At 42.7% G+C, this 60,948-nt stretch overlaps 2 protein-coding genes across 7 annotated transcripts in view; both read left to right on the top strand.

Moving 5' to 3' along the window:
- The window catches only part of cfap20dc (CFAP20 domain containing), a 235,012-nt gene extending 221,833 nt beyond the window's left edge, over positions 1–13,179 (top strand). For all 6 annotated transcript variants that reach the window (XM_039772543.1, XM_039772544.1, XM_039772540.1 and 3 more), the window contains exon 17: positions 12,871–13,179. In XM_039772543.1, the coding sequence (XP_039628477.1) occupies positions 12,871–12,992 (122 nt within the window). In that variant the 3' untranslated portion in view covers positions 12,993–13,179. The remainder of the gene's footprint in view (positions 1–12,870) is intronic.
- A 23,808-nt stretch (positions 13,180–36,987) lies between these two features.
- On the top strand, positions 36,988–60,329 carry LOC120540426 (protein FAM3D-like). Its single transcript, XM_039771219.1, has 11 exons — positions 36,988–37,141; positions 43,584–43,676; positions 45,181–45,248; positions 46,129–46,236; positions 47,336–47,362; positions 48,273–48,399; positions 52,908–52,966; positions 53,907–53,957; positions 55,297–55,381; positions 56,193–56,319; positions 60,109–60,329. Exons 3-11 carry the CDS (start codon positions 45,236–45,238, stop codon positions 60,193–60,195), a joined length of 684 nt encoding a protein of 227 aa, XP_039627153.1. The 5' UTR covers positions 36,988–37,141; positions 43,584–43,676; positions 45,181–45,235; the 3' UTR covers positions 60,196–60,329.
- The last annotated feature ends 619 nt before the right edge of the window (positions 60,330–60,948 follow it).

Consider the following 60,948-nt stretch of genomic DNA (forward strand, 5'->3'; position numbering starts at 1 on the left):
CTCTCGAAAGCATACATTCATCCCTCTGTTTTTGGAGGGGTTGCTGACATTGTCTTAATTGCTCAGGGCATCTGCGCAGACCAATTAAGACCTGATGCTCAACCTAATTGGGATGTGGGAGGAAAACCTAGACCGTCACGGGCACGGTGTCTTTCCCAAAGTGAGATGAGCTCCTCCAAGCTATTCTGTGACTGGTCGCTGTCTTGGCTAAATGTGTCCTATGAAGCCAGAAGTCTCACAAGTTCCTCTCCCCTTGATGGGCATTTTTGATACATTTTAAAGCTGAAGTTTAAAAGCCAGGGCCCCATTTTAGGCCTGTGCAGACCAAAGGCTAACTGTGGTGGTTGGGGTGAGGCCATATCTGGGCAGGCTACTGAAGGGGACTTTTAACAAGCCTCACATCCTTCCTTGCTTTGTTTCTTAATCCTGTTCACAATAAAATGAAGGGGACCGTAGAATACAATTTATTTTACTGGTCTGCTTTGGATAACATGCATCAGGTTAAGAGAAAAGTGCTATATAAATGTAAGGAAAGATTATTATTATTATTACTAGGGGGCTTCGCTCGCCGACCCCCGTGTTTGGTTTTCCGGATGCACACTTGTAAGATTTTGTTTTTTTTTCTTTGAATTGTTGCTATTCCGTTAGTTTCACTTTTATTTCAGAACTTCTGTAAAAACAATATTTGGAATCTTTCGAGTCCCAATATGCTGAATCTTTTAAATGACGTTGTATAAGGATAGGTTTCTCTGTTTGGAATTTCAGCACAGATAAAGCGATCGACATCATCAGCAGTTAATCATTTTTTTTTTTGCAAAGTAACCAATAAATGCATGCCAGTTAAACCTCGTTTTTTGAAATTCTCTGACTTAAACTAATTTCCTTTTGTTTGCGTCAATGTGATCTGTGCGTCTTTTTTTTGATACTGTAGCGACTGACGTAATAAAGTGTCACAAAAGTTCTACTTTAACAATCGCCGACTGTGTAACCCCAAACACAACTTTCTAGCACCTTCTTCAACCCCTCCTCCCCCAGGTCTCGCCTCCCCCTTAACGCATCGGTCTGCCGTGCCGCACTCAGCCCGCCCTCCATCGGACCTAACAGTCACTTAAAACACAAAGGGCTTCAGCTTGGCTGGGACGCTACAATACTTTCGGCTGTCACTGCTTTCATATTCTGTACCTTTCTCCACATATGTATTGCGCCTTGGGTCTCTTTTCTCCGCGCGGCTCTTTCTTCTTTGCTGAGAGCACAGGATCTGAGTGTGCCACGTGACTTTACAAGACTGAATGTTTTGCTGGCTGTCCGGCCTCTTATTTGATAAGAAGGGCGTGTCTTGCAAGAATCTTATGTTCCACGTCCCACCGAGACTGCCCTGGGACAATCTCTTGGCACCATGTCTCATGTTTACGGCCCCTGCGAGACGCTGCGTGGCCCGTCTTTTTTGTCTCGCGGGTCTTTAAATTGTCTTTCGAGATCTTCCGAGAAGATCACGTATCGTCTCCTTGCTTTTCCATTCTGGGATTTTTTTTATATATATATATAGAGAGATTATTTGGAATTTCAAACAAAATTGTAACACATTTATTCAATCTTTTGGAGTATGCAAAAAAAACAAAAAGAATATAAATAAAATAACAGTCCGGTCCCCATTTTTGGCCTGTGCAGACCGAAGAGTATTTGTGGTGGTTGGGGTGAGGCCATATCTGGGCAGGCTAGTGAAGGGTCTGGCTTGCTTCAGGGCACTTTTAACATGCCTTACACCCTTTCTGACTATGTTTCTTACTCCTGTTTACAATAAAATGAAGGGGACGATAGAATACAATTTATTTAACGGGTCTGCTATGGACAACATGCATTGAGTGAAGAGAAAAGTGCTATATAAATGTAAGGAAAGATTATTATTATTATGTGTGTAGTACTAGGGTGTTGTACCTTGTTAGCCATTGTGAGTGTAGTGAAAAGTCAAGCAAAATGACACCTTTTATTGGCTAACTAAAAAGATTACAATATGCAAGCTTTTGAGGCAACTCGGGCCCTTTCTTCAGGCGAGATGTAATTTCAAACAAGTTTGTAACACATTCATTCAATAATTGGAAGTATGAAAAAATATATATATAAACTAAAAAAAACACCAAATAAAATAAGTTGTTTCCCCATTGTAGGCCTGTTTAGGCCGAGGGCTATTTGTGGTGGTTGGGGTGAGGCCATATCTGGGCAGGCTAGTGAAGGTTCTATACTGTTTTAGGGGAATCCATTTCTTGCTATGTTTCTTACCCCTGTTCACAAAAAAATGAAGGGGTGGACCATAGAATACAATTTATTTTACTGATGTGCCATTGATGACCTGCATTGATTAGTGAGAAAAGTGCTATATAGGGACAAGCTGACAGAGATGGGAGTAGATTCACATCTGGTGCCATGGATCGTGGACTATCTTACAGACAGACCTCAGTATGTGCGTCTCGGGAACTGCAGGTCTGACATTGTGGTCAGCAACACAGGAGCGCCACAGGGGACTGGACTTTCTCCGGTCCTGTTCAGCCAACATACATCGGACTTCCAATACAACTCAGAGTCCTGCCACTTGCAAAAGTTCACTGACGACACTGCTATCGTGGGCTGCATCAGGAGTGGGCAGGAGGAGGAGTACAGGAACCTAATCAAAGACTTTGTTAAATGGTGCGACTCGAACCACTTACACCTGAACACCAGTAAAACCAAGGAGCTGGTGGTGGACTTTAGGAGGACCCCGTGATTATCATAGGTGACTGTGCAGAGGGTGCTGACCTATAAATACCTGGAAGTGCAGCTGGATGATAAACTGAACTGGACTGCCAATACGGATGCTCTGTGGAAGAGAGGACAGAGCCGACTATACTTCCTTAGAAGGCTGGCGTCCTTCAACATCTGCAATAAGATGCTGCAGGTGTTCTATCAGGCGGTTGTGGTGAGCGCCGTCTTCTACACGGTGGTGTGCTAGGGAGGCCGCATAAAGAAGAGGGACGCCTCACGCCTGGACAAGCTGGTGAGGAAGGCAGGCTCTGTTGTAGGCACGGAGCGGGACAGTTTGACATCCGTGGCAGAGCGACGGGCACTGAGCAGACTCCTGTCAATCATGGAGAATCCACTGCATCCACTGAACAGGATCATCTCCAGACAGAGGAGCAGCTTCAGCGACAGACTGCTGTCACCATCCTGCTCCATTGACAGACTGAGGAGACCCCACACTATGCGACTCGGGGGGGTCAACGTTAACATTATACAAAGTTATTGTCTGTTATACCTGCATTGTTATCACTCTTTAATTTAATATTGTTTATTATCAGTATGCTGCTGCTGGATTATGTGAATTTCCCCTTGGGATTAATAAAGTATCTATCGATCGGAACTTCAAACAAAATTGAAACACATTCAATATTTGGGAGAATGCAAAAATAAAATAACAAATATAACAACAGTCAGGTCCGCATTTTGGGCCTGTGCAGACCAAGGACTATTTGTGGTGGTTGGGGTGAGGCCATATCTGGGCAGGCTATTGAAGATTCTGGCCTGCTTTAGCAGACGTTTCTTTGCACCCCTTTTTTTTCCTAAGTTTGTGGCTCCTCTTCACGATAAATTGAAGGCAGGGACCATAGAATAGACTGTAGTTGGTTTCATTATGTTATTGGGAAATTTGAGTGAAATTCTAATGCATTCATTGCAATGGTGATGGGGCATGAGGGTATACTGAATTGGGAAGTGAATAAATTGAGCCACTTCACCAGCACCACACACAAATTCATTTTCAAGCTAAGTTTATCCAGTAGAGGGCAGCATCTGGAACAAGGTCTACCCGACCTTGGATGGGGCACTAGGCTATGCCAGACACCACACACTGGCACATAACATATAAACACACACACCGCATAAATGAATCTTATCTGCACATCTTTGGAATGTGGAAAAAAAACAGTTGTACCAAAAATCGATTTATCAAATATAGGATAAGAAACATCTGTTGTCTCATTTTTCCTTCTCAGAGATCCAATCACGATGGATGTTTTTTATGATCAAGAGTATTTTCATTTTTTTTTTGTCCAGATAAATGAGGAAGAGTTTTTAAAAAATGAATCCATGCAGGCCGGAAAGGAGCTACATGTTCTGCATGGCAGTGTCAGTGAGACGCAAGGACATTAAAAAGATACATGGAGGAAGACGTGAAGAAGCAGCCGCTTTACAAAAGTGAAGGATAGGAACATTTAGCAAAGCGACAGAAGCTGCAGTTTCATTTTTCCTGTAATCTAAGCGAAAGAGCTGCCTACCTGTAAGATGCCAGCTCGATATATCTGATAGAAACTCATCATTCTGCTGGCTGGTCCTCAGTCGAATACGAAACGAATCTAAAATCCAGCATAAATATTCAGAGGTTTGTTTTTGCTAATGGCTTTTACAGCACCAACATGGCAATCATTTTCCACCTACTTTTAGTAGCCTGAAGATAAATTCTTCATGACAGGACGCTCTTCTGTTTTAATTTATGTCGCCTCCAGCCCTGTGGTACCTGGCACTGCGTCTAATCACTACTTCTGCCATTATGGCGGGCCATTCCCTTTCAGAACAAGGTGTTTTAGAGATGGTGGCAACATTTCGGGGGGCAACAGCAGGCTCAAAGTGCGGCCGTCAAGAAATAAATGTCAGCAGAACCACCCCTTGGCAGAAACACAGAGATGAAAGCAAAAATCGCGAGAGAAAATCTTGAAACATCGAGAGCAGACAAATGAGACAGTAAACTTCAGGATGGATGCCATGTGCAGGGGATGGTGGCCTGGGTCTCCAGCACTGTGACCACAATCTGACTTTGTCAGTTCTAGTGTACTCCCCCAATATAGTAATGAACGCATTCTATACGTGTGTTTTGGGTAATTTTACGTTTATTCTTTTATGTGGAATCTGATTTTGAGGTTGTTTGATCATTTTTATTTGATTTTATTTCCATTTCATTTCTTTGTTTACTTGGTCATATGCGGCACATGAATGCAATCGTTGCAGTGATTTTGTCACGGGATGTGAGGCTCTAAATACAGTGGCTATCACATTACAAGTGACCCCTCGATGGATAACACTCCTTGAACTTCAATTCTAGCTTTGCTGGCTTCCATTTCCAGTAGGTTCTAGCGTCATGTTTCGTTTCTCGATTTTTGATCTCCTTTTTTGACTTTGACTTCTGATTCTCGCTTTACCCTGGTGTTTTGGTTGCCACCTTATTTGTTTTTTTTTCCCCCGGGCATTGATCTGATTTTCCGTTTTCTGTGACACCGCTAATGTGATGCCAAGGTCAGAGAGGGTGGTAAGGAGGATCTGATGGTTGACTGTGTCCACGGCAGAAGAGCGATTTAACAAGATACAAACGGAAAACAACTTGGTAGCTCTAGCCAACCATAATGCGTTGACAATGGTAAGTGGAATGGCCTCACTTGATGTCTGACTGAATCTATAGAAGAAAGGAATAGCCCTGCTATGACATCCTTTTGATTTAATTTCAACTGTGTTTAAAATATTGTTTAACATTTTGAATTGCTTTTACATTTTAAAAGCCAAGTCTCCATTGTAGGCTTGTGCAGGCCAAGGTCTATCTGTGGTGGTTGGGGTGAGGCCATATCTGAGCAGGCTAGTGAAGGGTCTGGCCTGCTTTAGGGTACTTTTAACAAGCCTCATACCCTTTCTTGCTATGTTTCTTACTCCTGTTCACTGTAAAATGAAGAGGGACCATAGAATACAATTTATTTTACTGATGTTCTGTTGATGACCTGCATTGAGTAATGAGAAAAGAGCTATATAAATGTAAGGAATAATTACTGTTATTGTTTATTATTATGTGGAATTTCAAACAAAATTGTAATGCTTTCAGTAGTTAGGAGAATGCAAAAAAAAATCTAAAATAATGTGTCAACAACGGCAAGTGGAATGGCCCCACTTGACGTCTGACTGAATCCATACAAGAAATGAATAGCCCTGCTATGACATTCTTTATATTTTAATTCAACTGTGTTTAGAATATTGTTTAACATTTTGAATTGCTTTTAAATGTTAAAATCCAGGTCCCCATTTTAGGCCTGTGTAGGCCGAAAGCTATTTGTGGTGGTTGGGATGAGGCCTTGTAGTGGTGCTACATGATTAACGTCATCATAAGTGTATTTTGTGCCGAGTCCCATCTTTCGCAGCATTGTCCTGTTTACGTGGTTTATGTGTCTATGTAACATGCTGAATACAAAGGGGGAAGGATAACACTGTTGAACCGTGGTCCCTTATGATAATTTGTCCTGTCAATCCCATCACCTGCATCCACGTCATTCACTATTTAAACAGGAGGACAAAAAAAAAAAAAGTAATCCTGTTCTATACCACCAATTCACTGCAGAGCCAGGAGAAAGCAGCGATCCAGATCATTTACACCTTTTTCTCCTTGCCACTTTCAATGCCTGACAACATCACCTTTGCAACACAAAACCCTGGAGTTCTGGACTACACCGACGTACTGAGGATAAACACGGTGAGACTGTTTCTTGTTGTTTGGGGAGAGGAGCAAGCCATTTTCATCTGTGTATAATTGCTGTAGGACACTTTTTTTTTTTTCCAGCTGAATAAGGTTCACAAGCGTTATTCATTTTTCAGTTTAATCTTCTGGACTATTATGTGTGTTTCGTCTTTTCTTTGTGTCTCATTGATTTCATGTTCAGTGTGGGGTTAAAGGAGGGTTTCTTGCTGTATTTTAACTTTTTGCTGCACCTTTTTATTACGTTTCACCGGTCACTTTTGAGGTTGAGTGTTATGTTGGGGCTGGTAAGGGTGTGATTGAGATATATATATATAAGAGTTTGGAGTTTATTTCTTTTTTTATTAATATATACTCACTTTATTATTTTACATATTGTTTGTTTTTTGGCTTATCTTTGATCGTCAATTGGGGAAGTTTTATTTGGAAGAAGTACGGCTTGTCCGGTCTAACGTTCCACAGCTTGCGAGGCCACGGGTCTTGATGGTGTAGCTGCCAGTTAGGGAGAGTGAGTCTGCCATTACAACCTTATCTGGGCAGACTAGTGAAGAGTCTGGCCTGCTATAGCTGACTTTTAGCAAGCCTTGCACAGCTTTTTGGCTAAGTTTATGGCTCCTATTCACAACAGATTGAAGGGAGGACCATAGAATAGACTGTAATTGATTTTACTGCGTTATTTGGAAGTTCATGTGAAATTCTAACACCTTCATTGCAATGGTGTGATGGGGAGAATTGGGGAGTGAATAAATCGAGCCACTTCACCAGCACAACACATGAGTTCATTATCAATGTAAGTTTATCTAGTAGAGGGTGGCATTGGGAACAAGGTCAACCCAACCTTGGATGGGGCACTAGTCTATGCCAGACACTCACACTTTGACACATTACATATGCATACACACTGCCACACTGGGACCTTCTGTTTATTCTGGTTTGTTGCAAATTCCAGGTTACAACTGCAGCAGGCCTGGCTTCTAGAGACGGAGTCGGGTCTTTCCATACTACAGATTGCCTACCATTTTCCTTGCAAATTCAAGGATGGGAGGTACGGCCTTGTACTAATTAATCAACTAATGCGGTGTTTCATTTAAGGGGGGGACATTGCAGTTGCTGCACTCAACTTACTGTCCTCGTCCGGCACCTCAACTCCCTCAATGTTTCGGTCTTGTCAATGTGAAGACTCTGTGACAGCATCTCTCCTTGCCTTCACACCAAAGCATTTCCAGAAAAGAATCGCTTGAAGGATGAATGTCGATGGCATCAACATCTGCTTCAAAAAAACGTTTCTACACCTTCCGTGTATTTCACCAGTTGTCTAGCGTCTTCATATCCTGAGAGTTTTGTCTTTTCTTTGATGCTGTCATGTCTTACCATCAATCTATAACACCCCCACAAGTTCTTAAACCTGTCTTGTCAGATGTCACTATTAATCATTTTCATATTTCGCATTTCTGGTTAAGTGGCATTGAGCTGTCGGCAGTGAGAAGTCACTCTCCAGCTTTCTGTATTTGTCTGCCTTTTATTGCAGCAAGTTTAGATTTTTGTCTTTTTAATTTTCGAAATAGGAGACCCCACTCCACTCTGTGGGGGCGGGGTTTAGAGGCAGGAGATATGGAAGAGGTGGGTGTCTAAGATGGGAGAGAATACCCTACAGGAACTTGGGGACTTCACACAACTACATTTCTTAACACTAGAATTACCAGAGCCTACAAAAAAACTCGTAGATCCGTCCCACCTTAAAACACTTCGCACCTCTCCATCAGCGTCTTTTGTCCTTTAAATGTGTTGATATGCAGCCTGCTATCACATCCCCCACCCCACACAGTTTTCTCCGCTCAAGTCTGTTTACCTGCGTGTCAGTTGCTTGGAGTTGTATAGAGTGAGAAGTCAAGCAAATTGACACCTTTTATAAATACTATATCGTTATTTGGGACACTTGCATTTCATGTGTGTTCCGTGTCTACAACGATCTATGTAAACGCATCGTTAAAACAGAAACGTTCTTCATATTTTAGTAATAACTGACAAAATGTAGACATGTGTGAAGCCTGAATTCCAACTATCAAAGAAACACTTTCACAAAAGGTACAAATAGAACAAACGCGCTTCCATTCAAAAATATAACTGCAGAAAAACAACCCGCGTTAGGGTGCGACATCAACACACAGTTGCTATGACAGCTTCGGTGGCGCAACGGTATCAACTGTTGACTGGTAATCAAAGCTTCACGGGTTTGATCCCGGAGGAGTCCGTTTTTAGAAGTGAGCTGCTCGTATTCTTACTATTTTAGAATAAAAACATACATTTGATTCCAGTCTGTAACAGGCGGTGTAAATTTATGATACTTGTAAAGGTTAGCTTTGTTTTTTGTATTTTTTTATTTTTTTATTCAGTTTTATTCTCTCAGCCGCGTTCACGATCCCAACTCCGTCCGCATTTGACACTGATGTTTTCACATAGGCTCGCTATAACAGAGGTAATGTCTACTGTCCTCGATTTATGGGATTCATTGTTAAGCTGAAACAATGTTGCTGGATCTACTTTATCGATGCCTTTGAGTATTTTGAAGACCTGGATGAGACCCCCACGCCATCTTCTCTGCTCAGACTGAACAAGTTTAACTTTCTGAGTCTTAAGTCCTCAAGCTCTGAGACGCACTTGCTTGTTCTCCTCTCCACAGCCTCAAGTGCCGCTCTGTCTGTCTTGTAGCTTGGTGACTGCTGTTAGTGCAGGGCCCATAAAAAGTAGTCACCACTTTGGAAAGTTTGTACAGAAGTGAATCACCGGGGATGGAGTTTAGCTTCTTAAAATTGATCAGCAATAAACACAATTAAATTAATTTCAGATATAAAATAACTGATCTTATTCACCTCCTTATTATTAATATTATTATTATTTAAGCTTGTCCAGTTTCCATCCCCGTGTGCTCGTTGCCGTCACCTCCCTCATCCAACCTGTACTGTAAGTTTCCCAGGAATTTCAAAGCAAATCAAGTAGTAGTAAAATTGGAAATGGTTTTAAAGCTAAAGGATGATTAATAACATTTTTCTTGGTAAAACTCAACTCACAAGAGAAAAATGCTTGTTTGCTGAGAATATTCAGTATCTATCAATAATGGCAACTAATGCCTGCTGAACCATCATTTTTCAGGGGGCTCAGCAACCGTTGAGGTGGCCATCCATCTCTTTCCAGGAAAGAGAAACACACCGCTTCTCATTCCTCTTTGGCTCATTTTTCAGCAGTTACCTTCATTACGCTTCTGCTCAGCTCCTCCATCTTTGGCGCTGGCGCTAATGCGCTCATCTTCCTGGTGAATAAGCCACGGAAATTAATTTTGTAAAAAATGATAATTCTTTTCATTTATATAGCGCTTTTCTCACTACTCAAAGTGCTTTTCATAGGCAGTGGGGAGCCACTTGAACCACCACTAATGTGCAGCACCCACCCGGATGATGCGATGGCAGCCATTTTTGTGCCCGAACTTTAACCACACATTAGCTGTTAGGTACTGAAGGGGTGAGGCAGTTGGCCAGTTAGAGACAGGGGATGATTAGGGGGCCCAGATGACCGGGCTGTTGTGGGCAGCTTAGCCAGGACTTCGGGATACTCCCTGCTCTTTACGAAGGATGCCCAGTGATCTTTTATGACCACAGAGAATCAGGTTTTTTTTTTTTTCTTTTTTTAAGTCTCATCCAAAGGACGCCGCCATTTTCACAGCACAACTGTCCCCGTCACTGCACTGGGGCATTGGGATCCACATTCAGACCACAGGGTAAGAGCCCCCTGTTGGCCCCAACAATGTCTCTTCCAGCAGCAACCCCAGCTTTTCGTAGATGGTCTCCTATCCAAGTGCTGGCCGGGCCCGAACAGGCTTAGCTTCAAGGGGTGTTGTGTGAGTGGCTGGGTGGCTCAGTGAGTAGCATCATCACTTTACAGTGCATAAGCCTTACTGTGCTGTCATCGTCTTCTTCTTGGAGGATTTCATGTTCTTGTGTTTCTACCAGCTTCCTCCCACTTGCTGCCAGGTTCATTGATATTCGCTGTGGGTGGCTGTACCCGCTTACCCTTTCTATCACAACAGACATTGTTGGCCACCTTAAGGTCCACACACCTCCTTGATCTTTTTGAGCCATCGCTAAATGTTGGTCACACTGAATTGCTTGCTGAAAGAGACGTTGCAGGGGATTCCAAAAGTCTGCAGTTCAGATTTTTTACACATTTTGTTACGTTTCAACCCAACCCAATTCATGTTTTTCCCTCATCAAGCAACACTAAATACCCCAGAATGACAAAGCAAAAAGAGGAGGTTAGGAATTTTTATTAAAAATTAAAAACTGAAGCCTCACATTCACACAATAATTCAGACCCTATCCTCAGCCAATCTGTGGTGATTGGAGTCTTTCTCAGTCTGATGAGACAAGTGTCATACCCCTGGATGTGGAGATGTTCTGCGTTTCTTCTCTGCAGATCCTCTCAAGCTCTTTCGGGTGGGATGGAGACCATCGGTGGACGGCTTGTTTCTGGTCTCGTCAGACAAGTTTCATGGGGTTCAAAGTCAAGGACATTCTCAGAGTCGTCCATAAGCCACTGCTCTGTTGTCGTTGCTTCTTTCTGTTGGAAGGTGAACCTTCGGCCCAGTCTGAGGTCCAGAACGGTCAGCAGCCGGTTTTCGTTGAGGATGTCTCTGTAGTTTGCCTGTAGAGTCCCTGATGCTGCCCACTTGGAATGTTATTGTGCAGGTGATGAGCGGGGCCGTGGTCTCCTCCAGACATGAGGCCTATCTTGGTTTCATCAGACCAGAGAATCTTGTTTCTCACCATCTGAGAGTCCTTTAGATGCCCAAACAGGGGTTCCAGGTGTCTTTTACTAAGGAGGGGCTTCTGTCTGACCACTCTGTCATAATGCCCAAATTGGTAGAGAATTGCCATGATGGTTGCCCTTCTAGAAGTTTCTCCCATCTCCACACAGGTTCTCTAAAGCTCAGCCATAGTGTCTCCATTGGGTTCTCGGTCATCTCTTGGTTACCAAGACTTTTCTCCCTTATTACACGGATCAGCTCCGAGTCCTTTCTTGGGATTACATCAGGGATTGGCTCTGAGCCCTTTCATATTTACAGTGGTGATGGACAGGTTGACAGATGAGATTAGACAGGGGTCCCCGTGGACTATGAGGTTTGCTGATGACATTGTGATCTGTAGTGATAGTAGGGAGCAAGTTGAGGAGACCCTGGAGAGGTGGAGATATGAGAAGAGAGGAACGAAGGTCAGTAGGACCACCAAGACAGAATACATGTGTGTGAATGAGAGGGAGGTCAGTGGAATGGTGAGGATGACAGGAGTAGATTTGGCGAAAGTGAATGAGTTTAAATACTTGGGATTGACAGTACAGAGTAATGGGGATTGTGGGACAGAAGTGAAAAAGAGAGTGGAGGCAGGGTGGAGTGACTGGAGAAGAGTGTCAGGAGTGATTTGTGACAGACGGGTATCAGCAAGAGTGAAAGGGAAAGTCTACAGGACGGTAGTGAGACGGTGGGCTGGAGACGGTGGCACAGGAGACAGCTGGAGGTAGCAGAGTTAAAGATGTTAAGATCTGCATTGGGTGTGATGAGGATAGACAGGATTAGAAATAAGGACATAATAAGGACATTTGAGGGTCAGCTCAGATTGGGAGACAAAGTCAGAGAGGCGAGATGGCTTTGGTTTGTGCAAAGGAGAGATGAGGGGTATAATGAGAGAAGGGTGCTAAGGATAGAGCTGCCAAGTAAGAGGAAGGCCTAAGAGAAGGTTTTATGGATGTGGTGAGAGAAGACATGCAGGTGATGGGTGTGAGAGAACAAGATGACGAGGACAGAAAGATATGAAAGAAGATGATCCGCTCTGACAACCCCTAATGGGAGAAGCCGAAAGAAGAAGATTGCTCAGCTCGAGGGAGGGTTGTGTTTGTTGTAGATATATTCCTTCTAGAATTATGGAGACCACTCTGCTGTATGCTTCTCCAGATCTGTTTCTCCAATCGATCCTGTCTGAGATCGGCAGGAAATTCCTTTGACCTAACCCTAACCCTAATCCTAACCCTCACCCTTCTCTAGACAGCTGTGTGCCTTTTCCTAATCAGACCAATGAAGTGAATTGACCATAGGCAGACTCCAAAGATGGTGTAGAAGCATCTCAACGATGAGCAGTAGAATGGGATGACCCCCAATGCTAAGGGGTCTAAATGCCTGTGTCAGTGGGATGTTTCTAAAATTTCTAAAATCCCCCCAAGAAGGGGGCTGTGAATGGCAGGAATGATCCATAAGCCAACCACCTATTTAGAATGTGTCTTACTTTTTACAGGCAATCAGAAGCATGATGTCGAAGAAGACGATGAAGACGATGAAGTCCTCACTCTGCTCTATGACCCTTGTCTTAACTGCTACTTTGATCCTGAAACGGGGAAGTATTATGAACTGGCATAACGGAAAAGACTGAATGAAGGAACACGGTAAAGTAGGAATAGGAAGGCGTGAAGTGGACTCATGTCACATGCTTGTATGTGATTCTATTTTCGAATGACTGAATTTATACAACTGGAGTCTATGTTGTACTGTACGTTACATTTTGATGAGCTTTGTTTTGTGTCTTTTTTTTTTCTTTTTTCCTTAAACGCACTGTTAATGGTTTGTTTGCCTTTTCCATTGGAAAACAATTAAAATTGAAATACTTTATAATCTTCGTGGTGTTTAGCAGATTTCATAATGTGATTATACTCTTTAAAAAAACAGAACAAGTCCATTGGGTGACGTTTCCCTTTTTAAAAAAAAAAAAAAATCCTATTTCTGTTATACGCTGTTTATCTATTACACGCCACAAATGAATAGACATAAGTCTGTAGGGACCCCCTGTGTACCCCACACGTGTGAAAAAAATTTTTTTAAAAGAACTTACCGGAACATAAATAGGGATGAGCAAAAGGAGAACACACAACTGAAAATGCCACAGTACTGCTGGGCGTGCCTGTCATTAGGCCTTTTCCATACCACTTTGCTTCTAAGACCCAATGAGTTCCTGTACGATGTGGACCCTCAGCCACTTGTGGTCCCTGTTCACTTTCTTGTGTTGCGCTCCCTGAAAGGCAATATGGTGCAAAGTGAGGCACGATTGGGAGTTTATGTGGGACCCGGACCCCCCCACCCCACACCTTATTGCTTCAAAGCGATCACGACTTTAAGGAGGAGCTTATTGCATTGCTGCGGTGCAGGGCGAGGTGAACCAGGAAGATGGCCAAGTAGAGCACTGTGGTGCAAAGTGCGACCAACGTGATCGGGAGTTCATGAGAGACTCGTGTAACCTGAAACCCTCGACCTTATTGCTTCAGTGTAACTGCAACTTTAAGGAGCAGCTTAATGCTTTGATGCAGTGCGAGGCGAGGCGCACCAGGAAGGCAGCTAAGTAGAGTGCTGTGGTGCATGGTGCGCCGTGAGTGGGAATTCACAAGGAATGCAACTTCTAGCTTCGAAACAATTGCTGCTTTTTTGACTCTGTCTGATCGTTTCACATGTGACCCATCCAGCATTAAGTAGTCGGTTCTACACAATACCCAAAATGCCACCATACCTCACATTAGAAGTACACATTAGAACAATCCGGACAAGAACAGGCCATTCAGCCCAACGAAGCTCGTTGGTCCAATCCACTTCATTCTCCCAACATAACATCAAGTTGAGTTCTGAAGGATCCTAAAGATCTACAGTCTACCATGTAACCTGGTCGCTTATTCTATGTGTCGATGGTTCTCTTCCTCACTTCCTAATGTTTGTGTGAAATATACCATTCACAAGTTTCCAAGGGTGTCCCTGTGTTCTTGATGAACTCATTTTAATGTCACTGTCTCGATCCACTGCACTAGTTCTCTTCATCATTTTAAACAGTCAGGTGGTCTCTTCATCTTCTATTAATTTTTCCTCATAATTCATTCCCTGTAGCCCTGAATCAGCCTAGTTGCTCTTCTCTGGACTTTCTCCATTGCTGTTATGTCCTTTAAGTAGCCTGGAGACCAAAACTACACACAGGGCTCCATATGAGGCCTCACCAGTGTGTTATAAAGCTTGAGGAGAACCTCCTGGGACTTGTACTCCACACGTCAAGGCGCTATATAACCTGACAGTCTGTTAATGGCTTCTGAACACTATAGGAGAGGAGTCGCAGTGGACTGCTATGCTATGAACTAAGTCCTTCTCATAAGGTGGTCTTTTGATTTTCAGACCTCCCTTTGTGTATTCCAACTTCCCATTTCTACTTCCCACTTTTAATTCTTTACATTTACTGACATTAAATTCCATTGTCCACAAATCTGCCCAAGCCTGTCTGCTGTCCAAGTCATTTATAGATATTAAAAGTAGCAGCAGCCCCAGCACTGACCCCTGCTGGTCACCACTCTTAACTTCACCCAATTCTGATGAGGCTCCCCCCATCATCACCCTCTGCTTCCTGTGTCTGAACCAATTCTGCACCCACCAGCACACCATACCCTCAACTGCCACTTCTCTTAGTTTGATGCCCAGCCTCTCATGTGGCACCTCATCAAATACTTTATGAAAGTCCACATCAATAATTTCAGACGCACCACTCTGGTCACATCTTTTGTTGCTTCCTCATAGAATTCCAGCACGTTGGTAAACCACGACCTCCCTCGTCTGAACCCACATTGACTGTTTAGTGAAACTCCTGTTCTTGCCCATGAGATTGTGGGCACCACAAGTTGTGAATGTTCATAAAATTAAAATAGTGAGATTTGTAACGTTTCCACCTGATGTTTCTGACCCTTGTTATCCTCGGATGAGCTGTTTTTCCGTAAGCGATGTGAGAACTCCTTCAGTGGCAGTGCTACCAGCTGGGTACAGGAATATTTCATATATCCCACTTTATGTTCCTCAAAGTCTCGTCTTGCATTCACAGACTTTGTAGATGTATATGCTTACTAGCCATCCGCTGCGGCTTCGCCCACATATTAGTGAAACAGGACAGTGAGGAGGGTCCTGCCCGACTCCCCACTCCTGACGTCACTCTTCCCCCTCCCCTCGGCCCGCAGCCTCTGTGTCGAATTAGCACCAATATAGTGCTCCTGCAAGCGAACTATGATTCTTAGCGCAATGAGAAAAGTCGCAAAATCAACTGGAATATTCAAGCAAATTCTAGAAAAAAACCCAATCTAAATCCGTTAAGTCATTCTCTCGTTCGCTAACTAAGCAGAGTTAAGGTTACGCCCCGAGGCAGACGCGTGGAGTGACGAGGGCCCCGCAGCCCGATGAGTCTCTCTCAGATTCGCGCTAATAAATCGCTACCACAAGCGAACTTACTTAGTGAGTGATACTTAGTGGGATGAGAGAAGTCGCAAAATCAACCAGAATGTTCAAGCAATTTATAGAAAAAAACCCAATCTAAATCCTTGAAGTAGTTCTCTCATGAAAAGCAGACATACAAACGGGTCTAAAAAACTAAAAGGAATATCGCGCTTGGACCATGAAATTTTTAAAACCGTTTCTTAGCGAGCACCTATGGGCCAAGGGTAAGCTACATTCCAATTTTCAAGTCTCAAGTCCTCCTGGTTCGGGAGATTTTGTGATGAGTGAGTCAGTGGTATTTGGATTTTATTTTATATATATATATATATATATATACACTCACCTAAAGGATTATTAGGACCACCATACTAATCTGGTGTTTGACCCCCTTTGGCCTTCAGAACTGCCTTAATTCTAGGTGGCATTGATTCAACAAGGTGCTGAAAGCATTCTTTAGAAATGTTGGCCCATATTGATAGGATAGCATCTTGCAGTTGATGGAGATTTGTGGGATGCACATCCAGGGCACGAAGCTCCGTTCCACCACATCCCAAAGATGCTCTATTGGGTTGAGATCTGGTGACTGTGGGGGCCATTTTAGTATAGTGAACTCATTGTCATGTTCAAGAAACCAATTTGAAATGATTCGAGCTTTGTGACATGGTGCATTATCCTGCTGGAAGTAGCCATCAGAGGATGGGTACATGGTGGTCATGAAGGGATGGACATGGTCAGAAACAATGCTCAGGTAGCTCGTGGCATTTAAACAATGCCCAATTGGCACTAAGGGGCCTAAAGTGTGCCAAGAAAACATCTCCCACACCATTACGCCACCACCACCAGCCTGCACAGTGGTAACAAGGCATGATGGATCCATGTTCTCATTCTGTTTACGCCAAATTCTGACTCTACCATTTGAATGTCTCAACAGAAATCGAGACTCATCAGACCAGGCAACATTTTTCCAGTCTTCAACTGTCCACTTTTGTTGAGCTCGTGTAAATTGTAGCCTCTTTTTCCTATTTGTAGTGGAGATGAGTGGTACCCGGTGGGGTCTTCTGCTGTTGTAGCCCATCCGCCTCAAGGTTGTGCGTGTTGTGGCTTCACAAATGCTTTGCTGCATACCTCGGTTGTAACGAGTGGTTATTTCAGTCAAAGTTGCTCTTCTATCAGCTTGAATCAGTCGGCCCATTCATTCTCCTCTGACCTCTAGCATCAACAAGGCATTTTCGCCCACAGGACTGCCGCATACTGGATGTTTTTCCCTTTTCACACCATTCTTTGTAAACCCTAGAAATGGTTGTGCGTGAAAATCCCAGTAACTGAGCAGACTGTGAAATACTCAGACCGCCCGTCTGGCACCAACAACCATGCCACGCTCCAAATTGCTTAAATCACCTTTCTGTCCCATTCTGACATTCAGTTTGGAGTTCAGGAGATTGTCTTGACCAGGACCACACCCCTAAATGAAGCAACTGCCATGTGATTGGTTGATTAGATAATTACATTAATGAGAAATTGAACAGGTGTTCCTAATAATCCTTTAGGTGAGTATATATATATATATATATATATAGATATATATATATATATATATATATATATATAGAGATATATATAGATAGATAAGATTTCAATTGTCATGTTTTGTATGCTGTGTGGTGGTCTTACTTTAACTACAAGTCGCCATTTTGAGATGCTTAGCATTGGGTACAACACGGCAGACGTCCATTACAGGGCCACTCGTCCTAATGTTACTCTTACTAGAAGATCCGGCCAGAGCTCTCGAAACACCAGCCCAGCTCTCCTTTGCCCCATCAGCCTTTACTGTGACTTTATCTCTTTTAAAGATAACCTGCGTCAAAGAAAAGCAATCAGACCGAAATATCTGGAAGCAGAATCTCACTGAAGTGTTGAGACGCTCCATCACTCATAGGAATGGCTGTCTCGGCGTGGTGCTGTAATGAGCGAGCTGACCCTTGCTTGCTACCTGAGCGTCGTCTTTTGAAAATCGCTACGTGCACAGCGTGCAGTCCGTGACCTTCACGAAATGGAGGCTGCCGTTCTCTTCGGTGTCTTTTACTACCACAGAGAAACTCTTTTAATTCGTTTGTCTATAATGAGCATCAAGTCGACTGAGTTAAGGTGTGCGTTTGTATGCTGGAGTTGGAGTGAAAACGCACTTGGAAGAGAGGAGTAAGTGCAAGCTGTCTGGAGATAATCAATAGTATGAAAAAAATAATTGATAGTAATTGATTGTCATTTATATTAAAGGAATTCATCGATAGTAAATAAATGGATATTCACGCTCAGTATTAAGCCTGAAAGGGATGCCGTGTCATTTCGCACTCAGCTGCCATTGGTTTGTGTTGGTTTGGACATTTACACTGGAGAGATGCTGGGTATAATGAGAGAAGGGTGCTAAGGATAGAGCTGCCAGGCAAGAGGAGAAGAGGAAGGCCTAAGAGAAGGTTTATGGACATGCAGTTGGGGTAGCGGAGCAAGATGGAGAGGACAGGAAGAGATGGAAGAAGATGATCTGTTGTGGTGACCCCTAACGGGAGCAGTCAAAAGAAGAAGAAGAAGCAGAAGACCTCCATTCCTCTCCTCTTTAGAGTATCTCGCCACCTCTCCAGGGTCTCCTCAACCTGCCCCCCATTCTTGCTACAGATCACAATGTCATCACAGTCCATAGGGACTCGCCACTTACAATGTAGAAATCCACACTTAACAACCTTTTATTTCCTATAGCGCCTTTCCACTAGTGAGTACCATCCCAAGATCCTTTGTATTGCCAGGCTGAATGGGTCACTCGGGACCCCACAGGAGTCAGTGGTACGGACCGAACTGGCCGTCTTGTGTTTTTCCACTTCATTCCTTTGACCACCGGGGTGTGAGGGGTTGTGGTCACCCTGACTTCCTCGACAGGACATGTCTGCGTGGCACACTTAACGGGTACACTGGGGTTGGTATTCTTGTAAAGACTTTTGCAGAACATTTTTGTTTAGACATGAAGGTCTCTAGCGGGTTACTCTGAACAGTTGATTTTATGTATGCAGTTTTTAGCTTACAAAAATAATCCAGGTGTTTCCTTTTGGGATGCTAATGGGAATCATGAAGAATCATGAGCTTTAATCACACAGGATGAGGAATGTTATTGAATTTTTATAAATCTGCCAAAGCACCAGATGTGCCGTATGTTTATTCCATTTTTATTATCCATTTTTGCATTAAGGTTATAAAGTACATCAACACAAGCCAGATAACGTGAGGGTCTTCAGGAGAACGAATGATAATTTAAAAAATATCTGAACATCAAAGAACAGACGACTACAATGGACGGTTCCCTTTTGTTTGTTTACTTTTTGCACATGCTTTCTATTGTTGGCAACAGTTAAACGGCCATTGTGTGTCACGTCAATGCGTGAGGCTGGCAGCTTTTGGATTTGTTCTTCAGTGGCATCAACAGCGCTTCATCAGTACGCTTGACACCTTCAGAGTGACAAACGGTGACCCACAAATACTGAAGAAGTGAAGCCGACCATCGTGATTAACTGAAATATCCCACTGACGCAAATTTGCAGAGCCTTTACTTGGGATCAGGAGCGTCTCATTCAATTGATCATCTTTTGAGATGTTTCTTCACCTTGTTTGGAGTCCCTCTGTGGTCATCTCAATGGATTGGGACTGATGAGGAAAAAGATGCACAGCTTGGCTCTAGGAGGTCCACAGTCGACAAAAAGCCAGCCATGAGGTTGAGGTGCAGATCTGGGAATGGCTACAGAAACAATTCCTGCTGCATTGAAGGTTCCCAAGAGCCCAATTGGCCTCCATAATTAAGTAGAAAAAGTTTGGAACAACCAGGACTCCTTCCTAGAGCTGGTGGCCCAACCAAAATGAGCAATCAGGGGGAAAAAGGGACTCGGTAGGAGAGATGAGCAAGAACTTGGATGGTCAATTCAATTGATTGGGGTGATCAGGAAAGGCACACCGCTGTCCTTTAATGAAAATCTGCTTCTGAGCACTCAGGACCACCTCACCGTCAACTGAAGGTTTGCTGTACAACAGGACAAAGCAATAATGAAACAGGAGTGACTCGGGGACAACTCTGGGAATGTTTAGGAAAGGCACACCACTGTCCATAAGGAGGTCCACAGTTGAGCAAAAACCAAGCCATGAGGTTGAAGGAGTTGTCTGGAGAGCTCAGAGGTGGGATTGTGTCAAGGCACAGATCTGGAGAAGGCTACAGGGAAAATAATAAAATAAAATCGTAGGGCACCGAAGGATCCCAAGTGCACAGTAGGCTCCAGAATTTTGAAGTGGAAGAAGATGAGATCAATCGTGACAGAAGGGCCTTGCGAAGAATGGTGATTGAAAATCAGATGATCAGAGAGAAGCTGTGGGAGGAACTTCCAGAAGGATGACCATCAGTACAGCACTCGGCTAATTAGGGTGTTTATGGCAAACAGAAGTTTCTTCTCTTAGGAAGTCCATTTGGAGTTTGCAATAAAGCACCTAAAGGACATTCAAGACTATGAGAAACAAGATTCCCTGGTGTGATGAAACTGAGATTGAACTGTTGGGTTAGGGTTGAACTCAAATGATAGAATTGAGTTAAATCAATTAATTAATTAATTAGGGTTAATTAATAATTAATTCAAAGCGTCACATCTGGAGGAAACCGGGCAACGCTCAGCACCTCTGTAATGGGGTGAAGCAGGGCTGGTGGCAACATCAAGGACTGGGAGATTCGGCAGAGTTGAGAGAAAGTTAGGCATTGAGCAGATGACAGAGATATCCTTTAATAAAAATCTGATTTTGAGCACTAGGGACCACCATAGCATCTACTGAAGGTTTGCTTTTCAACTGGACAAAGCAAAGACGATGCAGAAGTACCTTAGAGACAACTCTGGGAATGTCCCTTGAGTTACCTAGCTGGAGTATGGACCTGAACCCAATCAAACATCTCCAGAGAGACTGAAAAATCGCCATCCACTGGTGGTCTCCATACCACCTGACAGAGCTTTAGAGAAGATCTGTGGAGAAGAATGGCAGAAAATGCCCGAATCCAGGTGGGTGAAGCTTGTCACGTCAAACACAAGAAGACTGCTGGTTGGAATGGCTGCTCTGGACCTCTGACCGGGCCGACGGTTTATCTTCAAACAGGACAACACAGAAATGGAGTAGGGACAACTCTCTAATGTTCATTGAGTTACCTAGCTTGAGTTCGGACCTGAACCCCAACCAAACATCTCTGAAGTGACTTGAAAATCATTGTCCACTAGTGATCTCCATCCAACCTGACAAAGCCTGAGAGGATCTGCGGAGAAGAATGGCAGAAAATGCCCAAATACAGGTGAGTGAAGCTTCTCATGTCAAACTCATGAAGACTCCAGGCAGGAATCGCTGCTAATGGGACTCCAACGAAGTAACAGGTCAGGTGCTGCTTACGACCTGAACAATATGACTCCATGGTGGAAACATCAGGGACTGAGAGGCTAGGCAGGGTTAAGGGAAAGCTGAATGGGGCAAAACAAACCAGAGACCTCAATAATGAAAACCAACCCCAGAAGGCTCTGGACCTCAGACTGGGCCACAGGGTCATAAAGCAAAGACAACACCGGAGTGGCTTAGGGACAACTCTGCTAATGTCCTTGAGTTACCCAGCCAGAGCCCAAACTCAATTGAACATCGCCAGAGAGTCCTTAAAATGGCCGTTCACTGGTTGTCTCCGTCCATCCTGACAGAGCTTGAGAGGATCTGTGGAGAAGAATGCCAGAAAATCCTCAAATCCTGGTGCGTGAAGCTTGTTGAGTCAAACACAAGAAGACTCCTGGTCGGAATGGCTGCTCTGGACCTCTGACCGGGCCGACGGTTTATCTTCCAACAGGACAACACAGGAATGGAGTAGGGACAACTCTGTTAATGTCCAGGAGTGGCCCGACCAGAGCCCAGACTTGAACCCAGTCAAACATCTCTGGAGAGATCTGAAAATAGCCATCCACCGGTGGTCTCCATCCAACCTGACAGAGCTTGAGAAGATCTACAGAGGAGAATGGCAGAAAATCCTCAAATCCAGGTGTGTAAAGCTTGTTGAGTCAAACACAAGAAGACTCCTGGTCGGAATGGCTGCTCTGGACCTCTGACCGGGCCGACGGTTTATCTTCCAACAGGACAACACAGGAATGGAGTAGGGACAACTCTGTTAATGTCCAGGGGTGGCCCGACCAGAGCCCAGACTTGAACCCAGTCAAACATCTCCGGAGAAACCTGAAAATAGCCGTCTACTGGTGGTCTCCATTCCAACCTATCAGAGCTTGATAGGATGTGCAGAGAAGAGGTTAGGAGCCTGTGCTGACAAAGCGTATTGTTGGACACCCCATGACAAACCACTTCAGGATCCCAGATTAGACCTCAAGCGCAGCCGTGCCAAGGGGGACACCACAACACCATACCATTTCAGATGGATTGGACCAGTGGGAAGTGTTTTATGGTGGCTGGAGTGCCAGTCCTTGTAGGCCTGAATGCAGATTAACGTCACACCCAGTATGGAGCAATTGCAGGTTAAGGGCCTCGGTCAAGGGTCCAACGAAGTAGAGTCGCTTCTGGCATTTACAGGATTGTGAACCTTCCGATTGCCAGCGCAGATCCCCAAGCCTCAGGGCCACCACTCCACCCAGAGAAGAATGGCAGAACATCCATAAAATTCAGTTGAGTGAAGCTCTTCATATCAGCCCTGAGTAGGCTCCAGACAGAAATCGCTGCTAGGAGTCTCCCACTGTTTACTGAGGACAGGGTCTGAAAGGTCGTGCCAACGGGCGATTTCCGTTTTTATTCTTTAATAAATTTGTGATGTTGCCCAAAATGCTGTTTTCGTTTTGTCATTTTCGGGTATTGAGTGTTGCTTGGTGAGAGAAAAAAAAAATGAATTGAGATGATTTTAACACAAGGCTGCAACGCCACAAAACGGGTACCAAGTGAAGGTTCTGAATGAAGGCGCTATATAAACTGCTCAAAACAAATGAAAGGACCACTTTGGAATGAGAGTATAGCATCAAGTCAGTGAAACTTGGGGGCTATTGATCTGCTCAGTTTAGTAGCAGAGGGGCTTGTTCATTAGTTTCAGCTGCTTTGGTGCACTAGAGGGGCAACAATGAGACGACCCCCAAAACAGGAATGAATGGTTTAACAGGTGGCGGGAGGCCACTGACATTTTTTTCCTCCTCTTCTGTTTTCTCATTCGTTTTGCATTTGGCTACGGTCAGTGTCACTTCTGGTAGCATGAGGCCATACCTGGGCCCTACAGAGCTGGCACAGGTGGCCCAACTTCTCCAGGATGGCAGGCACATCAATACATGGCATTGCCAGAAGGTTTGCTGTGTCTCCCAACACAGTCTTGAGGGCAGTATGGAGGAGATTCCAGGAGACAGACTGGCAGTTACTCTAGGAGAGCTGGAAAAGGGCCCCTCATATGAGGGTCCTTAACCAATCAGCAGGACCTTTGGCCAAGGAGGAACAGGATAAGCACTGGCAGAGCCTACAAAATGACCTCCAGTAGGCAGGCCGGCCACTTGTGTGAATGTCTCTGAGCAAGCAATCAGAAACAGACTTCATGAGGGTGGCCTGAGGGCCCGACTATGTCCTCTAGTGGGCACTGTGGAGCTTGATTGGCATTTACCATAGAATACCAGAATTGGCAGGTCCACCACTGGCGCCCTGAACTTTTGACAGATGAGAGCAGGTTCAGCCTGAGCACATGTGACACATGTGAAAGTGTCTGGAGAAGCCGTGGAGAACGTCATGCTGCCTGTAACATCGTTCAGCATAACTGGTTTGGTGGTCTGCGGAGGCATATCCATGGAGCAACACACAGACCTCTACAGGCTTGACAACGGTGGGCACCTTGACTGCCATTAGGTATCAGGATAAAATCCTTGGACTCGTTGTCAGACCCTATGCTGGTTCCTCCTGGCGCACGACAATGCCCAGCCTCATGTGGCGAGAGGATGAAAGAATTGATCCCATTGACTGCCCCCACCCCAAAGCCCCACTCACACGCCTGACCTCAATCCAGTAGAACACCTCTGGGAGGAACATTATGTTTTGGTCCATCCGATGCCTCAGACTGTCCAGGAGCTCAGTGGTCTCTGGTCCAGATCTGGGAGGAGATCCCCCCAGGATACCATCCGTTGTCATGCATAGTGGGGTGTGGGATATACAAACTACTGAGTACGATTTGGAGTTGCTGCAATGACATTTCGGCTAAATGGCCTCCCCTGCCGCATTATGTTTCCCTTTGATTTTCGGGGTGTCTGAGTTCAGCCCTCTCTCTGTCGGTTCATCATTTTCATTTCCATCCTTTTGTTCCTCACACATCCCCATATCAGTCCATAGCAGCAGAGATAGCCAGCAGGATTTGTTTTCCCATTGAGATCTCATGTGTTCCTTTTCATTTTTTTGAACAGTTTAGTAACAGTAGTTGTGTCTCCCGGCTTCTTTCATTTGCGGCGTGGCTGTCACCTTTAACTTCTTTTGCTGGTGTGTGCTGATATGGCCCTTTTATAATAATTATTATAATGTTGACACTTTCAGAAAGTGTCAATTGTCTGGGATACATCCGTTCGGATCACTCCCATCTCATTTCACTTGTTACCCGAAGGCTGACGTACCCTCTGCTGCCCTTACGGTATTCCATTTATGCCCACGGCTAAAAGCACGGGTTATATTCGTTATGCGGCATGCCAACGGCTATAGCATTCCACCGTGACACTGTTAATAAGTCCTCCGGGAATTTAGTGTGGCACACAGCACTTAATGTGACAATATTTTATTGCAGAGTCTTAAAAGATATAAATGTTACACAATAAATTCTAACCAAAGCAACTGTGGCATGTTTTCTTATCCTTGATTTAATGAAACTCCCGTAACGCCTCCGAGACACAAATGCATTTTGTTCGTTTTGCAATTCAGCAGTCTTCGAGAACAAATGGTGCCACGTGGGTTAATTCTATTGAAGACCTCGCCAGTGTGGCGAAGGAGCTCATTGGAGATTATATATAGTAGAAGAATACAGACAAGGGGAGAATCCAAAGAAATGTCAGGGTGCCAGCCAGGTTGCCCCCATTTATGACGACATTCATTCGGACCAAACAAAACAAGCACTTGGTGCAGCAAAACAGAAGAGAATAACCAAGTTCAGTAGAGCGGGTCTTGGGTTTGGAGCTCAGTTCTCAGGTAAGCTCAGATGCCATTTTCCAGGGGCATCCGAGTCTTCTAGGGCTTTGACCGGAAGGAGTGTGCATAGTCAGTTGCCCTCACTGGGCATCATCTTGGCACAATGGATCACCCTCAGATGAGCTCAGGGTGTATGGACAATAATGTATACAAGGGTGGGCAAAAGTAGGTTCACAGTTGTAAGGCCAGCAATCAGAGCACTTACGAGATTGGACCGAAGTGCTCTATGCCATTGTGACATTCTTATGAGTTAGTAAAGCTAATCAAGCTATTGAGTTAATAAACCTATTATAAAAATCATAACCTGCATGTCTTTTTCCATATCTATCTATCTATCTATCTATCTATCTATCTATCTATCTATCTATCTATCTATATATATATATATATATATATATATATATATATATATAGATATATATATATATATATATATATATATATATATATATATATATATATCTATATATATATATATATATATATATATATATATATATATATATATATATATAGATATATATATATATATATATATATATATATATATATATATATATATATATATATATATATATATATATATATATATATATATATATATATATATATATATATATATATATATATATAGATATATATATATATATATATATATATATATATATATATATATATATATATATATATAGATAGATATATCTATATATATCTATATATATATATATATATATATATATATATCTATCTATATATATATATATATCTATATATATCTATCTATATATCTATATATATCTATCTATATATCTATATATATCTATATATATCTATCTATCTATCTATATAGATATATATATCTATCTATCTATATAGATATATATATATATATATATATATAATATAAATATATATGAGAGAGAGAGTCATGCATGTGTGGATCTCCTCACAGGCTCTGTCAGGATATGTAATGACTTGCCAGACCAGGAGGTGGTGCTATCGCTAATAGTGCCTTCCCCTTCTCTCCTCATGGCACCATGAGGGCACCTGACTCCACCCTTTCCGATCCCGTCTGATACTCTTTATTTTGAAAGCCCAAAACCAGGGCTAGTTTTCCTGTCATGACAGGTGTCATTTTCATTTAGTTTGTTTTAAGATTAAACAGGATGAGCCAGTTGGCACCCCAAATCATTATATGTCCTTCTGTCATTACCTCACACATCCACAATAGATAGATAAATATTTTAGCATAGTCGGCAGGATTAGATAGATAGATATGAAAGGCACTATATAAAAGATAGGTATTTTAGTATAGTTGGCAGAATTAGACGGCTAGATTTAGAGTAGTAGGCAGGATAAAACGGATAGATAAAGGCTATGTAGTAGGTGGATGTGAAAGGGAATATATATAATGGATGGATGGATAGGAAATGTGCTATATTACAGATGGATATGAAAGGCACTATATAAGATAAATGGATAGGTATGAAAGGCACTATATAATATACCTATAATATAGGTAGGTATTTTAGCGTAGTTGGCAGGATTAGATAGCTAGATATGAAAGGCACTACATAAAAGTTAGATAGACAGTCAGACGTCATTTTTGTTTAATTTGCTGTAAGTTTAAACGGGCCGACCCAGTTGTCACCCCAATCAAGTTCAAAGTTTATCAACTTCGTATGCCCTTCTGTCATTCCCTCACACATCCACAATATTTAGATCGATAGGTAGGTAGATATTTTAGTGTAGTTGGCAGGATCAGATGAATAGATAGATAAAACAACATATACTATTTAAATAGGAGTTTATTTATTTAGGTGGAAAGACTTGACATAAAAAATTTAAATGCAAAGCATTCTTTTTGAAAATGTTTGATCTACATGGGAGAATGTAATTTCATCAAATGTAAGCTAGTGTCATAATTTTCCTAAGTACATCCAGCAAGTTATTTTTCTCGGTGTATGACAGATTGATTAGTTGACATGACCGACATGATATAAGAGAAATAATAGGTGGATGAGCACTATATAATAGAAGGGTGAGTTGACATAAAAAATTGACACAGAATAAACCGAAGATGAAACAGTCAAGTTAAATAAATGAATAAATCGATCAATTCAAAATGAATATATTAAAGTGTCAGAAAAAAATGCAGCTAATAGATATATGGTTACATCAAGTGACAGCTGGCACTGTATGAAATGCCGCTTGCTTTGGATGTTCTCTGTTATTGCTTGGCGTTTTTGTCTCATCTGCGTGACGCCTCACGCTGGTGTTTGCTGTGAAGTGACTTATAAATAATCAGAGGAGCTGATGACGTTTTCCATAATAAACCCTCAGGGGGTTGGATGGCCATCAGTATGCATTACCGGGTAGAGAATGGCCACCCCTGCCCGCAGACCCCAGCAGTGCCCTGCTTGTTTTGGACAATAAGATGGACATTTTGGAATGCTAAGCCACCAGACATTGCTCCTGGAGGGCAGGATGGTTGCTTCTGCGTATGGTGGAGCTGTCGATGCCCTGGGGTAGGCCATGCCATCCTTAAAACTGATGACCAGCTGGCCTTGTGCCCGATGGATCTGGTACTGGAGTAAGCGGGTTAAAAAAAAAAATAGAAAGAAATAATGTCTGAATGATTCATTTCAACAGTTTAGAGAGCTAATTTATCAGTGGCTGGACTTGAGAGCCCATGATTGATGGTCCGAATGATGGAGGACAGCTTCACAAGAATTACATTTGTACAAGTTGTAACTGGGAGCTCTGTTCCCACCGGCCATAAAGGCCTGAAGACAAATGGCCATTCAGCATCAATCATTTCTTTATTAGCGGCCTGAAGGTTTACAAATAATAAAAGAAAAGTGTATGACGGCGAGCTCCTGTTGAGATCTCCCCTGCCTCCTTAAGCCCCTAAAAGTAACAGCTCTGCCTAGGGGACCCCGATGAGGCTCACGCTGGTATCTGCCAGCTGGTTTCATGAGCCCCCCTGGTCCTTGTCGCCCCGAACCCTTCACTGTCCCGCTTGATTTTTCTGTTTTTCCTAATTAAGCCAATTAAGCTGACCACCTTCACTGTAGCTGGTGCCCACCGCTCACCTTCGAAGTGTGGCTCTCACGAATGAACCGTCGCACTTCGACAAATACAAAAGCTTACGAGAGCAGGGAGCTGAAAACCCAGCAGTGAACATCTGTGTCTGCTCAGTTGACAGCCATTTTACAGGTTTACCCGGGGGACCCACACAATCAAGTGGGTATTGAAGCAGAAATATTTACAACTGGATGCCCACCAATACTAGTAGCTTTTTCTGTTATACATTACAATGGATTCAGAAAGTATTCAGACCCCTGTCACTTTCTGCACTCTTTACAGTGTTGTAGATTTCTTTTTAAATGGATACATTTGCCATTTGCACCCAATCAATATCCCATAATGACAAAGTTAAAACACATTTATTAAAAATCAAAAGCTGAAATCTTTCATTTATAAAACTTTTCAGACCCTTAAATCATTTTTTTTTTTTTTTTTGTAGAAGCCCATTTGGCAGCAATTCCAAAGTTCAATCCTCGTGTGTAAGTCTCTGAAAGCTTGGCACAAGCTTGGCATTTGAGCCCATTCTTCCTGGCAAATCCTCTCAAACTCCATTAGATTAGATGGGACGTTTCAGTGAGCTGCCATCTTCAGGGCTGTCCATACTTGTGTTCTGGGGTCTAATTCTGGGTTTTGTCATTTCTCAAAGGATTGGACTATATTAGTATTTCTTTCTTTCTATTCCATGCATTCAGTAGTAGGGTAAGGTACCATGTCAGCCATTATGGACGTAATTCCATGTATTCTAAAGCTTTCGCTGCCCCCAGGTGGCATAAAGGAAAATTACAGGGATAAAAACAGAACTACAGGCCTACAATAAGCATTTCAGTGGTAGTGGACAGCAATCTAGTCAGAGGGTCTTCTTTACAACTCTGATGACATAAGCTGCTGTGAGGCATCTGTCTGATGAATTCCATCTTCTGGATTGAAAAACCATCTTAAAACTACTGCAGCTACAAGAGTCCAGGTGTTTTATACAATGATGCAAATATACACAGTAAATAGACATTAAAGGCCTGTGGGTAGATATTGTGAATATGGTGTCTTTCATCTCCTTTTATGTATCTAATATATGGATGACAATGTATTTTAAACAAATATGTAGTGCCTTTCACATCTCTCTATCTATCATATAGTGTCTATCTATCTATTATATAGTGCCTTTAACATCTATTTATTATATAGTGACTTATCATCCGTCTGTCTGTCTGTCTGTCTGTCTACCTATCTTTTATATAGTGCCTCTATCTATCTATCTCTATCTATCTATCTATCATATAGTGCCTTTCATATCTATCTATCTATCTAAAATGAAGTTCTGTATTTGAATTATTGTTTATCACTACAATAGTAACAGGTGACATGTTGTATGTTCCTCTAACATGCAAGTAGGAATTTTCCTTCTACCGTTGTACACGTGACAATAAGACTACAGTTACTACCAGCCACTCTGGCCGGAATGCCAGGCTACCATAATCTCTTTCCAATTGTGTCCACAGTGTAGGTTAGATCATTAGAAAAATAAATTCCAAAAGCCCTAAAGCTGGTGACTATTTCCACTTTGGTCCTGTTAATACTGAGATCTTTATGAATGTGTGGCCTTTGCCTCACACAATCTGCTATTACTACTAGTAGTAGGTGTCATTCCGCCCTACTTTTTCCTGTACTACTACTAGGAACCACTAGGTGGCAGCAGCAAGCATGAGATGACTTCTACTGGGTATAGATAGAAGTGAAGATCAGCAACTTGCGTTCAGGGCGTCAGTGTGCTCTGTGTGTTTCGTAAGCTTTTACTTCCCTATGCAAAATTATTATTTTCTATATAATGTATATTTTTTATTATTATCATTGCTATTATCACTTTGTTAAAATTGTTTTCCTTTTTAATCTGCATTGCTTACCTTTGTTTTCATGCTTGAGTTCTATGGGAAAGTATTTCTTGGGCTCAGCCAGGAGAAAGGCAAAGAAAGCTGTTGGTAGAAAAGGAGGAGCAAATCTAACTAAATCAAACTAATTGATTGGTTGGTTTACTGTATGATAACAATATTATCTTAAAGTGTGGAACGTTAAGACCCCACCAGCTTTGGACGGTGGTTCTGCTGATTGATCTTCTAAACCCGGGTATGTAATCCTACACTCCAAATGTCCTACAGCGTCTAGAAAAGACCACAGAGGAGCACAGAGCGCTCCTCAGCTAACAGCCATGTTCATCTCTGAAGATTTGTATCAGAAGTGTCCTTCAAAGAGCCGGACTGTGGGTTTGTGTGCCGCAAGATTGTTTAATACAAGGTAAGCATAAACGCATCATTTTGGGCCTGATTGTTATGGTTATTTAGATAGATGGTATAGTAGGCAAGATAAAACATGCAGATTAACAAGAAAAGTGATAGATAAATTTTACCGTAGTGGTCAGCATAAAAGATAGGATAGACAGATTTAATTTTAGTGTAGTCAACAGGATAAAAGAGAGATTTTAATTTTGGTGTAGTCAGCTGGATAAGATAGATAGTGTGGCCACTAAGGGGAGCCACTGAGCCCAAGACACAATAGTACCCAGTGCAGTCCCGGGTTCAAATAAAGGATTTTATTTCACAAAATATGAATCACCAAACATGCACAGCCAACCAAATCACAAATACAAACAAGTGTCTCTTGTTCTCTCCTTCCGCTCCTCCTTTTGAGTGTCACCCACTGCCTCCTGACTCTGACTCACCCAGGCTCTTGTTAAGCTGGACCCAGGTAATGTTTCCGGTGCCATAGTGTGTCCTCTTGGAAACACTTGTGGGTCATATGGAAACCAGGAAGAATGACAGAGGACCTTAAGTTTCATTACACTGAGGTGACCACATGATGGACTGTGAGTTTTCTTCAGCCTTTATGGGGCTGAGGGCAGTTCCTTGAGGGTGATGGGCAGGTGACTCCGCCTCTTGGCGAACCACCCACAAGATACCTTCAGCCTGGTAAAAGATACATAGACAGATTACAACTAAATGAACAAGAAATTTAACATAAATGAAAGAGTCAGAAATTCGTAAAAATTCAGACATAAAAGAGCAAATTTGAACCCCAGTCGATGTGAGGTCCTGGCTGAAACTTAACAGTTTTGGCATTGCCACCACAATTGTTGCTTTCCTGGTTTTTGACCTCATTTCTTTTGTCCTAAGCCTTCCTTCTCCTTAGCTATCTTCTTAAGGACAAGCTCATCATTTTCCATCAGGGCACAATAGTAACAATGAGGACTAAAAATAAGTCAAGAAAATAAAAAAGGATGAGTGGGGTGACGTTCAGCCTGACAGCCTGCATTCCAACAGGAGGGGCCCCTTGGTGGCAGCGGTGGGATTCTTTTTCCTTCTTTACCAAACGGTAGAATGTGAACCTCAAATAGTGCTGACATTTCATTCCAAGAAAAATACAGAGGCCTAGGCGATCCCATCTTTTGATCAATAGCACATCAAAGTCTTTCCCTTCTCCATTTTCAATGTATTTTTTCTCATGTTTTCTTTTTGTATATTTATTTGCCACCCTGAATTTGTGGGGTAAGCTGACTTACTTTGAATTAAAAACCAAACCTCCCCGTCCCAACCCCCATGCTCGGGCCTTCGTTGGCGTCGACACAAAGGAAGGAGACCTAAAGTTTCATTATAGCAGGATACCCATGAGAGTAAAACCGTGACCACAAAACAGGGCAGTGTGATTTGACGTGCATACCAGCATTGGGATAATTCTAAAGGTGGCACATTGCCAGGTATTTTATATATATATATATATATATATATATATTGTCACACATGTGCGATTAGGAGGCAGTCAAAGAGCCTAAAGGTGAGTGAAACATCGCGAGATAGAGGGTTGTCACGTGGTACTTACCTGAATCTCTTTTGCCCGACAGAAAACTGGAAGAAAAATAACTCCTCCACTTCCGGATTCCAAAATGGCCGCGACGACGTCACTTCCGGTTCCACCATGACGACGTCACTTCCGGCTCCATCAATTCACATCACCTCCGTCCCATCCTGATGACGTCACTTCCGGTTCCTGTTTCAAACGTCACTTACTGCCAACCATTTCCTGTCCCATAATCCTTCCCTCTATAAAGTCGCCATTTTTCTCAGGAAGATTGTTCATTGTTTTATTTTTAAGACTTTGAATCGTGTTTTCTTTGATTGTCTGGACGACAATATATGGGGACGGTCCCCAAAACTTTTTCTTTGTTGGAGTATTATTCTTTTCAAAAAGAAACCTTATCACATTGGCGTAGTCGGCAGGATGGGACGGAGGTGATGTGAATTGATGGAGCCGGAAGTGAAGTCATCATGGTGGAACCGGAAGTGACGCCGTCGCGGCCATTTTGGAATCCGGAAGTGGAGGAGTTATTTTTCTTCCAGTTTTCTGTCGGGCAAAAGAGATTCAGGTAAGTACCACGTGACAACCCTCTATCTCGTGATGTTTCACTCACCCTTAGGCTCTTTGACTGCCTCCTAATCGCACATGTGTGACATGAGATATATATATATATATATATATATATATATATATATATATATATATATAAAATATAACTTTGGCACCCACCCCTACACTTAGCACTTTTGAAACTTGTTTCGGCCTTGACACTGACGATCGTTGCTTTCTTGGTTTTGGCTTTCTACTCGTGATTAGTCGTTTCTTTTGTCCCAGTCCTTCCTCTCCTTAACGGTCCCCTTCTGGACGAGCCCATTGTTTTCCATCAAGGCACACAAGTAACGATACGGACAACTAGAAATAAAATCAAAAAGGTGGACTGGGGTGTGTCAGTCTGACAACTCGGACTGTGGTTCGTTGGTGGCAGCGGTGGGATTCTTTTTCTTTCATTGCTGAAGCTGTTGAGTTGCTTCCCGTCAAGAGCAACAGGTGGAACTGAAATTTAAATTGAGTTGGCAATTCGATAGAAAATGAATACCGAGGCGTATCCCACCGCATCTTTTAATCCATAATACATGAAAGCCGTTCCCTTCTTCATTTTCAATGTACTTCCTCTTCTTTTTGTTTCTTCTTCACCCTGACTTTGTGGGATGTGCTGGTCAGTAAGACGCCTCACTTTGAATTAAAGACCCAGACATCCCACGTTCTTCAGGCCAGCAGGTGATGGAGACATCTGTGGAGTTTCTCACATCTGCCGCTCCTTTGTAATTACTCACTGCGGGCACTCGGCATGCATTCTCAACGCCAAACTGCAATTTCCGTTGATCCTTACGTGTTTTTTTTTTGTTATTCTGGGCAGACATTTCTTTCATCTCAAGGTGTACAGTTCATTTATCTCATTAATCTCAGATGTCAACAAACTCCTTCAGCAGACCCTTTCATCTTAAGTGACTTGCTATCTGAGTGACATCCTAAGATGCACGTGTGTGGCGTATTATGAAGAAGCAAAACTGTAATGCTGTAATTGCAGGGAAGAGTAATTACGTCCGAGCGTAGATATTCTCAAACCATTTTGATTCCGTCCTTGGTGGAGCATCGGAGGACCATGTTGTGGATGTGCAGAATGCCAGGGGATTACTGTGGGCACTAAATGGTATTCAAGAAATGAGAAACTGTGAGCAAAAGACAAGCGAGGATCAAAATACTGGAGGAGCAGAAACAAGAAGAAGAAGAAGAGTAGCAAAGGTTTGAAAGGCTAAAGTTGAAACTCAGAAAAGGGTTATAATCAGAATACAAAACGCCAATTCTAGGGCCTACTTGGGAAACCGCTAATACTGCGGAGACCGGGAGACTTTTCATCCACCACAGTGCGTTTGGCACATTATGCACAGCGTAACTTCCATTACGGCATCTGCATTGCATCGGTCGTAACCGCTAAGACTCACCCCGTGTACAGCGATGTGTAACAACAACCCTGCATAAGGCAGCTCTCCTCCTGTGCGAGTGGAATGGAAGGCGGCCGACTGAGTGTAATTGCCAACCGTACTGTAATTGCAGTAATACTAACCCTAACTGGATTGCACGTCAACCCCAAACTGCCTTCGGACCTCTTCCTGCGGCACCGAAAATACGCACGTATATAATTACTCTTCTCTGCAATTACAGCATTACAGTTGTAAAGGTTGTCTTGAATACGTGTGTGTGTGTGACTGTCAGTCTGCACCTGATAATGGTGGAATGGCTGAATTTGTAAGGCCCTATCTGAAGTTCACAATCTACCGTTCGGTAACGAAGGAAAAAGAATCCCACCGCTGCCACCAAACAGCCCCTCCTGTTGGAAAGCAGGCTGCCAAGCTGAACTTCACCCCACTCCACCTTTTTTATTTTTAGTCCTCATTGTTACTATTGTGCCCTGATGGAAAACAATGGGCTTGTCCTTAAGAGGGTAGCTAAGGAGAAGGAAGGCGTAGGACTAAAGAACTGAGATCAAAAACCAGGAAAGCTGTTCACCTTGCATGGCAAAAAGTTCAGGTTGAACCCGAGTTCATTTCTGGGCCAATTCATTTCCTTTTCCGGTGAATGAGGTGAAGGCATTCGGGAGAGGACCTGACGGGCCAGGACAAAGGACTGCTCAGCAGTAGGTACAGAGGTACGGTTCGGCGCACCAGTGCCCACCACAGACTGCAGATGGTCACCCTAGCCATGAATCTGTTAAGGACTCCGAATGCATTGAATTTGTCTTTTCTCTTTCTCATATTTATGTATTAGTGACGTATGTGGCTGAGTGAATGATGTGCCGTGATTTGTGTGGGATGGGAAGTGCTGCAGCGCGATAATAGGTACATGGGGGTGTTTGTGTATGTGTATACATATACTGTATATAACACACAGATCAATCGATATGAATGTCACTATATAACAGACAGATATTTTAGCACAGTCTGCAGGTTTAGACAGATACAGTGAAAGGTACTATGAGATAGATGGGATGGATGGATAGATATTTCGGCCTGTAGGGTGGTAACAGAACTTTAAACTGCAGGCACAACTACACACATACAGTGCCAGTTTCAAATCCGGTGCTTTTATTGACAATAACTTTTACCTTTTACAGGCTTTCTTCCCTCGGTGTCATAGCAGCCCCCACACAACACAGTTCAGCCCAATAATCCTGTCATTCCCTTCCATTTTCCTCAACTTCTCCCAGTTGTGCATTGTTCATCTCCTCTCCCGACTCTCTGACTTTCTGGACCAAGTGGATGGCTCTCTTTTAACACTCGACCCAGGCATTCTACCTGTGCTCAATCCATTGCCTCCAGGAAGCACTACCGGGTCAAGCAGGTCCACCTTGATCCTTCAGCATTCAGTATCAGCAGTGCTAGACGATGTAACCCAGCATCTACCCATAGCAGACTCTCACACGCTGCCCTGTCTTTCCAGCCTCCCAAGCCCATACATGGCGCCCTTGCACTGGCTACTAGGACACCAACACAAGTATAGTGGCTGCTGCAGTGTCCTCCTGTGTCCATGTTTTGGCATGGAAAGGGATATTGCAGCTCACCTCCTCACTTTCCTTTTTAATGGCCTGCCTGCCAGCCAGGCAAGGGAATAAAGTCCACCCTGGCTGGAATGCTGGTCTGTCCATCACAGATAGATAGATAGATATGAAAGGCACAATATAATGGATGGATGGATAGATAGTTAGGAAAGGCAATGTGTAATAGATATGAGGCACTAGATACTAGATAGATATGAAAGGACCTATATACTGTAATAGATGGATATGAAAGGCACTATATAATAGATGGATAGTTAGGAAAGGCACTGTGTAATAGATATGAGGCACTATATAATAGATATGAAAGGCATTATATAATAGATGGATAGATAGGAAAGGCACTGTTTAATAGATAGAAAAGGCACTGTTTAATAGATATGAAAGGCACTATATAATAGATAGATATAAAAGGCACTATATAATAGATGGATATGAAGGGCACTATATAATAGATATGAAAGGCATTATATAATAGATAGATATGAAAGGCACTATATAACAGTAATATATGAAAGGCACTATATAATAGATATATAGATAGGAAAGGCTCTATATTTTAGATTTATGACATGGTATAGTAGGCAAGAGTACAAATTTAGGTTAACAAGAAAAGCATTACATTAGAAAGATAGGAAAGGCACTCTACAATAGAGTTGAAGGGTGGTCTCACATATTCATGACATTTCCAATGCATTTGACATTTTAACCCTCTCTAGTTTCTATTGCAGTTTATAATTGATAGAAAGTGTTCTGCTATGCAAATTGAGTTCCCGCATAAGCTATTGATAATCCTCTTTAAATTCAAATGTTCTTCTAATGAAGATAATGTCCTCGTTTTCATTTCTGTAGTAATCCGTGTTCTGAGGAGTGCCAGCTGCCTCTCCCAACTCTGTCGTCCCCTCTGGCCATAGAAACGCATCCTCTGGTGAAGTTCACTTTCTGTGTTTGGATCTCTCAGGTGACAAAGCCTGCCTCGGCCACCACAGATCGGGTTAAGGTGCCCCCAGTGTGAGCTTTCCCTTAATGTTTCAATGGCTCCTGCTTGCTGGCAAGTGTCAGGCTGCGCTGTGACAGGTGGTTCCCTTTACCTCCAGAGTGTTAATGTTTACCTTCATACTTTGAACATGTGAATGTAGTTTGTTTTGTTTTTTTAATTTGACAGGAAACCATGGCAGGCAGTGTGCCAAGACACCGTGTGTGTGTGTGTGTGTGTGTGCTCTGCTCCAGGAAGAAGAAATCTCTTTACCTGACACCTCCTGCTTGTCCCACATGGCCAGGCCCATCGTCTCTGATGACGGACGCTTTCACATTTCAGGTCTTTCCTGCAGGCGTCTCCTCCCTTTCATCCCACTCAGGTGGGCTGGCTCGCTTTCCTTCCTTGTTGTCACCACCCGTGACGTTCTGTTCCTGTCAAACAGGTCACAGTGAGTGAAGCAGCAGAGGCATTTGGAGCGGCAGTTGTCCAGGCAGTCGGAGACGGGGGACTCGACAGCCCCCTTTTGAGGTAAGACAGCCTGTAATCTCTGAGGGAAACCTCAGCTCTGCTTGGCTTTTGCTCATCCCTTGCGATTTACATCTAGAATGAGTGGCAGAGACTTGAAAAATGAAAGGAGCTTCCAACTATGAAAGTTTCTGGCTTTTTCTTTAGCTTTGTTTTATTCTCTGGAAATATGGCTGCCATTAAAGTGCTCAGGTGGGTTGTAATCGATGCTTGTGGTCTCTGTGGTCAATTCAGTTGCAGAGTCTACAGTGAGACATCTTGTGCAATGGTGTCCTTGGTTAGTCAGACCAGCAAGGATTATTGTATTAAAATAAAAGCACTGCTACTCAAACACGGTGGGCTGGTGGCTGACGAGGAGTCAGGGCTCAAAACTTCTATACAGTACTTTGTCCAATGGCACCTCTTTGAGATGGTCTGTAGAAAGTTGGCCCACCTGCCACCCAGTCATAACCTGCCTTGTGTTGTTGATAGGGTGGTCTTTATGTTGGAAGGAGCATGGGAAAGGCGCTATATGACACTCAGCAGATGATGCTTTTTCCTCCTTCTTCATATTATGGTGATCCTCGTCATGTTGTCTGGCTCTGTGATTTGCTTGACGCTCCGCAGATGATGCTTCTCTTTCCCCATAAACCCCCCAATCACGTCACTTTGTTTGCTGTCACTTTTCCATAAGAAGCCCATGAAATGAAGGTCAGTTTGTCGAGGTTGGTACTACCTCAATTTTTTTTTTTTTGCATTACCTGAACATTCCACACCATCTGCTTTTGATCAAGACCAAGATGAAGTTTCTGTGCACCTGAAGCAAAGCAAAGGGTCTTCAATTGCTTGTGTCAAAGAGATGTTTTAGGGTTTTAGTTTTGTTTTAATTAAGGTCAGCAGCCACACCACCTGCACTTCAGACCAGTTCATTCCACTTGAAGCTCGTCCAATACTTGGATGGGAGACCAACCAAGAAAAGCTTGGGTTGCTGCTGGAAGAGGTGTTAGTGAGGCCAGCAGGTGGCGCCTACCCTGTGGTCTGAATGTACATCCCAATGCCCCCCAGTGCAGTTGCTGTAAAAGTGGCACCGTCCTTTGGATGAGGACTAAAAACCGAGGTCCTGACTTTCTGTGGTCATAAAAGATCCCTGGGCATCCCGATGTCCATCATGGCCCCTAATCACCCCCCTGTCTCTAATCGTCTCTCTCTTTCTCACCCCTTCACCACCTACATAGCTCACTTGTAGTGAGTGTACTGGCACCAAAGTGGCAGCCGTCGCATCATCCAGGTGGGCGCTGCACATTTGTGGTGCTTGCAGTGGACCCCGCTCCCTTGAGTAGTGAGAGAAGCGCTATATAAATGTAAAGCATTGTTATTATTACATTTGCATACATTTCTAAAATCTTGTTTTTGCTTTGTCATTCTGGGGTATTGCATTCTACTTAATGACGAGAAAATGAATTGAAAGGATTTTAGCACAAAGGTGCAGCCTGACAGTAAAAATATGGAATTGACAAAACAGTGACTTTGTAAATGACATCTATATTGTATAGCAAGCACTTGAACAATAATACTGTAAAATATACAAAGATCCTGCAGAAAAGGAAATAAATAGTCAGGGAACGTCCCAGATGCTGAAACCTGACAAGCATTCTTGTTAAGGTGTTGGCGCTTTGCAAACGAAAGCCGCAGAGCCGGTCTGTGACAGGCTGTCATTAAGGATGGCTGCCCCCCTTCGGCCTAATGGCTGCTGCACAAAGAAAAGAAGCTAAAACAACATTCCCGGCTCAAAAGGATTTCCTTCTAAAAGGAATTCAAACAGCCGAAATGAAAAGGCCACAGACAGTGACATTTCAACTGCACGAGTGCGTTGGTGGCTTCTGCCTTCTGGCGTGGCACCAAAAAAATGTCCGGTGGCTTCTGCCTTCTGGCGTGGCACCAAAAAAATGTCCGATCTGCGCCATGCAGGCCCCAAGTACAGTGGCGTTCATTTGCAGATGTTGTATCCGTGTGATTAATCTGTTTAAGATGTTCATATCCTAATGGATGGCACACTCGGTACGGTCTTGGCTTTCTCTAGGCCGTCCATCTCTGGAGTCTTAATCCTCATTCTCTCCGCTTCATCTCCTCTTGGGACTCCTGGGATGGTACGGGTTGGTTCCACGAGCCTCTTGAACCCGGAACGGCTGAAGACATCCCCGAGGATGAGCCAGGCAAATGTTTGGCATACACAGTCAGCAAGGGGTCGGTGCAAACTGTTGGGGGGGGGTCTTTATATTTAAAAAAAAAAATAAAATAAATAAAAAGTGTCAAGTGTGCCCACTCTGCAGAGCGAATGTCGACCGCGTCATTGAGAGGTTTACTTACCTCGGCGGTGACATTCCTGTCTCTGGTGACTCTTCCTATGAAGTCAGTAGAGGGACTGGGAGAGCATGGAGGGGTCACGGGGTTGCTGGAAAGGGGTGTAAAAGGACGAAGGTCCACATCTTTAGAGGTCCTGGTGCTCCCCGTTTGTGAGACGTGGCCGCCATCCAGTGACCCGAGATGAAGACTGGACTCCTGTGTTTCTTTAGAGAATCCTCGGGTCCCGCTGGTTTGACTTTGTGTCGCTAATGGAGTCCCGAATGAGGCACATGACCTGCATTGTGAGGGAGCGTCAGCCATGTGGCGCCATTACCCGAGGGTGATCCAGCTTCTAGGATCCTTATTGTTGAGGACCTGAGTGGCTGGACCAAGCCAAGGGGGGCACCCACATAACACCTGACTGTGGCAGATAGAGGGTGGGACTGGACTGGGTGTCTGACTTCTAGAGCCTTCTTTGGATGTAAGAACTTGTGGTGCGATTTCTGCCCCGACACCCCCAAAGGCAGAAGACAGGCAAACAGAGTAATTCTTCTTATCATCCTGACCTCGCTCAAGACCTCTCATTCGCTGCTTGTGTGACTGACTCCCTTCTGCAGCTGGCGCTTTCATGTTTTTATGGAAACCTCCATCATTCTCCGTGGTTTCAGATTCACCTCCACCTCTTGCTTTGCTTGTTTTCTGGCCAGCTTTGAACTTGCAGGTGCCCCCCTTTGCTCCGATCTCGGGCTCCCTCTATCTATCCTTCTCCCCCGTCTCTATTCTTTGGGTTGATAAGATATTGGAAGTTTCAGCCAAGCTTTAATTAAAGAAATATGGTGTGTGCCTTTTTATTTAACTGTTTGCTTGGCATATCTAATTTGTGCTCCGCTGGGCTGGTGCCCTGCCTGGGGTTTGTTTGCTTCAAGCCTTGTGCCCTGTGTTGGCTGAGGTTGGCTCCAGCAGACCCCCGTGACCCTGTGTTAGGATATAGCAGGTTGGAAATGATGACCTAATTTGTGTCAATGCTTTACCCTAAGTTTAAAACTTATAAGTTTTCAAATTCATTTATGCTAATACAAGAATATAATAACTTTTATTTTCCATAGGGGTTGCAAACCAGGATCCCGAGCTGTTTTGTCGTGTGGTGGGTGCCAGTGATCTGACCGGTCATAAAATGCATTGCAAATATCTTCGACATAATTGATAAAATCCTGTGATTGTGGAGCTTAAAATGTCCAATAAATGAATCAAATACAAATGTCAGGCAGAATCTGCTCTTTAAAAACCAATCCCGAGCAACAGTGCCTCCTTTCTAATAACTGACGTCTCCCATAAACACGGCTAAGGGTACCTTCGGCAGTGCCTTGGCATTCACTCTATGCCATCCGCACTGCACGGCCTTAAGGCGGAAGCCCTCACGGAGCGCTCGGTCGGCTCTACTCCCTAAACCGCTCAGCAGGAGCGCCCCCTGTCCCTTAATTAGGGTCGTCATGAGAAGGTTCTAGCTGCAGCTTGCAACAAATACCTATGGCATAGATCAGGTAATGCCCACGGTGTCAGTCACAAACAGCCGTTTGGTTGAGATAACCCTCCTACAACCCTAATCTTAACCACAGCGTAACGGGCCGCTAACGTTAATCATAGTCTAATGGGATGGGCATTAAGTGACTGACGTTGAGGACGTTTCGTGATGTTGGGGCCTTACATGACTCGCCTCATAGATACTGCGGTCTGCAATTACCCGACCGCTGGCCTATTAAGTGTTGTTGTCAATCACCACCTAATATGACGGCCTCTACGCAGCGACATTCGCCCCATCGCCCAGTCTTGCACTTCACTCCCAAATGCACAGCTTTCCATTTTTCCGAAATCCAGCACTGTTGACCACCTGCATATCGCCATTGACTTTTTGAAGTTAGCATCACACAGTCTGCATCTTCACCAATTGGATGGATAGAGTGAAGGGCACTACATAATAGACAGAGTGAAAGACGCTATATAATAGATAGATAGATAGATCTATGTGATGGGCGAAAGCGACGACAGGACGTCCATCGCGGACCCCGCCGTCTCCTTCAGCTCCAGGATTCGCTCATTTATGAGGACGCGAAAGCAGCAGGTGAATGGATGACGGCTCTGTTCAGTTAGCAAAACTCATTACTGACTTTTCTTTTTTGGTGGTGGGCTTTTGTTCAACCCCCTTGCATACCTCGGTGCTAATTTGTGGCTTTCATGTCAATTTTTGCCCTTTTTTTTCGCTTTCAATGAATCAACTTTCCATCAGTTTAATGACATTAACGAATACCACTATCGCGGCCTGGGGTCGATCTTCTCTCACTGAGGACCGAGGCCATGGCTCTCACACTTCTTCACATCTCGATGGTTTTTATCTGTGGGAGGCTCTTGTTAAATTTGTCTCATGACAATCAGTTTGGGAGTATTGCTGACGTTTTCGATTACCCCGTTTTTAAGAGGACTGGGGGAAGTGTTACAGGTGGTGGTGGGGGTTCTTCTAGAAGCCCTCGAAAATGTCGAAACGTTGTTTTATCAGTTTTTTATTAGTCAATGGTTGTCATTACACTTAAAATAATTATTTACGTACAATTTAGAAAGTAATCATTTTTTTGCCAAAATTAGCAATCCAGACACTCTCTATATTTTATCGCACCCCTTCTGTTTTAGCCAGAATGGTTTAGCCCGCTCCTTATTCACTTGAATCGTAACCGAACAGCAGTTCAGTTCAGTTCAGTCCAGTTGAGTGCGCTCTACACACGTAATGTTTGATTTGCTTTGCTAAAACTGAAATGTCGAAGCCAGAAGAAAAAAAAAGACAGAACGAGAGAATCCACCAACGATTTGTTCTAACTTTGGTTCCCAAACTCGATACTGGGGTGGCTGCAGGTTTTTGTTCCAATCAAATTCACAATCACCTGATAGTAATCAATAACAACTGATCTCATTTAATTACCTGCCCTTTTTTTCCTCTTCTCTTGTTCTACATTACGAAAATCACAGCAGTGTTTTTTTTATACTTCTAAGACACTTGGAGTTAAGAATGTATCTTTCGGTACTCGTGTGTTATAACCCCGCCACTCAACCCAGAAGGCGCTCCCTGTGGAGAACTGAGCTGAACGGCGCTGACCCTTTCGATGTTATACTTGACGACATTAGAAACTTTGCGACAGAAGTAATGTTTCAAAAGTAAATAAAATAAAATTTTACGTAGTGATGTTTTTTTTTTTTTGTGTGTGTGTAAATAAACAAATGTAAAAAACGATGAAGCTTTTCTCTTGTCTGTGCCTGTTGGCGGGGTTATAACACACGAATGGCATCTTTTCTAAAGCTTTAAATGCTTAACTCCCTTTTGTCGTTTTCCTGTTGTTTTCCCCTTTATTGTGTAGTTTGCTGCCTTCATTTAACCCAAGTAGTGGCAACGAACAACAAGCAGAGCAGACATCCGGGATGATGAAAGCCGCAACAACTTCAGAGTCAAACCCTCTAATTATTAAATGACTAGCGGATACCCGCCGCTTCGCAATAATTTCACTATAAAGTCGTCACACTAAGCTTACAAAACAAAATGGATAACAAAATAGAAAACAATATTTTTTCTGATGTTTTATTTCAAATAAAAAAAATATGTATTTTTTATCACATTCCTGGCGTTGCTTTGTCTTTTGAGTTTTTCATTTTTTTTTTTCTTTTTTCATTTGTGGACTTCTGTGTCCCTCCACTTCTGACTTCGTGTTCCATACCCTTCTATTTGAGGACCACCACAATCGCACAACAGTCCGCATCAACACGAATCTTTCTTTGCCGTCCATTAAAACCTCTATTGATGTTTCAACTCAGGACGTTCAAAATTCATATTCAAGTTTATCATTGTAATGGTGGGCAACACCCCTTTCAATGGCCTTTTTTTTTTTTTGGAGGATCGGTGGTCCACTAGTGAAAGAAGTTATTCAAAAATAACTAAAAAAAACCAGAACGTACTCATAAGCTAGAAGATAAAAAACCCTGGCTGAAGCAGAACAACAACGAACTTGAAAATACAGTTGACAGTTTTCTTTTTTCTGTCTGCAGATTTCCCCCCCTTTAATATGTTTGTTTGTTTGTTTTTTAGAAGTAAAGGACGAGTCGCTCTCACTCCTTTGTTGAGGACCTTATGAATGAGATGGTTGAAGAAGCATCATTAACATTAGTTGATGGAGCAGAGGTGAGTGCCCTCTCTAATCGAGTGAAAGTAAAAGGAATACGTGACCCTCGCTGTAGAGGACAGCATGGTGGTGTAGTGCTTAGCACTGCTGCCTCACTGATCTGCCAGGTGAAGAGTAGAAGTGAGAAGGCTTGTGGACTCAGTGGGGGTGATTCAAAATGTTTGCAAGTAAACTGACCGATGTGCACATTGCCACATCCTGTATGGTCCACAGTCTGCAGGATCCAACCAAGGAATTGTATTGGGTGAGCAAAACCGACAGGTGGATAACCGCATGGACCACTAGGAAGGCATCACGGAAGCGTTGGTATTTATTACTGTTTGATTTTCCCTCATGTTGACACAGCAAGGAATTTTATGGTGGCCTGCTTCAGCAAACCGTTTCTACTTCCTCCTTTAACCCCACAAGTTTCTGGTTTTGCAATAGATAGGAGTGGAAGGTGAGACAATAGAAATGTAAACATGTTGAAAGAGTCTTATCTCAGTCTGGTGACAGCTGAAAATGAGAAGGTTTTAACAGTTTGGTTTCCTGATAATCCGTTGGCCTATCATAAGACCACAAGAAGTGAAATGGTCCTGGGCGCTTGCACAACGTGGCACAGAAGACTTAGTGACACAATCCCCGCCGTGAGTGCTTTGGCTGCACCCTGCATTTAGCCTGCCAGCTGCAAACACAATAGAGGGGCATTTACGTCACGCGGACATCTGTGTGTTGTTATGACCCTTGTGAAATGATAAAAACTCGTTAACTTATAAATATGATTAATGCATTTATTCTTGTTTGCACTATTTACTTTCATAAAAGAACAGCTGTTTATCTATCTATGTAATCCTGCCAACTGCACTATCTATCATATAGTATCTATCTATCTATCTATCTATCTATCATATAGTGCCTTTCATATCTATCTATCTATCTATCTATCTATCTATCATATAGTGCCTTTCATATCTATCTATCTATCTATCTATCTATCTATCTATCTATCTTATCTATCTATCATATAGTGCCTTTCATATCTATCTATCTATCTATCTATCTATCTATCTATCTATCTATCTATCTATCTATCTATCTATCTATTATATAGTGCCTTTCATATCTATCTATCTATCTATTATATAGTGCCTTTCATATCTATCTATCTATCTCTATCTATCTATCTATTGTGATACATTCTGAGATATTTCAGGATGTGTTACTAGTTCTTTCTTTAGCTGAATATATATATATATATATATATATATATATATATCTCATATTTATTCAGCTTTTATATATAATAACAAACATATGTAATTTTATTTTTTCTTGGTTTGATTGTACTTTATCAGTCAGGTGCTTCTTAAAGTCCTTAAGACGGCACCATTAGAGGTGCCATATATTTGTTTGTTAAATGAAACATTAGAGCACAGTGAGCCTATATGCTGTGTTTTTTATTATGTGTAAAAATAAGTTAATAAAGCATTGTTCATAAGAAATTGTATTTTTCTTTTATTCCAGCATTCTGTATAAAACATAAATAAATAAAACGGGGACAAGTTGTATCGCAACTAACATGAGACTCCGAGGTATGTATTGTATGTATACATGTGCGTATTTATTATATATGTGCAGTATGTGTGTGTATATCTATTTATAATATATATTTGTATCAGTTTATACTTAATATTGTCCAAATTTTTGTTCTCTTTATGAAATAATCTCTCTAATTATAATTTATAAAATTAAAGATAGTAACTTCATCTTCCTGCATTATCATCGGGTTATGGGACCTTCCAGTTTCATTTTGGTTTGGCCAAATGTCACCCCATAAATGTATAACACACACACCCCTACCCCCCTCTGGTTATGAGTGATGCCCGCACAGGGTGCCCCTCACTACTCCACATGGGGGCTCAACAGCTTTAGCCTGAACGACACACGGGCGGATGCCCCCTGGTGTCATCTCCACCTAAAGTCTGCTTTGATCCCTGAGAATAGCCTAGAAACAGCGAGTCTGCTACACCCCAGCTAATTCCCATTAATGAACTCTAAACCAGAATATATTATGTTATTAATGTTTCTGATTAAGAAAGGTTGCCAGTTCAAACCCTGTTACTGCCAGAAAAGATTTCTACTCTATTGGGCCCTTTAACAAGACCCTCAACCTGACAATTGCTCTAGGGGCTCTGTACAATGGTGGCCCTGCACTCAGACCCACAGAGGTCCTGTGAAAAGAGAATATCCCCTGGGGGATTAACAAAGTAGTACAAATGAAAAATAAAATAATTTTGTTAACTATAACTTAAAAAAAAAAAAAAAAAGGAAAAAAGTTGGAAAACTAAAACTAAGCAGACATGAGCAGTTAAAATCAGGGGCTTAAACCCTAACACTCGTACGCATATTGTCTTGCTGCTGTGCCGTGTGTCCCGTCCTTTATTATTGTCTAATGCACTTGTGTCTTCCTAGAGGGACTCTTCATCCTGCTGATGCTCTTAATTCTCGTCATGGCCTGGCTCTTCATCAGCATGTCTGTGCATCCAAGACACAGCATCACCCTGCTTCAAAACTTCATAGGTAATATCCGCATGATACGTGGACCACTGGAGATCTGAATTCAATACGCATTATACAGTAGATCGAGGAAGCAGTCGGACCACTTCAGTTTCTGCACACTTCATTGTTTTGTAGATGTCGTTGTTAAATGGAGAAATCTGCTATTTTGTACACCAGTTATTCTTAAAGATGCGGTGGGCAATCACACTTGTAGTGACTGGCGCTATATAAACGAGATGTGGACTAACGAATGAAGACTGGGTACCCTTTAAGGTGCACTGGGTGACAGCACTGCATTGAAAGTCGCTATATGCACTAAATTGGGATAGACTGGCGAACACTGGGTACAGTAGTAGCATGAAAGGCGCTATATGCACTAAAACTGAATTGACTGGGGAACACTGGGCACTGTAATAGATTTAAAGGCGCTATATGCACTAAAACTGAATTGACTGGGGAACACTGGGCACTGTAATAGATTTAAAGGTGCTATATGCACTAAAACTGAATTGACTGGTGAACAGTGGGCACTGTAATAGATTTAAAGGCGCTATATGCACTAAATCTGAATTGACTGGGGAGCAGCGGGTATTCTTTTTGGGTGCGCTGGGTGAGAGGATGTAGTGTGAAAGGCGCTATATGCACTAAACTTGGACTGACCAATAATCACAGGACACGGTTTAAGGTGGATTGGGTAATAGCACTCGCTGTAAAAGACACTCAGTAGATTAAGCATTCTGAGAATGGGAAGGGTGCTATATTAATAAAATGTATGATTTTGTTTATTCCTTATTCGGGATAGAGTGGTGAATGCTGTGTTTTTGTTAAGGTCCACTGGGCGATAATACTTGCAGTGAAATGCAAAAAGTGTGAGTTGACGGGTGAGCACGGAGTACTGTTGTGAAAGGCGCTATATATGCATTGAAGTTGGATCACTGACTCCTTGTAAAGGTACGCTGGGTGCTGAACGCACGAGGTCCACCGGCTCCCCCTTCAGGTTGGGTTTGGAATCTGACACGTTGTCTTTCCTCAGCCTTCGAATAAAAAGTATGTGATCTGCGCATTCAGTTATCGCGATCTTTCGCTTTTAAATATTTAACTGATGTTCTTTTTATTTCAGGTGGTGGATCACCCAAAAGAGAGCACGGTACGTACGTTTGTCTTCCATCTGTCAGACCACCTTGTCTCTTGCTTCAGTTTAGGGGACATTAGGTTCTTGGTCGTCTTCTTCTTCCTTCGGCTGATCCCGTTAGGGGTTGCCACAGCGGATCAGCATCTTCCATATCTTTCGGTAATTCCGGGAAATTGATATTGAGTTAGAATTTTATCTGTCACATTATCTTCACACACTTTGTTTGACAGCTAGTTGCTTTGTAATGCGCCATGTGATCGTCAAGGCACTATCGGAAAAAAATAGATTTCTTCAACAAGTTTGAACTAGTTTGAAGAGACTGCACTACTGGGGCATACGATCCGTCTCAATTATTCCCACATCACACATCAGGGCCTTGAGGATTGCTGAAACTTGTCCTCCTCTAGGTGGCACCAAAGGGCAGCACTGGTGAAATCCGCGCCCGTTGTGCCAGCCAGCCAGCTTATTTATTTATTTAAATTTCGGCCATTTCCTTAATCAAATGCAGCTTTGGCGACCCATGATTCAGATCCACGCGGCTGCCGTGCGGCACTTTGTTCATGTCAATAGTATGACAGCAACTCCGCGGCTGACATGGAGAGATTGCCAATGCCAATACACCCTCTGCCATATCTGTACACACAAAAGGCCTTCTCACACTCCGAGTGCAAATAGAATAAAAGCCGGCGTGTCATTTATTAAGCCTGCGGTAAACACGCCATTAAGATAAAGCGTGCGCCATCTGACCTGAAGTTTGCAGAGCAGCACGCCGTGCCAGTGTCATAAAGTGTGTGTGTGTAAAGAATGGATTAGTCAAGTATGAACAGATGGAAAAGAAAGAAAGAAAGGACATCCTCGTCTACTCTCCCCTCACTTCTACTAGCCTTGTAAGCTCACCGTCTTTATCTCCCTGTCTGTCCGCCAGTGACCGCCAAGACTCCCGTCTTCAAATGCCGAATGACCACGGAGTGCCCTCCGGATTATTATGCCTTCTATATAAAGAGCGGAGCAGCCAACGTGGTTAACCCCAACATATGCTTTGAAAATAAAACGTAAGTGTTTTTTTTTTTGGGGGGGTATGTTTGCTGGTTCTGGGAACAGCAAGAGTGGAAATTGTTAATCATTCGTCGAAAGACTGACTGGTAGTTGGAAACTGAAATAATGAATTGCTTCTGGCTTTTTGGTAAATTCTTCATCCAAGAACGAAGCCATGAAGTGCGGCTGTCACATTTCTACCGGCAATAGCGGACGAAGACCGCCCTCTACTGGAAAACTGCGATATGAGCCTTTCAATAAAATGAAACAGAAAACAAACAGGAAAGGCAACTTAAAACGAAGATTAACTAGACAGATAAATAGACGCGAAGGGTGATGTATAACTGTTAGATAAATATATATATATATTGCTATTTTTTTAATGAGATGGCAACTACACAACACTTGTATTCAGTTTCCTTTCTACTAATCTTAAATCCCCTGTCCTCCATAGATCAAACTTTCCATGTAGCTCCTCTCTGTTAAAGCAGGGGTCACTAACTCCGGTCGTGGAGGACCACCATGTCTGCAGATTTTCATTCTAACCCTTTTCTTAATGAGTGACCTGTTTTTGCTGCAAATTAACTTCTTTTGCATTAAATTTTAATTGGCTTGATCTTGAGGAGTCTGACCCCTTGTTTTTTTTCTTTTTCCTTAATTAGCTGCCAAACAATAATGAGATACAAAAATGAGCCAAAACAACTGGTGGCCATCATACAATATCTGAAAATAAAGAAAGCTGAAGGTCTCAGGAATGTCAATCTTCTCAGGTCCCCAGTGCTCTTAGAAAAGAGAAAATCCACAATTTTGGACATGTCTGCTAATGCACGAGAACGAGTTTAATTGACAACAAGAATCAGCACCTCATTAAGCAGCTGGTTGGAGTGAAATTAGTTGGAGTTTGAGGCCCTGGCTTAGTTGGTCTTCTGTTGGCCCTCTCACTTCACATTTCATTTCAGTTTGGGTGCCGTTTAAGGAAAGAAATTAAGCAACTCAGAGGAACAATATCAATTAAAATGAATTTACAAGAAATTAATTAGCAGCACAAACAGGGCATTCATTAAAAAAAGGGGGGTTAGAATGAAAACCTGCAGCCACAGTAGTCCTGCGGGACCGGAGTTGGTGACCCCCCCGTGTTAAAGGCACTCTGGTCCTGGAGGGCCGTAGCGGCTTCATGTTTTCATTCTAACCAATTTTTTTAATTAGTGACCTGTTTTTGAATTCATTTTAATTGACTTGCTCTTCAAGACTCAATAATTGTTTCTTTTTCCCTAATTAGCAGCCAAACAATAATAAGATACAAAATAAAATACATATAAATTATTTTTTAGGTAAAACAATTTTATTTACTTTAGTTATAAATACAGTAAAATGCAAAAAAAAAAAAAAACATTTTATTTAACCACAATATTCGTGCTTATATGTGACTAAATTAAATTTTGGGGTGCACATAAATTAATTGCTTCAATTAATTTAGCATGTTGGGGAATTTTTTTTATATATATATCTTATGATGATAGTAGAAAATTCTACTAATTTACTAAATAGTTTAATTTGTGCGCCCCGCGATTTTCTTTAGTCACATATAACCACGAAAATTGTGGGGGGTTTTTTTCTGCTCACCCGGTGAGGTAAGATCTTGCATGGAGCTCCAGACAGAGTGACGATTGATGGTCATTTTATATTTCTTCCATTTCCGAATAATCGCACCAACAGTTGTCATCTTTTCATAGAGATGGGAAAATTATACCGAAGCGTCGAAGCTTGTCAGTCAATCTGAAGCGTGGGGAGTTAAATCACTGGGTCGGAGCTTGTATCAAAACGCCACTGTCACGTGACGTTTGAAGCTTCGAACGTCATCAGTGCTTCAAAGCGCGCTTCATTGGTTTGACAGCTTTGGCACTCAATTAACAGGTAGCCTATAAATAAAACGCATCATTCTCATTCAGCAATGTTGGGTTGTGAGGAGAGAGGGAGATTTGGTGACAAATGGCGACTAACAGCGGGAAAAAGTTGAATAGTATAAATGAGCAATGACATTGGCAGAATACAATGAACACGGACTTTTCTGACCTTTTACTGGTGACTTGAGGCTAAAACAGCGAGTGCCGCTTCACTTGCGCTCTTGAGAGCCTGCATTGACCTCGGTTAACCACCAGATGTCGCTGTTCATTCAAGGGGCTGAGGCTTCAAAGCTCCGAATCTTTTTCGGCACAAATAAAAAGAAAGCCTCACAGCATCACGAGGCTTCATTTTCCCATCACTTCCTTCTCACCAAGCTTCTTGCTGGTGGTCTCGCAGCCCATTCCAGCCTTGGCCCTGACAGCTGTTTAGTGTTGATCAGGGTGGTGGAGAGGTTGGAATGGAAGAAATTGATTCTGTGGACCAGGTGGCTTTATACACATCAGTATCTGGAATTGCTCTATCAATTGATTGGTTGTAATCGCCAATCTACTTATTTCACTCAATGACATGCAAATCAATTTCATAACTTTTATAGAATGTTTGATATTGTCTCTCTCCATTAAAATGAAACTACCATGAAAACGAGAGACTGTTCATTTCTTTGTAAGTGGGCAAATTCAGCAAGGGATCAAATACTCCTCTCCCCCCGACTGTAGGGCCCAACCTTCGGAGGGGAGCGTTTTACGTTGTCTCGTATGACGTCAGAGACACTGAGGAGCTCCCCAGTGCATAGGCATCCTGCGTGAGGACAGTGCCCTGAGCTGCAGGATGCCCTATCATTTATACATTTTTATAATTTTTATGTGATGCACAGCAGTGCTGTCCTTGCACTTATTTATTTATGTACCCCTGCTCGCTTTGCTCGCCAACCCCCAAGTATGGTTTTCCAGATGCACACTTGTAAGATTTTCTTTTTTCTTTGAATTGTTGCTATTTCATTAGTTTCGCTTTCATTTCAGATCTTCTGTAAAAACAATATTTGGATCTGTCCGTGTCCCAATATGCTGAATCTTTTAAATGAGGTCTGTGGGACTTAATGACTCTTGTACCATAATGTAGGAAAGTTTTCTCTATTTGGAATTTCAGCACAGATAAAACGATCCACATCATCAGCAGTTAACTGTTTTTGCAAAGTAACCAATAAATGCATGCGAGTTAAACCCCGTTTTTGAAATTCTCTGACTTAAACTGATTTCCTTTTGTTTGCGTCAATGCGATCTGTGCTATCTTTTTTTTGATATTGTAGAAACTGACGTAATAAAGTGTCACAAAAGTTCTACTTAACAATCGCCGACCGCGTAACCCCAAACACAACTTTCTAGCACCCTCTCCCACGGGCCTCGTCTCCCCCTTTACCGCATCAATCAGCACCCAGCTATCAGTCTGCCGTGGTGTATTCTGCCCTCCCTCGAACGGACCTAACGGTCACTTAAAACAAAAAGGGCTTCAGCTTGGCTGGGATGCTAAAATACGTTTGACTGTAACTGCTTTCATATTCTGTACCTTTCTCTACATACGTATCTCTTTTCTCCTCACTGCTCTTTCTTCTTTGCTGACAGCGTGACTGTACATGACTGAATATTTTGCTGGCTGTCCGAAACCTTAATTGATAAGAAGGGCGTGTCTTGCAAGACTCTTATATTCAATGTCCCCGCGAGACTGCCCTGGGACAATCTCTTGGCACCAAGTCTCATGTTTACGGTCCCCGCGAGACCCTCCGTGGCCCGTCTTTGTTGTCTCGCGGGTCCATACGTATCTCTTTTCTCTGCACTGCTCTTTCTTCTTTGCTGACAGCGTGATTGTACATGACTGAATATTTTGCTGGCTGTCCGAGCTCTTAATTGATAAGAAGGGCGTGTCTTGCAAGACTCTTATGTTGAATGTCCCCGCAAGACTGCCCTGGGACAATCTCTTGGCACCAAGTCTCGTGTTTACGGTCCGCGCGAGACGCTCCGTAGCCCGTCTTTGTTGTCTCGCGGGTCTTTAAAATGTCTTTCGAGAACTTCTGAGAAGATCACGTCTCGTCGCCTGGCTTTTACATTCCAGGATTTTTTTTTTATATTGAGAGATTGTTTATTGTCTTTTTTTGTTCTTCTAAAACACACATTTGGAGTTTAGTAACTACACATTTCGCTGCATCAGTTACACTAAAATTTGAGACCCAAATGTGTCTGTGTGGCCCCCTAGTGGCTAATGGCGGTAACACCGTGTTCCTGTTGAACTCCGCGGGCACTGAATCGTCCCAATTAGTTGTGTGACTGTGACCGTTTATATGAAAAAAGCTCTATAGAAATGTAAAGGAATTATTAATTATTCTTATTAAATGTTGCAGAAATGGACTTTTGAATTGTATGTCATCATCTGCATAGAAGCATTATCATAATCCCTAAAATTAACATGTATGATGGGATGTTGTTTTCCTTACAAGTTAACAAAATAATGAGAACGAGGTTGAATTATAGTTCTTTACTTTAATGGACTCGACCACCTGACTTGACTGAGAATGTTCATTTGCCATTGCGCAGGTCTAAGAGATGTTGTTCTTATTTTTTTTCCACAGGTTGCTAAGTGGTCCGCTCGGAAATGCTGGCAGTGGAATGAACATCGCTGTTCTGAACAGTGAGTCGGCTGTTTCTTCCTAATATTAATAGTTGTACCCAGGGCCGGATTTAGATGAAAAGAGGCCCTAGGCTATTCCACTTAGGAGGCCCTTTCACCTCCCATTTTTAAGTTTGTTCAAATTGCTAACAAATTGAATGTAGGCCCCTCTTGATCTCTTGAAGCCTAGTTAGCCTATAGGAATATCTGGACCTGGTTGTACCTTGTTAGCCATTATGAATGCAGTGAGAAGTCAAGAAAAACGACCCCTTTTTATTCCTACTTGGCCAATCAAAGGTGTCATTTTGCTCTTTGGTGTTGATCACAGTGTAAATCAATTCTGTGGACATCACAAGTTGAGGTCAGGAGTATCTGGAATTGATCAGATCTAGTGGATGTGCGAAAAAGAATCTTCCTATAGACAGACCGTATGCTTGGATGAAATGGGGTGGTGGGCACATTTCAATGGCGCGATTAGACCGTTTTTGCTTTGCGTCATAACCCATCATCTATGAGGGAAGGAGCGAAAACTTTACATTCATCTAAAATTTCGATCTCCCGTTTTAGGGTCCCCAGATACCCGAAAACATTGATCTATCGATGATGTCTTTGTGCGTGTGCGTCACAGTTTCTTGAGAGCAACCGAGAGCTAACATGACTGGACGGAAAAAAATGGCAAACTCGAAACTGAAGCCCGTTATGAGATGACGATGAGCTGGTTAGTTTTTGAGCCAAATCGTGCAATAGAAAGAGGAGCTCAAATGCCGTAATTATGCAATGTGTTAGGAATTCTTCTCGTCAATTGCTATCGTAATGACCGGTTTTATGACCAGGAAGATCCGCATCAGAGCAGTAGGTAAATCATCACTGGAATGTTCTAGAATAGTTCGGGTAACTTGGTTCCGAGGGTGCAAAGCCTACTGACGCTCAAGTCTGAATTTGTTTTTGTTTTTTTGCACAGGTATAACGGGAGAAGTGATGAATACAGGATCCTTTGACATGTACTCTGGAGGTAAGATCTGGTGGAGCGGCCCTCCATCATTATTTTTAATGTTCCACATGTCCAAGGTGAATTTCCACTGGTCTGTGGCTCCTCACCTTTGGCCTGAGCAGCAAAAGCTTAGACACAAAAAAATTGACCCATGGGTGAGATGGAAGGCATCGATGGACTGATATCTTGATCTGGGTGCACAGTGTTTCCTTACCCGGCTGGGATGCCAACATAAAGCAGGTACAACTTGGATGGATGGATGTCCCTTCACAGGACAACTGCTGCTCACTGTTCCAGACAGGAGGCCACCATGGAGGCACAATGACGATGAACGGATGGTGTTCCCTGCCTTAGTACGATAGACACTTGGAATAAGCTACTGTGGTAGACAGTAAGACGTTAGGGACTTTCAAAACTCGACTTGATGTTTTCTTGGAAGAAATAAGTGGACAGGACTGGTGAGCTTTGTTGGGCTGAATTGCCTGTTCTTGTCTAGACTGTTCTAATGTTCTAGTATGGACAGAGGGAGGCTACCTCCTGAATGAAACCAGGCTGTACCCCCCCAGTGTTGCTAGTTTGCACTGTTCCTCTGGTATGGCTCCAGTTTGGGCACCCATAGGGCTGCATGGGAGTTGTCCTTCTGGATGGTACATCTGTTGGAGTTTTTGGGGGCACCGCCAGGGGATAACTTCCTTGTTTTATGGTGGTCTGGCCTGGATTGGCCTGGGAGTGATTTCGGGGTGCAGTGTTGTGGCTGTGCATAATACCCAGTTATGGGCATTAAAGAAGCCACTCTGCCTCACACAGGTAGAGGAGGACAAAGCTCTCCATGGCAGAGTTTAGGATGAAGAAGTGTGCATTGCATGTTCAAGTGCTGAAAGAAAACCTGCATTATGAACTTTACTCATCCCTGAAGGGACGTCGTCTTTTCACATGAGCGCAGGGTCAGCCATTGTTGGGAAAGGCATTCTTTAAATGAAATGTATTCTTGAGCATGGGAAAGGTGCTGTATAATTAAAAATGAATTCTTGCACAGCACCCCTGAGGAATTTCCAGGTTGAGGGCCTCGCTGAAGTGTCCAGTGGAGTAAGACCTCTTCTGGCCGTAACAGGAGTTGAACCCACAGATACCAGCGCAGATTCCCTTAGCCACAGAAAGGTCTTTTGACTCGTGTCTGCCGTAGTGGCATCTGGGCTTTGGTGACTGATACGCCCTCTACAGGCCACGATGGATATTAAAAGAGTTGGTGTGCATGGATGAAGTAGACTGACTTATGGAGGAACTGTAAACCTCTTGCTGTTCATCTTCAGACTTAGTGAGTGACGCTGACCTAACGCACATTGAAATACGTTTCTTTCAGATCCCGCGGAATTGCTGAAGTACCTTAAGCAGATTCAGCCTGAAACTTTTATTTTAGCCGCTTCTGCAGATGACATCGGGACCAAGTAGGTATTGGATTTGTTGTGTGTCTTTGTGAGCCTTTGTTGTCCAAAATGTCTGACCGTAAAATCTTTAATGAGTTGCTTCACTTTTTCACGTTTCTTTCCAGAGTTTGTTTAAAGAAATCAGAGAGGTACGGTGGGGTCATGATCTGACCGTGATCCAGCTATGGGGGTCATGATCTGACAGTGATCCAGCTATGGTGGTCATGATCTGACCATAAGCTATGGTGGTCATGATCTGACCATAAGCCATGGAGGTCATGATCTGACCATGATCTAGCCATGGGGGTCATGATCTGACCGTGATTAATAATTACATAATTAATTACATCTGAATGATCTGACCATGAGCTATGCAGGTTATGATCTGACCATGATCTAGCTATGGGGGTCATGATCTGACCATGAGCCATGGGGGTCATGATCTGAGCGTGATATAGTTTTGGGTGGTCATGATCTGACCATGACCTAGCCATGGGGGTCATGATCTGACCGTGATTAATAATTACATAATTACATCTGAATTAATTACATCTTAGTTACATTAATTAATGGTTGTGTCACCCTTTGTGACAAGGTGACCCTTTTCGTGTTTGTGTCACCCTTAGTGACAAGGTGACCCTTTTCGTGGTGGTTGTCACCTTTTTTGGCCAGCAGGCATTTACCCAAGACTGTAGGCGATGATGACGAGTGACACATTTGACCCTCATTTGCCCCTCTGGTCGGTGTGGTCCTCAGACCCCCTTCTTCTGCCACCATCACTGCCAATGTGTGAAACATTAAGAAGAGTCTGTCCTGTCGTTTTGCCTTTCAGAATGAATGATGAAATCAGGGACATCCTTACGAGCTTTGGAAGTAAATTTATTAAGTCGGTGAAGTTCAGGGATAATTGGATTTTTGTGGGAGCACCGAAAATAAAGGGCACCTCGCCGTTTGAACAGGTAAGTAAACTGCTTTGTATTTTATTGCTTAAAAGAATTACAGTCACAGGAGTGGAGAGGTTTACGAGTAGTGCAGTTAGAGTCACTTTGTATGACAAGGTCCGTCTGTCCACCTCTGAGCTCGCTTACTTCAGTTCAGGGTTGCCCATCCAGCTAGCATCGGGCACAAGGCAGGGAATAATAACCATGTGCCACCCGGCACAGGAGGAACTACAGTAAGTCTAAGCAAGTAAGCATTTCTATGGAACTGGTGTGTCATGTGACGTCATCTTCATGATGGCTTTAAAAGGTCACTTTGGACATTCTGGTCCATCCGAGATTACGACAGTGAACTTTACATGTGATTCGTTTTTGCTTTTCTTACTGGGTTGCCTGAAATCACGACTATGGTTTAGGGTTTTTGTGATTAGGTAATGAACTCCCGTTAGCTTTTGACACACACGCCAATTCTTCTGCTCCTCTCTCTTTCTATCTGCTCCACAGAACGTTTTTGCTTCATAAAACAACGCATTTCCATGATCTATGCCGCCACCTCATACTCGGGTGGCACAGAGGGTGGCACTAGTGAGCTTGTTTCACAGCCCATCCTGGTCATTGTCGGTGTGAAATTAAACATTTTTACCCCCCATTTGTGCATGGATTATTATTTTCAGGTACCCCACTTTTTATCGCACATCCTCAAAGATGTGCCCGTCAGGAATTTCTTTTTGACCCCAAATTTGTCCAAGTGTAGGAAAGTGGGTTCTGTGACGTACTGGCACTCCACTCAGAGTTGCTTCATGTTATATTATAATGTCACATCTCGATCAAGGAGTGGCACAGTGGTAGCCCTGCTGCCTCACAGTATGGAGACTGTGGTTCACGTCCCGGGTCCTCTCTGTGTGGAGTTTGTATGTTCTCGCAGGGTCTGGTGAGTTTCCTCCCACAGTCCCACAATTAGGTGCATTGGTGTGTGTTTGTGTTTGCCCTGCAATGGACTGGCACCCTCTCCAGGGGGTTGCTCCTGTCTTGCTCCCAATGCTAGATGGGATTGGCTCTGGCAGACCCCCGTGACCCTGTTCAGGAATAAACGGGTTAGAAAATGACTTGACATCTCATTCAAAGGGGCACAAAACCCACCCTTCTACATCGGGACAAGGTAGTGTCATACGGTTTGATTGGAAAGTCCACACAGACGTGGAGAAAATGCGCCACCTCCACGGAGACCAGGTGGCCGCTGGATCCATAAGACGCCAGCCTCAACCACTGCAGTGTGCGACCTGCGCCCCGCTCTTATGGTGCCACTTTTGAAAATGTGATCCATCAATCAATTTAATTCTGGGTGCATGACGTTAGACTTGAAGAGCTGAGCAACTGCTGCGCATACCAGGCATCGTGCATTAGATTGGCAGGGCCATTTGTGTTCCCTGAAGTAGGCAGGGCGTGTCACCGTTTCTTAATAACTATTTATAACATGACATCTGTGTTTTATATTTGCAACTACTTTAATTTACGTAGATCAGTTTGTGGAGATGTGTGCCCACGTTTATCAAGCAGGAAAGCGGTTCAAACCGACTCAAAAATCGCAGAGTGGTGCAAATTTGGCCCTGCAGATAAATTGTGAGGTCATTCATTCTCAAGCGTGAACTCCTACTCCTCGCTGGCAAGGGGGTGCAGGACGTTAAAAAACTGCTTCACATGGCCTACTCTGGGGTGGGTCCCGTCCTTATGTTCTAGCCAGACTTTTAGTGCAATTCCTGGGAATAATTCTGCTTGGTAGATTCGGGTGCTGCTTTCACTTTGATGTTAAAGAGTCTTTTTCTCACCGTCGAAATAGAAAAATGCGATTCAAAGTTGTGTAACGATAAAATGTGAGAGCTTCCAAGAGGGCGAGTGCTTTTTTTTTTTTTTTTTTTTTTTTTTAATTTTTTTTTTTTATTTATTAATTTTATTACAATCAATACATAGCAATCAAGTTTTTACAAAAAAAAAAGAATTATGCTAAGAACAGATCGATCCCCACCCCTTTTTGTTTTTTAGACCGATCTATTTATCAATCGATCTAGCCTTTTATTATGTTTTCATCTATATTACTAGCTGTCGTATCCAATTAAGACTGTTGAAATCTAAGTAATCAACTTACGCCTCAATGTTAACTTTCACAGTGCACCATGCCATGCATACGTCTCTGTCATATGCCATTTGGTACAGAATTCATAAATGCAGCATTAATATTTGTAATGAACTATCTGTTGGAATGAAAAATTCAATGCATTTTATTCCTAAAATGTTTGACGTGCCATCTCTTAGAATGATAACTGCAATTCCTTATGTCTCTGTCATATTTCATTTGGCATGGAATTCGTAAAAAACAGTGTTAATGTTTGTGATGTGCCATCTGTTGGAATGAAAAATGCGATTCATTTTATTACTAAAATGTTTGTGATGCACTATGGCAAATGCAATGCATTTTATTCCTAAAATGTTTGACATGCCATCTCTTAGAATGATAACTGCAATGCCTATGTCTCTGTCATATGTCATTTGGTACAGAATTCATAAAAGCAATGTTAATGTTTGTGATGCGCCCTCTGTTGGAATGACAAATGCAATGCATACATCTCTATCATATGCCATTTGGTATGGAATTCGTAAAAACGGTGTTAATGTTTGTAATGAACTATCTGTTGGAATGAAAAATGCAATGCATTTTATTGCTAAAATGTAATAAAATGTTTGTGGCGAGTCATCTGTTGGAGTGACAAATGAAATGCATTTCATTCCTAAAATGTTTGATGTGCCATCTCTTAGAAAGACAACTGCAATGCCTATGTCTCTGTCATCTACCATTTGGCATGGGATTGGTAAAAGCAGTGTTAATGTTTGTGATGCGCCCCCTGTTGGAATGACAAATGCAATGCACACATCTCTATCATATGCCATTTGGTATGGAATTCGTAAAAGCAGCATTAATGTTTGTAATGAACTATCTGTTGGAATGAAAAATGCAATGCATTTTATTCCTAAAATGTTTTGACGTGCCATCTCTTAGAATGATAACTGCAATGCCTATGTCTCTGTCATATTTCATTTGGAATGGGATTCGTAAAAGCAGTGTTAATGTTTGTGATTGGCCATCTGTTGGAATGACAAATGCAATGCATACATCTGTCATCTGCCATTTGGCATGGAATTTGTAAAAACGGTGTTAATGTTTGTGATGTGCCATCTGTTGGAATGAAAAATGCGATTCATTTTATTACTAAAATGTTTGTGATGCACTATGGCAAATGTAATGCATTTTATTCCTAAAATGTTTCATGTGCCATCTGTTAGAATGATAACTGCAATGCCTATGTCTCTGTCATATGTCATTTGGTATTGAATTTATAAAAGCAGTGTTAATGTTTGTGATGCACCCTCATGTTGGAATGACAAATGCAATGCATTTTATTACAAAAATGTTTGTAATGGGCCATCTGTTGGAATGACAAATGTATTGCATTTCAGTACCAAAATATTTGTGATGTGCCAATTGTTTAAATGACAGAGGCAACCGGAAGGATACACAGACACTTACCCATTAATTACGGTGGATATTATCTTAAATTGTGTTCATCCACTGCAGCCCTTAACTGAATGCAGCAGGTTTGATAACTGAGTGGAGGGATGGATTTACAAAGTGCCTGTACCAAATAATAACTGACCGCTGCTGAACTCTGACTTGCTTGTAATTTCTGATAATTTCCTACAAACACCTGATCACATTATCCTCTCTTAGAAACTGAAGTATTTTCTTTGTCTTTACAGCACCTGGAAAATAATAAGGAAACCAACAAATACGACGGCTGGCCTGAGATGCTGGAAATGAACGGCTGCATCCCAAAAGCGTTTTAGACAATTTTTTTCTTTTGCACGAAGGCAAGGGGGTTGGTGTGAAATGTGCTAAAATAACCGAGGCTCCAAAATAAGAATTTTTTTGAATTGTTCTTATTATTCATGGAGGCTTCCACCATTCCTATTAATATATATTTTATATAATTATTTCCCCGCACACAATTAGGAGACAGACTTTTTACACAAAATAATGAGATGACATTCCCTCCCCATAAGACGCCTTGCTGTTCTTTCCTGGAGTTGTGCGACTGTTCGTTTCTAAGCTCTGTTTTTCGAATTTGGGGTCGGCGCCAATGTGGTGCATCAAGAGGGGGCTTCGAGCTGTGATGCAGTCAAGTCCGGTCCACTCAAAGCCCGAATGGCTAAAGAGACACAAGAGTGATGTTGATGCTGTTCCACTCCACTAATGGGAATGCCATTTGTTATGTTTCATGTGCTTACCTGTTTATAGGGGTTTTTTATTAAATAAATTGATATTTTGAAGTCCTCTTGCAGTAGGTGTATTGTTCTAACGTGATGTGTGTGTCAGATTGATAGATAGATAGATAGATAGATAGCTAGATAGACAGATAGACAGATGACTCTTTATTTTTGCCCAAAAAGAAATTGACATTTTATTGAAGCTCAAATACACAAACACACACCAGTGAGCCACCAGCCTGATAATCCTGTTGGTCCTCCTCAGGACGCCAAAATAGCTCTGACCCTTCAAGGCATGGACTCCACCAGACCACTGAAGGTGACCACTGAAGA

This window comes from Polypterus senegalus, chromosome 12 (genome assembly GCF_016835505.1).
Source record: "Polypterus senegalus isolate Bchr_013 chromosome 12, ASM1683550v1, whole genome shotgun sequence".
NCBI lineage: Eukaryota > Metazoa > Chordata > Cladistia > Polypteriformes > Polypteridae > Polypterus > Polypterus senegalus.

Excerpts from the sequence above, each read along its gene's own strand:
- LOC120540426 (XM_039771219.1), top strand. Across the intron at positions 46,237-47,335 it reads CCTGCTTCAAAACTTCATAG|GTGGTGGATCACCCAAAAGA; the intron begins GTAATATCCGCA and ends TTTTTATTTCAG. Across the intron at positions 47,363-48,272 it reads ATCACCCAAAAGAGAGCACG|TGACCGCCAAGACTCCCGTC; the intron begins GTACGTACGTTT and ends TCTGTCCGCCAG.